This window comes from Phytophthora infestans, genomic scaffold, assembly GCF_000142945.1.
Source record: "Phytophthora infestans T30-4 supercont1.43 genomic scaffold, whole genome shotgun sequence".
NCBI lineage: Eukaryota > Oomycota > Peronosporomycetes > Peronosporales > Peronosporaceae > Phytophthora > Phytophthora infestans.
Window position 1 is genome coordinate 1,228,706 of NW_003303716.1, and position 71,100 is coordinate 1,299,805.

Here is a 71,100-nt window from a genome sequence, read left to right on the forward strand (position 1 = left end):
ATCCACGTACGAGCTCTTAAGTACTGGTACAGGCGCCAGTGCAAAAGATGGCGAGAGCGAGGGCGCGCCCGGCGTCACTGTGCTGGACGTTTGTTCTTCCTCTGGTAGCGATGGCAGTGACGAAGACACTTCGACTATCAAGTGAGGCGCTAGAAGCCATACTCCACGAGATAGGTAAAGTTACACTACTACGAAGAACGTTATTATGTATAGCTCTAAATTTTTATAAGTATATGAGTTCCCTTCTCACGTGTCTTTGAATAGACGCGCCACTTTCACGACGAAATCTGTCGCAAATGCAGAATCAACACGACGGTCATCGTATTTTTTTGACGTTGTCTCTGGCGTTCTACGCAACGGATCGCTGAACGACGCCGTGATTGATTTCGGAATCAGAATGATTGCAAAAAGTGTGGACGGCTGCATCGCATTTTCTTCGTTGACATTGGCTATTGGGTGGCCTGAACCACCAAGACAGCGGTTATCAGAGACACCTTTTGTGGTTATGCCCATAAATTTAAGCTCGAACCACGGGGGGGGTCATTATTGTGGAGATCGCGTTTCTGTTAACGTACGCTCCTCTAGTTCAACATAGTGCACTCAGTCTAATTCATCAATTCACTTTCCAATTCCCCACCACGACAACAGTTTCCGACAATACATGTACCGAAGGTGTATTTCTATGAGCCGCTGCACCAGGAGTGCTACTGAAAAGAACTGGAAGATGATGGACATTTCATTTGCTGCCATAACTGGAGAAATGGCACAGTGCCTGCGGTGCAAAAGAGCTTTTTCTAAGGAAATTATCGCGAAGTGGATCGACAAGCCCTCACAACCTGATTAAAGAGCTGTGGAGTAATGGTCCTGGGTATTGTGTACGCACACTTGCGCAACACCCATCGGAACACCATCGGGTGACAGAAACTTATGTAAGCGTGATGCAGCTTAAGACTAGCCTGGTTGTTGCTGTGCACGACGAAGCTGGTGCCACACAGTGAGAAAAATCTGACGGAAAAGCAGAAGACAGACCAAGAGGTTAGTAAGATGCTGCTTCCACAATAATCTTGTAGCCATTCGTGGTTTTGTTAAACAATAAATATATATATATATATCACTTTCCCTTTCCTACTTGTGCTTTTCGTCTCCTTCTTCTTATGTGCTATTGCGTTTCTTCATCTCCGACAAGATTGACAATAACGCTTATGGTAATACTTCGCATCAATTTTTTTAAAAATACGGCTATTTATTCCTAGCGATAAGGGCGCCCAAGGCTTTAGGGCGCCCTAACGCTTGCAGTTAAGGGCGCCCAAGTGGCTTAAAGGTGCTCCAAGCCTGTCGTGTTGTTGTAGTTAAGGGTGCACTAACGTTATTCGTAGTAAGCACAGTACAGTAGTATAATCCTACGTAGTACGTTCTTTCAGCTGTCGACGTAACCTGGTAGTGTACTGCGAGCTCGGAACATGCATTTTCCACTGCGATAAGCTTCAATGTGCTGAGCGATAGCGCAGGGGCTACACAAGACCACAAGAGCAGCGTCTTGGAGGACGTTTCCTGGGATGGAAAATAGGTGGCGCATTTTGAGACGCAGGCAGGCGATACTGACAGTCGTTATGATCTCCGCCGCCACACACAAGAGCAGCAAGACGGGGTTGCCTGCTGCTGCGGCTACCAGTCCCAAGAGATACAATGCCACATGCATTCCGAGGATAAAGGCGTAATTGGCAAGCCCGAGGCGAACAGTGATCTGAGCCACCGTGATCACGGGACAAATGAATGCCATGAAACCTGTCGGCGTCAAAGACGAATGTAAGAAGAGCAGAGACTACGAAGACATAAGTACAGTGTCGGTACCGTTGGGGATTATGTCGTCACAGCAATTGTAGAATCCATTGCTCCAGTCGCTCACAGTGATGCCGTTGTGATCAACACCGTCGCCACACTCAAGTCTGTTGGAGTAGATAAACGTGGTCGATGACTTGGATGGTTGCTGACTCTTCATAATGCGGAGGTGACAGTGAATTGGACACTGCTGGTTTCTGGCGAATGCTGTGAGCAAGTCGATCGAGAGGTGGTCATGTTGATCAAGGCTCTCATGTAGAGTACGCGTACTAGAAAGCCGTAACCTGAGACTACATGAAGTACAGTGAGTCAGTATTATTTACTGTGTTTCTGACTCGAGTACGATGCGTTATAGCTTCGGTGTAAATGTAGAAGCACCGATTCGAAAACCACCACACTTTATCATCGTAGGCCAGACCACTTACTGTCTCTGGCTTCATTCAACTGTTAATGATTCACACTTCTGGCTATTTTGCTTGTTCACACGATATATGTAGGGGCGTATCGATAGTATCGATTCGATACTCGCGCGATTGCTTGAAATCTGTCTTCTTCGAACTGCGCGAGCAAGAAACAATCATACGAACTTAACCCCTTGAGACCCGAGCTGTTTCGGCGCAAACTTAACCGAATCCTTAGTCTCTCAAACGTGTATGTGGGGGGAAGGGCTTCCATATAAATTCCTTCATGTTTTGCTAACATGTATAGTGCATAGCCGCACTAAAAACCTAAACCTGGAAGACTGTCTCTCCTGTTATCTTGTACCTTTATCTTGTCGAAGGCCCGAAAACGAGCTATATACACTTTAGTCATATTAGCGTGTATAGTAGACTAAAAAACCGGTACCTGCATTTGTGACAGGAACTGGTAAGGCGGACATAGGTTGAACAAGCTTGGTACATAACTAAACCAATGTAACATATGCAGTCAAGTTCAATATCGTAATATTGAGGGCATACAAAACCTAAGTAAAAAAATACGATCGACGCCTTTGATCAGTCAGTCATCTCAGCATCCGGAGCGCGGCGAGCCCGCTTTGGCTGATGCAAGCCGCTCGTCGTGGTTTCATCTCCGGACGACTGGACACTCTTAGCCTCATCATTTTCCTCGCTCGAGCATTCGCGACGTCCCGGTGTACGTGCGCGGATCGTGCGCTTCACTGCCTTCTTGGGGAGCAGCGTTCCGTTTCTCCAGGCCTTGTGCCAGATGTCGAAGCAAGACATTGCAGCTCCGTTGTACGTGTGACGAACCTTCTCACAGAGGAAAACCCGCCAAGCCATGGGTCACTTCGACGTGTTGGGCAGCTTACACTCGCTACAGTATACCGACGAATCTCCACCTTTCGCGTTGTCGGTGCCCTTCAAGAGCGAGCAGACCTTGCACGCTCTCGTACGGCGCTTCCGCCCTTGCTGGTTGTTGCCACTGCGCCACTCGTCATTTTGCACAGGTTGGTGTGCGGCTTGGCGAGAATTTGTGCGCTGCATCGGTTTGGTTGGTGTCACTTGTAAGCACGCGTTGTCGTGCAAAGTCACCAAGTCCTCCTCGCGTAGCTGACACAACTCTAGATGTAGTTGCTTCAAAAACTTTACGTGAGTCAGCTTCGGGTTGTTTGCCTTAGTCTGTCTGGTGTTGTAGACAATGAAGGCATTGATAATGGCAAGATCAACGAGTCCGAGAAATAGAGACTTATAGTATTTCTTGTACTTGATACATAGCTGCAGCGAGTATCTACAACATGTATCATACACGATTAGATATATCCATAACTTGGATGTACAATATTGATGCACTTTACCTTTGCAGACGCAGCTGGTCGTGCACGTCGACACCTCCCATGTACGTCTGGTAATCCTTCACAATATGGGGGCAGGCCACTTCTTGTTGTTCACCCGTCAGCTTCTCACGGCGTACTATTCGGTCAATCGCAACACTTCCACATGTGCTTAGCATGTGCACCGATCGTGTATCCCACCAACGCACAACTTTCATGTCAGGAACTTGGAGTGCTTTGGCCACTGAGTACGTGCCTCTCTCAATATTTGATGGTCGGTTCTTCGGTTTCTGAGGCGGCTTCTTTTTGTCACCCTTCTGCTTTTTTGGTATCAACTTAGTGCTGAGCCCCAAGCGGTCGGTACGCACAGTGCCGATAGAGTAGAAACCCATGGTAAGCAGCTGAACCGAGAGCGGCACTGCCGTGTAGAACCGGTCTGTCACAACGAGGCGCATGGAACCGTCTGCAGGAGCCGTGGGGCCAAATACCGCGCGGAGGTTGCGCACGACGGCTGCAGGGCCGGACTTGTAGTCAGTAGACCTTGTTCCTCCAGCCCTCTCCTTTTTGCCACAATAAACTTCAAACCTGTATCGTACATCATAGTAAAAATATTAGTTCGTACCGTACATGATAAGCCAACTTAGCAACCAAAAAAAAGTGACGTGCCAAAGAGCACGTCCTACATACCGGATGCAATATGCAGTCGCTGAACAACACAGCATGAATAGTTTCGTTCCCCATTTGTGTGGCTTATCCTTCATGTACACTCTCATCCGGTTGAACGTTGATCTCGAAGGCAACATAGCCTCATCGAAGGCCATGATTGATGGAGGCGTGCATCCTGCTGCGAAGCGGTTCTGCAGAGCGTCAATAACCGGTCGTAGTTTCCACGCCCTATCTGTTGCAGCGCGTTCGTCCCCGTTTCGGCTAAAATGAAGGTTCCTCGAGAGATGCATGAAGCGATTTCGAGTCATGAAAAAACCAAAACACCCTCGTGGAATTGCCCCCTCGTCCGTAGTTCTCCAGTGATGCGCCAATTTCTCCTTGTTGGGAACAATTGATCTTGCAATCAATAAACCCAAAAATACACAAAGCTCTCGGGGCGTAATGTCCGCGAAACTCTCCAACTCGTTCCGTAGCTTTTCTTTGCTCTTTGATTTGTAGCCAGTATTCTTCCGCTCACGAACAACTTGTTTGGCATGTAGACCATCCACTCTTTCGTCAATATTCTCTCTGAAGTACGTGTTTGTCTCCTCAGCGATAGATTCCCAGAGATCTGGTTGCATGAAATAGAAGAAGGCACCGGATGGATTAGCTGCAGCTCGAATTGCCTTGTCGGTGGGCCCTGAAGCTCCTCTGTACAGGTTGGGATAGTCATCATACATAGCGGTAGCAGGGCGAGGCTCATACGGTTGCTGCAAGTATTCGTATGGTGTTGTGGTCGCTACGTCGGACCATCCTGTGTCCGCCATCATCTTCAGAAATGTGTCTGACAAGGAGCCCGATGCGATATTCGCCATACCACCGACAGCAGATACCAAATCACCGTCAAAACGTAGCTGGGGAGGACCGGGTAATTGAATATCAGCCCCGGAAATATCCTCAAGATGATCCTCACTCTCATCATCTCCATCGTCGTTTTCAGCATCAGAATCGAAGGTTACAAACACCCGGGGGTCGTCGGAAGCTTCGACGAGATTAGCGTCTGCAAGAACACCTAGCATTGAATGTACAAGTTATATAAATTTTCAAACGTGTATGTACAGCTTTGACCAACCTCCAGTAGAGACATCACAAATTCCTGAGCCTCCGTTTGACTCTTCATCCGCGCTTACTGCAGGTGTGAAATCATCACCTTCTGAGTCCTGGGCATCTTCTGCTGCGTCATGCGATGGCTCACTACCGCTGTCTATATCGTCAAACTCCGATGCAAGGTTACGTTGCCTTTCAGGTGACGGATCTACAACAGTATATTCACGGTCAGGCCAGCAGAACCAAAGGCAAGCAGCAATATGACGTGCACGAACCAGCTGTGGCATCAAATATGGTCATGTGTGGCGATGCCAGAACTACTGCAGACGCTTCTTGTGGAGCCTGCACCTCTGGTGGCGGTGTTCGCAGTGCTGTTGTTGTACATGATAATACCAACATACACGATTAGTTAATCTCAAAACTTGTCGAATACATGATAGTTACCGTCGTTTGTGGTCGTCATGGCTTCTGCTGCGCGCTTCTCTGCAACTCTCTGTGCATTCGCAGACCCTTCTCGCCTCGCTGTCTTCTTTGCCTCTAGTGCAGCTAATTCACATCAGCGTTAGAATAAATCAAAAATGTACACCACTTGCATTTGCCTACCAATGTCCATTTTGTCCAGGTACGTCATTAACTCCTCCTCTCCGACGAAATAGTCCTCGCCCCGGATATCCTTCTTCGTCTTGCTCGGCTTCAGATAAGTGAAGCCCACCGACAGGCCTACCGGTTTCTTCGAGTGCCAGCCAGCTTTCTTGAGCTCCCGCCGCCTCGCCCGGAACGCCATTACCGGCGACGGCGTGAGTTCTGCGTGCTTCGCGGCGAATCTTCAAATGAGAGAAAATTGAGTGGCGACCAGTCTTTTCCTTTCGTAATACATATGCAATTTGCAAGTTTGGGCTCTCCCCGGATATGGCCCCACATTCAAATTAAAAACAAAAAGAAATTTAGGTTAACCTACAGTTGTATTATAACCTTAACACCGTCGTCTAGTAGTAGTACTTGACGATGCCCTTGATCAGAGCGTGCAAGACTTCTGTTGCATTCGCCTTCGGCGAAGCAAACCAGTTGCGCCACATGTACTCGTCCAAGTACATGGGCAGCAGCTCCTTCTTCATACCGCGCATTGCCTGTCTCAAATACTCTGGTAAGTATAATTGTATACGTATATACGTATTGGTATAAAATGTATACGAACCTTCACATGCTGCTTAATGCGGATTTCCCAGGCGCCCTCGACACGGTTAGTGTGGGCGCCTATGATAGGGTCCACGTACGTCTTGCTGTGGTTGACCCACATGTGTTTGTAGTTCATACCTCGTGGGTGTCGGTTGTTGGCCAGTGTGTGCTTGCCATTCACCGACACGTACGAGGTGAACTGGTCGCTCATGATGGTAGTGCTACAATCTTTTAGATACGTTAGTATAGTGAAAAATAAGTAAATGGTATAAAAGGAGTTGGTGCGGATGCTCCGCTCCGTCCTGCACGCGGCGCGCGAGCACCGCCACCGCTCGTGCCCCACGTCTAGCCGCATGGACGTGGTGCACTTCGGGCACAGCAGTGACGGCGCTAGCAAATGGACCGACATGGCCCAGGCCACGGTCGACGAAGCGCTTGATGTAATGTCAATCACTCCGTCGAACGTGGTGTTCTTCAGCCCACGGGCAGCCTCGACGTCTACCGGACGGGGTAGACGTGGGCAGGCACCAATGGCGGCTGAGGTGGCGGTGCGCTGGGTTGGCATGGTGGAGCTGGGGTCTGGGCTGCCGCGGTCTAGGAAGTTTGAAAGTGATAGAGTTTTGGCGCGCCAAAACTCTCTCTGTTATTTTCCCGCCTAACTCCTTGTATGTGGGGGGGGAAATCTTTTAATATTAGGTTTTGTATTCTACTTCAACGTGGCGAAGTGAATTTATTCTCTGAATGTGGGGCTCAGACCTTGTGCTACCTCAGAAGATCTAGCTGCTTTTATTTGCAATAGCTTAGAACTAGAATCTAGGTTAATCTGAATGTGGGGCCATATCCCGGGAGAGCCCAAGTTTGATCTGTTGTGTACTTTCTTTTGAAAATTTGGCTTTTCTAAAGCGCATATTTATGTCGATTCTGCAGGAAGTGTGGATAATTACCTACCCCTTGTTGACATGAAGTTTGTATTTGCGCATACAAAAACTAAGTACAATATTATCTAACTTGTACGGTCCACGTTAAGATTTTACACGTAACATGTACGGTCCAGGCCACGGGTCCTAAGGGGTTAAGAAGCCGAAAGCGAAGCTGATGTGAAACCTCCACGTTTTTCTATTCTGTACACTGCGATACTACCGTCGCTGTGGTACATACAGAGTTTGCGCACAAGTACTCTTTGCGGACCTCTCAGAGTTTATCCGAAGGTGTAACCTGGCAATGTTGCTCGCGGTAGAATGGCAAACGTATTGGGCTCGAACGACTCCGAATGATCAGCCATTTGTGCGACGGCGCAGCAGCAACAGAAGACGGACGAGAAGATGTCCTCCACCAACGATCCAGGGATGGAAAACAGGTACCGCATACGGAATCGAATGCGAATCGTGAAGAGCATTACCAGCGCGCCAAGATCACGGCGAGTGTACTCAGCACGTCGACTTTGGTCACTGCAGCACCGAAGACGAGGCCGTCGACTGACAAATAGGAGAAGAGAACCGCGAAGAAGTTGGCGATACCCAGACGCGCGCAGATCTGCGCCATCGAGATACCGGGACAAAATAGCGGCGTGATGGCTAGAGTATACGCCTGGTTAGAGTCATAAGAGCGAGCAAGATCTTTGATGACATACCATTAGGGACACAGTTCATGTAGCAGCTGCCGAAGAGTCCGTTCTTCCACTTGCCCACCACGAGGCCGTTGTGGTCCACGCCTTCGATTGCAGGCGTCGGGGCCATCGGCACGTTCGGGTCGTCAGCCTTACTAAACATTGTCGCACAGGAAATAGCCTACCAAGCTCGTGTACTTTAGCCGAATGCACGGCTTACCAGCATGCAGCCCCATAGGAGACTCTCGAGTTGCGACTGTTCGAGCAGATCTGGTGTCTCCGCGTCTGGTCAGACCCGCGAGTCGCGGGCCGCGACCGTCCGAGCAGTTTTGAAGCGGCGCGGTCAAAGGACGGCCACCATATTTTGCTACCGACGTCCCAGTTTTGGAGTTGCGACTTCCTTGCGAGACGTGAGCGCCATATACCCAAAGAGAGGAATGAAAAGGCTCCGAACACGACGCCCGCTCCCTCAGGCGTGTTTGAACTCGGACGGCGTGCTCGTCTGTTTTCTAGCTGCTGTAACTTGAACCCGCACCGTTCGCTGGTCGTCCAGCCAAAAATCGCCAATCCCCGTCGATCGGGAAAAGATAGACGGAGCGTTGCAAGTGAACTGCAACAACAACAAAGTTCAAGGCGGGGCTGTTAACCGTAGGCCTGTCAGCGTTGAACCTCCGAGGCCCGTCCAAGTCACTCCAACTCGAGCAGTTTGAGTTGAAGCTGAGTTTCTGCCAGCTCATGATCGACTTGTCCATATTTTTCCTTTACTTTATTCCATATAGTTGTCGGTGCAAGGTCTAAGACCGTTCGGTGGATTTGATCCAGTTTTTTTGGGCAATTATCCTTACATTCTTCTAAAGAAATCCGTCAGTTACACATTTAATATGGACCGCGTCGACGAGGTCCATGCGCTTATGGACCTCTTCACCTTCGGCTGGTCGGCGGCCGACGGCCACGGAGCCAGCGAGTGTGAGCGTCAGCTCACTTGGCAAAGTGAGCTCGGCCATTGCCCTGGAACTTGGACCCCGACGTGTTAGACACCATGGCGTCATCCGACAAACCATCGTCGCCTACCGATGTGAATCGCCGTCTTTTTTTCATCAGCAAGAGCTCAAGCAACAAAAAGAAAAAAGTAACAACATTGTAGCGACGTCTCATGCTCCGCTATCAGTAAAAAAAAAATCTGTTTGAAGAGGGTTTTATCGTGAGTTCGGTTGAGTTGGAGGCCAACTCAACTGATCCCTCAGCGTTTCGTTGAGTTGTGAGTTGGAGGCCAACGTTGACGACAGCACATCAAAAACACAATGTACCTGTGAATTTCACAATATCATGTGAGGCACACAACTAAACCATGATTTGCGCATCAGTGCCGTGATGCGTGTACATCCAATCATTAGCAGCACACAGGAACAAAGTATAGTCACTCACAGAGCTTAGAAATGCACAATAGCCAATCGCAAGCTAGCGGGACGCAGATTTGTCCAATCAAAAAATTCTATTTCGGCTTGTTCACTCTATCAAATAGCTTAAAAGTCGATCCACTCGTCAACAAGACCATTCTTCAAAGTTCCTCCCCGCCAGTACGAGTCTACTATTTCACTACCCTCTCCCCAAGATGCCTGAAGCAATTGTCTGGCGCCCCATGTGCACCGAGCTTAAAGAGAGCGACGCACTCATTATTATCCAGTGTCTGAAGGCCTTCAAGATCGCCAAAAGTCAAGCAATCTTTTGCCGTTCCAACACCGCACTTGATGCGCTACAAGATTCTTAAGTGCCGCTGCACTCAGTGCAAACAAGCCGCCCCCTATGCCACGTGTCCGTGGAGGGCAAAAATGCTAGTCTGTCTCGACCGCAAGGTCGTGTCACTATTTGAGAGTGGCGAGCATGTGACTAGAGCGATACCGCCACACAGTCGCACCCTCACTACAGCTCAAAAGGATTTTTCAAAGCAAATGACTCGGGCTGGTATGATGCCGGCTCGTATACGCACGGCGATGCTATTGCAGTTCGGTTTACGACCAAGCGAGGTTCCAGCTCTACAAAAGGTGCAGAATGTCGTGTGCTACTATCGCCGCACCAAGCTCGGGGGTAGTGACAAAGCTGCAACTATCGTGGCGGCTATGCAGAAGATAGCGTTCAATGGTTCGGAAGAAGAACACGAACCATTTACGTTTAGCTGAGACTTAAATAGTGAAGGCAAGCTCGTTGTCGGCAATGGGTCCGATGAAAAGCCATTCCTTGTGGGCTTTTCAACGAAGGCGCTGCTTCGCCAAGCTTCCCAAGACCCCGCGACCTTTATTTTCCACGTGGACGCTACCTACAAGACCAACCAGGTTGGATATCCAGTCTTGGTTATCAGTATTACCGACGCCGCAAGAACTTTCCACCTGTTGGCATTGTTTGTCACATCCCAGTAGCAAGAAGGGCACTAATGCAAAGGCCTTTGCTGCCCTGCGCTGGATCTACCGCAAAGTATTGGGGGAGCCGCTGCACATTTCCTACTTAATGGGAGACGCTGACGCGGCCCAGTACAACGCCGCGGCTGCAGTTTTTGGAAGTGATAGCAAGTATGTCCATCTCATGTGCTTTTACCACGTACTTGCCAAGGTGATCGATCGGCTTAAGGGTCTGTCGTACGGGGTACGCGACTCGGTCCTTCGCGACATCTATAATCTGCACTACAGCAGAAGCGCTGACGACTTTGCCACTGTGTCCAAAGCTACAGAAGCTCGCTGGCTCAAACTTCCAATGCTGGAGGCATTCCACCAGTATTTCCAACGAGTCTGGTTAAATGATCGATTTCGCCACTGGCAATGCTACAGTAAGCCTACCGCCTTTGCCACCACCAACAACCCGGTTGAGCAATTCAACCGGGCCTTGAAACGCGATTACACCGCACATCGTCTCCTGAAAATGGGCGAGCTGTTACAGCAACTCGCTGCGTGCTGCCGCCAGCGCGCAATTGATCGCCGTCCGTTCGCGCTCACGCCAGTCGCATCAAAAGAGCTGCTTGCTCGTGTGAAGGCCCTTCGGAGCCAGCAGCTTCTACGAGAGTACGTAGCACCATGGATGAGCCTCGACTTCCTCATGGTGGATTCTAGCACAGATATTCTTCACGTCTTGTACACAACACCAGAGAGAGCCTACAACCCTGCCACGAACTCCTTGCAAAAAGCGCTTCAAATCTCTGCTCAGGTTGGTGTCAACACTTCACGGAAGGAAGCTGAAGACCAGCCCAAGACAGGGTGGCCAGTCAATTTGTTAGCCCAGACATGCCCTTGCTCCTACCACTTCAAGTATGGTAACTGCGTGCATCGCCTCTTCGCGATGCAGGAGCGTGACCGCGTTAACTGCAACGGCGAGGAGGTGCTCGTCAACCGTCGTGCGCACAAGCGCAAGCGAGCTACAGTGGCACCGCTCCTACTACAGCAGGCCGTCCTCCCCGTGCCGGTCACGCCCTCCAGCGGAAGTAACGCGAGCGGTTACGCTGCAGCAACCGAGCCGATCGTCAGCCGCTGATGTGGCCGAACGTCGGCAGAACTACTGCATCACCGTAGTCCCGGAGCCTGATTGATGCCAGATGAACAATGCATATGTCTATATACAGATAAAGATAAAGCATTAGTGGTACTCAGTAGCAAAGTTAGCGATGACACGTACACTTCATGCGCGACAGAGACGTCTGGCGGTCGCTCTGCCCAGCGACTGGCGTCTCTCCAATTGGCAGCGTTGATGATGGTAAGCGTCGGCTAACCAGCCGCGTCACGCGTCACGCGTCACACTACGCATAACTACTATGCTTAAACAGCCCTTATTCGCACACCAAACCAGCAGCCGGCCGGCTGCCCTTTCAGGTACGATATCTCATCACCTTGACCGTTTGGCTTGAACAGGCTTGCAGAGCACCGAGCTGTGATCGCTGCCCAGCTGTTGCAGGCGGTCTAATGCACCAGGACTCCATGGGGCCTTAGAGCATCTCTAGCGGCAGGTCTTAAAGGCGGGTTTATCCTAAAAGTAGCACGGTTAGACCTCGGACGAGTTTTAAAGCATCCAGCGGTGAGTCTTAACACAGGTCTTAGCTTCACGAGGTCCTATCGGATGAGACTCCGGGCTTAAAATAAGACTCGAGTTTTATCGCTGCAGACGCGAACCGTCGCTGGGATGATCACAGAGCTATGGGGAAGGGTTCCGTGTGGAGCGAGCACGAGACTGTGCAGCTCTGTCTTGCATGGCTTGCGACTTCAGAAGACCCAATCCGTGGTGCAGGTCAGAAGAAGGCATCATTCTTTGAGCGTGTTTACCAGCAGTGGTGCAAGAACGTCGGTCCTGACGCCGATCTTCGCTCGACAACAGCCATAGCAGGCCGGTGGAAGAAGCTTCTTCCTGAAGTGACAAAGTTCGAGGGAATTTTTACTAAGCTAAAGAGCCAACCACGGTCGGGTTGGAGTGAGCCGACGTACGTCGAGAACACGGCGAAGATACACGTAGAGCGCACGAAACATCCGTTTGAGTATCTGGCGGCGTGGAAGGAGCTGCGTGATAAGCCGAAGTGGACCGGGAAATTGACTACTTCTTTTCATGCTGGCAACAAACGCAAGTCGGGTGACGGTGATTTGGTTGCGCGTCCAGAGGGACAGAAAGCGGCCAAGAAGAAGAAGGCTCGGGATGACACCAACTTACCCGTCGTATTCAGGTCCAAAAATACGCATCACAGCGCTGCAAAACGTTTCCATTGTCTCGAGTACCGTAGATTCGCCAATGCGTATCAGCTCATCAAGTTGATCCGCACATGCACCGTAAGCGAGCATACGTAGGGCACAAGTTACCTTTTGCTCTGGTAGAAAGCCTAGAAGACCAGTAGCATCGGGTCTCTGTGTAAAATAGTTGCTTTCCGTGTCCTCCACAAAAGAGCGGAAACAACTCGCTCAAAAACCTCACGACGCATTCGAAACCTCCGTCGAAAGTCTCCTACGTCAGTACAGCACATCAGCACATTCTCATGTGTACGCAATAGCATTAAAAATATGATCTCGTACGGGCATCATAGGTTGGATTGTCCCCGAAGTAGTCTGACATAAGCTCTTCCCCCCACTTTGATCGTTTTCGCTCCTTGTCCGCACGCTTTCCCGGCTCTGAACCCCCGTGCTTGCGCTTGGTCTGTGTTTGCGCCTCTGGCAGGATAAACAACCGAAAGTACTCGTCATCCTAGTCGTCTGCGTTCTCCATAGCCCCCAACATCCACGGTGGGAGCGACATCGACCTGGAAGAAGATTCAGGGGGTAATTACGTGTGACGGGGTCACACAGCACCTTGCGCAAGAGGAAGTTATCTTCCGAGAGTATACAAACTCTCAGTGAACGGCAGTTCACTGGTCCCCTCTTTTATTAAAGAGAGCGAAGTGACCCAAATAAGGTAGATTGTAAACTGAGTATATTTATAGGTAGATTAAGTTTGGGTTTAATACAAACTGTTAGTTACCTATAGAAATGCAATGTCATTTAACCAATGGTTGGCTTTGAACGACCTTGGTACCTTGTACCAAATATCCCGGAGTATGACGTGTCATACTCCTGAAGTGTAAGTGTCACACTTCATGTAACCAGGGTACACTTAGGGCTACGTACCCCGCTACATCCTCCCCCACTTAGGTTCGGTTAACCGACCAATCAGAGTGAAGAGGTGTTCGTCATAAACTCTCATTCTCAAAGTCGAAAACCATCGACTTGGCCGCGCGAGCGCGGCGGAGGCTCACTTCACAGTTAGAGCCTCGAGCAGCAACCTGTGCGCTCTTCGTCAAGGTCTCCACTTCGACCGTTAACATGCCTCGCGGCACTGCTAAGAGCGGTGCTAAGACACGCTCCAAGGCCGCAGCCGGTAAGGCGCAGGCCAAGAGCACTAAGCCTCACGGCAAAGGCTCTGCACTCAAGGAGGCTACTCAGGTGGCCTCCGAGGCGATCGGTTCCTCGGGTGACGCGGCTGCGGACAAGCGCGCAAGCAGGCGCCGCAGTCCGTCGCCCTCGTCTTCAGACAACCGTCCGAACCCTCGGTTCGTAGAACGCGAGTTCAACTCGGGCAGTGAAGACGATGCCGAGTCCGAGAGCACTCAGGATGCTCCTGCGGGCTCTGTGGGAGGGCACAGCCCAGTGCCCAGTGAGCACAAAGAAGGCAGCGTGCAGTCGCCCGCTAGTGATCACGGTGATCACAGTCCTAGGACCTCTGTGCGCTCTGAGAGTCCGGCCGTTAAGGCTAAGGGCGCTCCCAAAGCCGGTGGCGATGAGGAAGAGAATCCTCGCAAACGTCTCTCGCTTGCCGAGGGTCTTGCGCGCGCTAAGGCCTCTAAAGCCGAAGGCGCCAAGCCCTCAAAGAAGCGTACCGCCTCTAAGTCTCTACTCCGCGAGGAGAAGGAGACTCGACGCTCCTATCAGAGTCTCTTCGGCTCCTCGGATGAAGAGGAGGAGAAGGAGGAAGAAGAGGAAGAGGAGGGTGCCATTGTTGAGCCCCGGGAGGTCTCGAATGACCTCGACCAGCAGCAGGAGGATTTCCAAGCTGCCCAGCGTGTGCGTGGGGGTTCGGTGGCGGCACCCGTCAGCCAGGAGCTGCCATCAACTCAAGAGGGTATTGGCCTCCCGAGGAGAGCTCTGGGGCTGACCTCTTCTTAGAGCTTCTCGTCGCTCCTCGTGGCCTTGTGGGTGGCCACACTTCTAGGGGCATCTATGAACGAGCCCTTGTTCAGAAAGAACAGTTGTTCGTCGACAACTTGGAGGCTGCTCGGTGTGTGCTTCTCGCGCAACACCGCATTCCCCTTAAGGACTTCACGACTTGTCGTAAGAAGCCCGAGACCCGGGGTGGTCTCTATCCTGTTTGGGGATACCCTGGGGTATGCCCGAGAACTGTCCCACGTGGAGTTCTTGTGAGGACATGTTCTGGGCGTGGGTGGAGACTCTCAAGTACTCGCCCACGGAGTTATGGGAACTCCATGAAGATCAGCAGCTGTCCCACATCCTGGACCAGCGTGATCTTCGTGTGAGGTTTGCCCACTTGATCAGCAAGCGTATGCTGCCAAGGGACATCCTGAAGCGCGCGGCTTCTAGCGCTCACGATGAGCGCGGGTACGGTATGTATTCATCGACCGTACCCCGTTCGGGCAAGAAGCCCCGGACTACTTATGAAGCTGCCGCCGCTTCTGTTCCCAGATTGCGACAGCCTTCGGGCAGTCAATCAGGAGCCGTTCAATCGGCTCCCACGAGTTCTCGGAGTGGGCATAACCCCTCCACTTCACGAGGAGCTGTCGCTTGCCGCGACACCGTTGCTCCTGGAGGATCCGCTCCACGTGGAAGTGGGCTTCTCCATTCCGGTCAAGCAGGGGCGGAGGTGCCCTCGTACGAGTACGAGTACTCGGCGCCTCCCGAGAGCCACTCTCGTCCGAGTGCTCCGACTGCGGGTCCGACACAGGACCCTGAGGTTGACCGCCTCCGTCAACGTGTCCTCGTGCTTGAGATTGCACTTGGCCTTGGGACTGGCGGTAATGCTGCCGCCCAGGCCGGGAATCAGGGCGAGCTCACTCGTCTTGCGGGCCGCCTGGACCTGGTGGAGCGAGAGGTCGCGAGCTTGCACCTGCGGGTGGATCGCCGGGCCTCTTCGTCCGATCTGGACGAGGCCTTTCGCATGATCCGACGGATCGAGGCTTTGTTGCCACGTCCGGAGCCGCCTGCGGCACACTCCCAGACGTACGCGTATGGTGCGTACCCGGCGTACTCAGCGTACTCGGCGTATGGCGCCGGGGTCCGTCCGTACGGGACCCCTCCGGGGTACGGTCTTGACCGCAGCCTTGCCGCTCCGACCGAGGCTTGGGTGCCTGCTCCGACGCCCTCGTCGACGTCTGTGACCGGCCCTTGCTTCGAAGAGCTGCGGCCCTTTGATAACGCAGGGTCGGTGGATGAAGGATTGCAGAGGGCTAAAGCCGAACAGCCGGATCCCGCTGATCCACGAGTGGATCCAAGCTTCCCATTGGATAAAGTGCCTGGATCCCTATCGAGAGTGGCAACACTAGTCAAACCAGAGCCGTCGGACTTAAGCTCGTTAGAGGACCGACTAGATCCAACTGTTGGTTTTCCTGATACCAGGGTACCTGATTCCATGAAGACAGAAGGACTGCCAGGCGAAAGAAGGCCGCGGTGTTCGGATCCAATGATGTATCCTACGAAGACGGAAGATGAGCAAGTTTGTTACCATGAAGGCGGGGATCTACACGCCGAGGACCTGGGAGAAAGCATGGCGGTGATCCCGGAGGTACAACTGACCACAGAGGAGGTCACGATTGATGATATCCAAGTGGATCCAGGGGCGAATGAACCTGCTGAAGTGGATCGTCTGCGTCAGAAAATCTGGGAGAGCCGACATCTGCTGATTGGTAAAGGTAATGCGTTACCGCCCGCTGCCCGCGGAGTCAAATGTGACATCGATGTCGGTGACGCGAAACCGATCGCTCAGAGGGTGAGGAAGGTGGCGCCTCAGTTCCGAGAAAAACTATCGGATCTGATTAAGGGCCTGCTGCAAGCCAAGATCATCAGTTTCTCTACGTCCCCGTGGGCATCCCCAGTGGTCAGGGGGGGGGTCTGCGAGTCAGCAACCCCCTGCGGGTCAAAGTACCGCATAAGACGTCCAACATAGAACGTCGGGTGCGTCGTCATTGACTTTGGCAGGTCGATGGTGTACGACGCACCATGTCTGGCCAGGACTGCAAATTGTCCGATGAAGCGGTGCTTCAGCTTGTTGCTGCCGACAGAGCTGACAGTGTCAAGAGGTGGGTTCCTCGTGTCTAGCAACACTAAGTCCCTCACCTTAAATATACTTAAGCTTCCTCTTCCATGTTTGTCTAAGTACTCCTTTTGTTTATCTTGGGCCGCTGCCATGGCATCGCGGACCCTGCTGACAACGCTCAGCTTGGTATCCATAAAGGATTACACCTGTTTCCGCAGCGAAACTGGTCTCACATCCGAGACCTAGGAGGAAAGGGCCTTCCGAGCCTCTTCCCCACTTAGAATAGAGGAGTCAGTGTCTCCTCGAGGAGTGAGAGGCACTCTGGGGTGACGGAAGCCGTTCAAGTAGAACGGCGCGAACCCCGTGGACGCGTGCACCGCGTTGTTAAGCGCAAACTCAACAACTGGAAGCTGCAACGACCACGTACGTGGCGCTGCCGCGCACACACTGCGCAGAGTGTCCTCGAGCACTCGATTGACGCGCTCTGTTTGGCCGTCTGTCTGCGGATGATCCGCAGTGGACATCTGCAGACGAGTTCCCAGTAAAGGGAACAGCGTTTTCCAAAACGCAGCAGTGAACCGCGGGTCTCGGTCCGAGACAATCGTCTCCGGGAGACCGTGATAGCGGAACACGCCATCGACGAACATCCTTGCGGTTTGTTCGCCCGTTACAGTGACGTAAACTGGAGCAAGATGTATTATCTTGCTCAGCCGACACACGAACACCAAAATTCCGGTGTTGCCGTGTCCGTCGGCGGGAAGTCCAAAGATGAAGTCAAGACTCATCGACTTCCAACAATCAGCCGGTACGGGCAGGCTCTGTAGTGGAGCCGAAGAGTGCCCTGCGGGTTTGACCCGCTGACATGTTTCACATGTCTTGACGTATCGGGCGACCCACTTGTACATGTGGGTCCACCAGAAGGACTGAGAGACCGACAGAAAGGTCTTCTCGCGGCCCAAGTGGCCGCTGGAGGGCGCGTCATGCGCCTCCGCGAGGATGTCGAACTTCAGATCCTCGTCGTTGGGTACGACCACCCGTGGAGGATCAGTGGGCTCCATTCGATAATAGAGGAGGCCCTCCTGCAACTCATATCGGTGGAGCCGTGAGCGCTGTCGCGACGACAGCCAGTCGGACTTCGCGCTCGTTCCGGCCTTAAAGAACTTGACGATAGGCGCGACAGCCTCATCGTCCCGATACGCCATGCGTATCATATCATATAGATCCGTTGTCACCCGCGTGATGTGGGCCAACTCATAGTCGGGACGCCGAGAGAGGGCGTCCGCAAGCACGTTGAGCTTGCCCGGCTTGTATTCGACGCAGAAGTTGTATTCCGCGAAGAAGGACAGCCACCTCGCCATCCCTTGGGAGAGGTGAGGCGAGTTAGTCGCCGTCCTCAAGGACGCGTGCTCTGTGTAGATCACAAAGGGCCTAGAGCCCAGAAGGTGAACACGGAACTTCACAAGGGCATATTTCATTGCCAGGAGCTCCTTGTCATGGACAGGGTAGTTCCGCTCGGCGGCTTTGAGCTGCCGGGACTGGAACGAGATGACTCGTTCCTGTCCAGCCGTGTCGTCCTGCAGCAATGCACACCCGATGGCGTAATCGGAGGCATCGCAGACGACGCTAAACGGCTTCGTCTCGTCCGGCAGAGCCAGGACAGGGGCCTCTTGGAGACTGGCCTTGATGCTGTCAAAAGCATCCTGGTGCTTTTGTTCCCAGCGCCAGTCGACGTCCTTCTGAAGGAGGCTCGACAAGGGCTTAGCGAAGTCCGCGTACCCAGCGCTGTACTTGTGAAGGTAGTTGGCCAAGCCCAACCACTTTCGAAGATCCTTCTGGGATCGGGGCGTCGGCCATGCTGCTATGGCCTTGACCTTGTCTGGGTTAGCCCGAACGCCCACGTTGCTGACGAAGCAACCGAGAACTTTAATCTCTGGTGACGCGAAAACGCACTTGTCGATGTTGGCGTAGAGCTTGTTCGCTCGCATCACGTCCAACACTCGACGGAGGTGTCCTAGATGCACCTCCATGGCCGTCTTGCCTCTTTCGGTACGGCTATGGACGAATATGTCGTCGAAGTACGTCTGTACGAGGGTACGCAAAGGGCGGAACAATTGCGTCACCAGGCGATTCAACGTCGCCGGGGCGTTAGACAAGCCCTGCGGCATGACGAGCCACTCCCAAAGCATGCCGCTTGGAGTGCTTACCGCGGTGAGCGGGATGTCACTCTCTCGCATCAGGATTTGGTAGTATCCGTCTACCAAATCCAGCGCACTGTACAGTACGCTCCCGGCCATGTTGTTCAACAACACATCCTTTCGTGGGATCGGTGTTTGGGCCGGCACCGTTGCGTTGTTCAGCTTGTTATAAGCGTGAACCAGACGCCACTTTCCGTTCGGCTTCCGAACGCAGAAAGTCGGCGTCGAGTGCGGGAATTTCGATTCCCGCACCATGCCTGCCTTCGCTTTCGCGGCGAAGAAGGCATCAATGACCTCGCACTTTTCGCGCGGGAGAGGCCATTGCCTCGTGACACAATACTTTGTGCCGGGCACGAGATCAATCTCGTGCCGTACGTCTCGATCCGGTGGGAGTTGGGTCGGTGGGTGTTTGTTCAACACGTCCGCATACTCCGTCACCAAAGGATACACCGGATCCTTGGGGTTCTTGAGAATCTCAGAACCCAAGCGCGCCTGATGCTGCTTGTTTATGTCTTCCAGGATGTTCTCGTCCAAGACAGAGGAGGAGTTCAGCTCCTCCTGAGTGGTCTCAGGTCTCATGAGTACCATCTCAGCAATCTATCCAGCCTTGAGGTTGGCCAGGAAAGACTCGTCCGTCATTTCCTCGAGGTTCAGTATCTCCGCAACCTCTGGCAACGGTTCCAAGTGGACACCAGATGCCTTGACGGGTAAACCTGTCTCGCCATCGAAGATGTGATAACACTCTTCCACCGGCCTTGTCGGAGGAGCCCGGGCCCTGGACTCCGAGTCGCTTGAAGCGACGTCGATCGGAACGAAGTTCGGATCCGACTTGAGGCGGCGGCGGTGTCTTAGCCGACGGCGTCTGTGACGGGGAGCTTTGCTGCCCACGTCTAGGGATGTCGTCGCTACGACATCCGAGGCACTCGTGGCCTCGTGTGATACTGTTGTACCCACACAGGAAGCGTGTTCAACGCCTTCCTCTTCAGTTAAGGTCTGGGCGACCGCGTGTGGCACTGTGTTACCCACACAGGAAGCGTGTTCAACGCCTTCCTCTTCAGTTAAGGTCTGGGCGACCGCGTGTGGCACTGTGTTACCCACACAGGAAGCGTATCCGACGTCTTCCTCTTCAGTTAAGGTCTGGGCGACCGTGAGTGGAACTCTGTTACCCACTCTGAACACGCTGTTCTCAGTGTTCATGACAGCTGCAGCTGTCTGCGGAACTAAGTTACCCGCCTGTGGACCTAAGTTACCCACTTGGCCGACGCCTCTTCTGGGCGCGGCCACCATCATAACATCCTTGGAGTCGTCGTATACGTCGACGACTCCCAAGCATCTGCCGGATGCTTTGGTACCCTGGCAGCCCTCGCGGGCGCCCCGGGTCCTGACAGAGGTGGGAACATGACTCACCAATGCTCTGTCGGACTGCGCAGGGCGGCTGGCACCGATTGCCTTGCCTCGCCAGTCGATCCAGGGCTCGTGCTTATCAAGCCAGGGCATGCCCAGGATCATATCATATGGATCCATATCGAGAACAGTGAACTGTTCGAGGCTGTCAAAGTCTTCAAACTTGAAAGCCAGATCCACTTGGACGTTGGGGACAGTGACGACCTTCCCGTCGGCCAGTCGCACTGACACCGTCCCGTTGCCCTTGCTTTCTCTCAAAGCTTCGGACAACTTGTTGCGTCTGGCGGCGTGCGAAATTCTTCGACGCCCCAGAGTCAATCAAGATTCTAAAGGGATGATCGTATCCCCGTACACATCCGTGTACTACGAGCAATTCGCCGCTGCTCTTCGCCGATTCGAGAGTGCGAAGACTCTCAGGGGCTAAGTCCCCGTGGTACGCGCCACCCGCGCACCCATCACGAAGACTTAGTTCTTCCCCAGTAGGGCGCCCCGCCCCTACTGGTTCCCTGCGTTCCCCTGTCCCCGGGATCCTGGCTTTTGCCTGCGACCCTTGAGGACGGGCTTGGAGAAGGACCGTCTGCGGAGTCTTTCCGCGGGACAGTCGCGCTTGAAGTGGCCTATCTCCACGCAGCCGAAGCAGCGGATACCACGCTGTTCGGCGGACCCGAGTTCCATGGGAACTGGTCCGTTGGGGCTTGTTCGACCGGGAGCCGACAAGGAGCTCCCAGGCCACGCTGAGGCCGGCGTACGCGCCTGGCGATGGCTGTACTCTTCTTGAAGAGCCACTTGAATCGCCTCTTCAAGGGTGCTTGACTGCACCCGGAACGGCTGAGTGCGTGCGGGGCCCACTCGAAGGCCGTCCATGAACACAGTCATCTTGATGTGTTCATTGAGTGGGTTTCCCACTAGGGACGCCGTGAGCTCCCGTATCTCTTGCACATACTCGTGCAGTTCGCGCCTTCCTTGTTTACACGCGAGGAAGCGCGAACGCTGGCGGTACTCGTAGCTCGCCGGGAGGAACGCGGCTCGGAGCTGTTCGCACAGCTGATCCCAGGATGTGAAACATCCAGGGGATGTTGCTTCCCGAGTGTACACCCAACTCTTAGCACGTCCGCTAAGGTTGGAGAGTGCAAAAGCAACACGCAGTTGCTCGGTCGAGATCAGAGCCGCGTCCATCGCGAGCTATACTTCTCGGACCCAGAAGTGAGGGTTCTCGCCTTCCTTCCCTTCATACGGCTTTACCTTCAGCCGTATTGGCTTCGGGTGAGGCGGATTTGCTTCCGCCGCCGGAGACTGCAGGTTCTCCCGCACATGCGCGATGAGGCCTTGCTCGTACGCGTCGAATGCATTGACGCGCTCGAGCTGCTCAGCCGGTGTTGACACCACCAGGCTCTGCAGGGCCTCCATCCCGAAGATGCCTGCCATCTTCCGAACCGACTCGAACTGAGAGTCGTTCAAATGGGAGAAGTCGTTCCTATCCATGGCAACGAACTTCGGAGGTTCAGGTAGTCTACCCGCGATGGCGTGATTGACTACAAGTGCTACCAAGTGTGACGGGGTCACACAGCACCTTGCGCAAGAGGAAGTTATCTTCCGAGAGTATACAAACTCTCGGTGAACGGCAGTTCACTGGTCCCCTCTTTTATTAAAGAGAGCGAAGTGACCCAAATAAGGTAGATTGTAAACTGAGTATATTTAAAGGTAGATTAAGTTTGGGTTTAATACAAACTGTTAGTTACCTATAGAAATGCAATGTCATTTAACCAATGGTTGGCTTTGAACGACCTTGGTACCTTGTACCAAATATCCCGGAGTATGACGTGTCATACTCCTGAAGTGTGAAGTGTCACACTTCATGTAACCAGGGTACACTTAGGGCTACGTACCCCGTTACATTACGACCGCTGATTAAGACTTCCTGCTGGCAAAACGGAGAGACTGGTGGGTCTTATTTTGACACTTAGGTCCTAACACTCCCGAAGCGTCGCCGTTAAGCCTTAGGATAAGACTTGCCGCTGGAGATGCTTTTAGGAATACCGTGCGATCCACCGCCGTCGCGTACTGCACGTGGTGGCGTCTGAGGGAGAAGAATTTTGTGTTGCGACAAAACTGATGTGTGCCACAAATAGGAGGAGCCCACATGGTCTAAGAGGACGCGTAAAATGTCCACAGTACTATGAGGTCAATCCACAGAGATAGTATTAATCCACAGATCTGTGAGCCCAGTAAATAACACACTATACTAATCCATAGCTGAATTGACAAATCCACTAGAAGATCAATCAATCCACCAAATGTCAGGTAATCAAACAAACTAAATTTTAGCCAACCAGTGACCGATTACAAACCTCCGGAGATTGGCCGACACGCATCCAATCAAAATCTGCGGTAGGAAACGTCGAGACCAGCCACCGACAACGCCACCTGACTCCCCTTGCTCTCTACGCGCAGCACTCGTAAGCCCATAGTGAGTAGCTAGACGAAATCCTCTACCTACCGTACGGACGCTAAAACTACCTAATTATTGTATTTTGTTTGCTTGATTGCTAACAATGTATCGGACACAGCCGCTTTAACAAATGGGAAAGCCACTCCCGTGGGCTATGCTGTATCGGCAGGTGTCGGAGGTGGAAAACGAGCGTATTGTGGAAAACATGAAGCACGCGAAGAAACACAAAGTCACTGTCAGCAACACATCGATATGTGCCGTGTGTACGGATCCATCACCTCACACAATGCGATACCGGGTCTTCTCGTGTTCTTCAGCTACGTGTGCGGATGCGTGTGTCGCACCTTTTAAGGTGTCGTTGGAAATGCAAGACGCTTGTATGCTGCAAAAGCGGCATAGTGAATATTTACGAGTTTGGTTTACACGAAGTGAAAGAAAATGATCCTCCTACTGGCGGCCTGACGTTGGAACAAAAGAGAACGGCGCGCCAACTAGCTGTTAACGGTCTGAAACCTGCTCGAATTCGAAACGCCGTGGCTGTTGGTGCCTCTGCGGAATAAATTCCGCATCTCAGCAAGGTGCAAAGTTTTGTTACGTATTGCCGCAAGACTGAATTGAACAATACGGACGACTTGGATATTCTGGAGGAAGTTATCAGAGCAAAAGCCTACACTGGGGCTAGAAGAAGAAAGCTCTGCATTTTCGTTTTCGAGCAACATGAATTGTAATGGAGACATCAATATTGGTGAAGGAACCGACACTAGCACATTTTTTGTCGGCTTCACTACGAAGCCACTCTTAAAACGACTCGACCGTGATCCGCACAGTTTCATTTTGCATTTTGATGCGACCTACAAGTTGAACCAAGTGAATTATCCTACCTTTGTCTGTGGAATTTCTGACCATTCTCGTTCCTTTCACTTGGTTGCTTTGTTCGATGTGTCACAACAAGAAGAGCGTCACTACGCGAGTGCGCTTGCATCCCTCCGAGCTATCTACGCTCGATTTTTGCGGAAGCCGATGGTAGTGCACTACATTCTTGGAGACGCCGACGGAGCCCAGTACAATGCGATGGCATCAGTGTTCGAGGATTGTGAAACAGAGATTTTGATGTGCTTTTACCACGTTATCGCAAAAGTTCATGAGCGGACGAGGTATCTACTACCCGGTAAGCGTAGCCTGGTCTTGGTCGATATATTTAATATGCATTACGCAAGAAACGCCTCGGAATTTCATGCTAAAGAGACGTCTGCAGTGCGGCGGTGGCTTGCCGACCCAGATGTCGAGCGATTTGGAGAGTATTTTCTGCAGCAGTGGCTGACGGGAAAGTTTGTGAAATGGCAGTGCTTCCGTACGCCTGTTGGTTGGGCAACTGCAAATATTCCCACGGAAACGTTCAATGCCAAGCTGAAGAAAACTTACACTTTACGAGAGCGAATGCTAATGGGGTCTTTGCTTGGTCAACTTCAAGTTTGTTGTCGAATGGAGAGCGTGTCGGGTGCTGCATTCCATGAAACATCTACCGCTAGCAGCAGGCTTCGACGGCGCGTGACAGCTTTGCGCCGACAGCAACTGCTCGTTGAGACTCCATCCTTCGACGGCTCCAGCAATTTTGTACTTGTCGTTTCTAAAGCTACACCTCGAATCTACGTGAAGCCGAAGAGGAAGTCGATGGAAGTTGTGGATGTGGCTGTGCAACTTGGTGCTAATGCGGCTAGAATGGAAAGAGATGAACAGCCGGAGGAAGGATGGTCAGTGGATCTAACTACTCGCACTTGCCCGTGTAAATACTTTTTCCACAAAGGCCAGTGTGTACATCTTCTCTTCGCCTTTTATACAAGGTTTGGTACTGACCAACCTGGCAAGAGGAAGTTGTTCAACCGCAGCCGGCGCAACAAAAGAAAAACCTTAGAAGATCAAATCGCAGAAGCAGCCGAAGCAGACCAGTCCAAACGTGGACGTCCGATCCTAGCCGGTCCTGCTTTATCGTTGTTGTAGACACACGAAATGAATGTTTGCTTGAATATACCATCACTTCATCGCCTTATTGCCTTCTTCTTGCTATGTTTCTTATTATACGTATAGTGTCTTTGCGAGTTGAACACACGGACAGCCGATAAGGCTAATGATGACCTCGCGTGGAATTTAATTCCCATTAAAATGTAGTAAACATATATTGTGCTCTTAAGCCGGTTAGTCTTGCACAAGGACGCAGTGAAGTCTGTTGGATCTACCCTCGCGTCTCCTCATGTCGATTTTCCGCCGTTCAGCGGTTGGTTTGATAGCCACAAAGATATCGTTGATGTCTCCGATCTTCACTGTGGTCTTGCTGCTGACGTCCACTTTGTTCCAGTATTACCATATTGTTTTCCTGCGAATGCAGTCTATAAGATTCAGTTGCTACGTGAAACGAATACGTACGTGAAGCCTCTAGAGATATTACTTTGAAAGTCTGGCATTACAAATCCCTTACTCTGACAATACGGATCGCTTACGCTGACAATACGGATCGCTGACTCTGACAATACGGATCGCTTACTTTGACAATACGGATCGCTTTTTTATTAACTTAAAATAAACAGAAAAACAAATTAAATTGTGTATTCAGTTATTCACTGTCCTGTGCACTCTCCGCCTCACTCTCCCACTCGCTCTCCTCCGCGCTTTCTGCTTTTCCCACCTCCCCACCCTCCTCTTCCTCAACTTCTTCTTCGCTTGCGTCCTCACTTTCGTCGTCGCTCTCAGCGTCGACCGCATCATCATTATCTACGTAGAAATCATCATCGCTCTCCTCCTCAATGTTATCACTGTGCTCGACCTCGTCATCCACGCCGTCTTCGTGGTACACGTACGCTAGCTCTTCAGTGTAGCTGGACCTCCCCGGTTTCTTCGGATGGCGGCGGTGGTTATGCTGGTACAGCGCGTTTCGCTTCTTGAATTTCCTGTTGCACTTGTGGCAAATCCCCCCACGCGTATCAGCTTCTAGGCGCGCTTTCTTGGACTTGACCTTGTTGGGGTTGTCAGCACAGTAACGGCGGTGGTTGGAGAGATGACGACGCGATGTGCACTGTTGGACGCAATGCTCGCACATGTAGCTTCTGAACACAGCAGCTTCAGTTGCGTCGGCCTTTTGTGAAATTCCACGTACACGTACGTAACAATGCAGCCTCAAATTTTCCTCTTCAAATTCAGCCCCTGCATGGACCAAGTCTCCGCGGAACAGCAGGAATGCGCCCGCGTCAAGTGACAACAGTTTGCATTTGTCCATTTCTGCATAGACTCCAAAATAGCCAGGATAGACGTAGAACTGTGTGTCTGATTGAAGAGCAATAATGACAGACGCCTGAACAATACCCTTTTCCAGTTTCGCTTTGCTTGTCTCGAATGAAGGAAAATCTAGGTGGATGCCTTGGCGAAGGCCCCCCGGAAGTGATATCAATGCGTTCCAAATAGACTTTTTGGTGTACCAATTTATATCAGATCCTTCTACAATACCCTTCACTCGCTTGTATATTTTGTTTGTAGCCGGACCAAATGTAGCAATAGGAGCTTGAAGACGGAAATGGTCACGTTCTACTTCATAAACTTCACCAAAAATAGGTCTGAAGTCCAGTTGCTCGATTTCCTGTTTAGCTTTCTCCAAAGTGTGAGGCGGTAGTCTTAAGTTTTCGACAAGGTAGCCTTCGTTCCAGAACTGCGCCTTTAGACTGGCATCCATAATGACTGACACCTCGTCACACTTACTGGCCAGGCACACACGTGAAGGAGCACACAGGTCGTGTCAAGTCGTAAATGTGGTTGAGGTACTCGCCAGCAGAGCGGACCAACGGCTGTAGCTTCACGCGTCTAACACAACGCACGTCTGAAAGCAGCAGCCTCTTCACGACGAACAGCAAGTAGGTGCCGACTGCGAGGCTTCTTGGGGGCAATACTGACTCGTTAACAGAGTCTTCAAGGCTTCAGACGACGGAACAGACACCTCGGTGGCGTTTGGGTTGCAAGTGCGGCTTCTGGTGGTGGCTCAGACTCTTCTGGCAGTGGTGGCGGAGCTCGTGCTTGGGGGAAGGCACTGCGTCGTGATTGTTGTGAGCGGGTGGATTTGGACGGGGTTGCGGGCTGCTCAAGCGACGAATTGGGGCTTCTTTGGTAGTTCTCGAGTGATAAAACACTGGTTACCAAGCAGTACTTGGTAGTACAGTCGTGCACCTCGTTTTCGGCCCCGGTATGACTTAATAACCTGCACAATCTAATGATTGGGCCACATGCATTGCGCAAATGAGTTGCCCATCTCCTTTGGACCAAATAACCTCAAGGAGGGATGAAACGCCGCACTTCCGCCACGATGTATCAGCTCAATCACTTCACCATACAACAGCTCATTATAAATTTTGTCGCAAAAGGCCATGGCACGTCGCCCGTCCGCCTATTCTACGTTGAATCTCGCCAATAAGCAAACATTGTGTAGGAAGGCAGCCACAGAGCCATCATGGACACTGTCTCTGTTTTACAAAGGCGAGACGTATACCCCCGTCAATATTTATACAGCGATGAAGTGGTGCTCAGAAGGTTGGCAAGACGTATCGACAATGACCATACGAAACTGTTGGAATCACACTGGTATTGTGTCGAAGATGGATTTGAGCTTTGTACTTAATTAAGGTAGTACAAAGTAGTACATCTGGATTCCATCTGCTCCTCTATAAATATTCGCAGCTCGTAGACTCTATATGGTCCACCCCGCCGAATACGAGGTGCACGACTGTACCCTCGGAGGCTTAATTACCAATGGTACTTAAGCCTCCGAGGGCGTCATCGTTTTACAGGCGATGACGTCAATATAACACTGCACTGGTACAGTACAGTGTTATATTGACGTCGACGGTGTGGATTATCCTTAAAAAAACTGAGGATTTTTCATATTTCCTCCATGGTCTAAAGCCGGGTTGTACCTCCGTTGAGTCTCCTGATTTTGTGCATGTGCTATTCACACCAATGTGGTTATTTCCACGGATACACATGTGATATTTATATTTCTCAACGTTGACAGGCCTAGTTAACCGTAGACAAGGCGAAAGCGTGGAGCCTCACATTTGGCGAATCTTGCGCTTGAAGCTGCGTCGGCACACCGTCGTTGTACTTGCATGTCGAATGCCTGCCAATGACTGAGTGCCGTGCGGCCACGGCTGCGAGGAAACTGACCTACATTTAGCAGACCAGCAGACGTCGAGGCAACTGCAACAACCGCAAGCCGGGGCAAATCCCCAGCGCCCGTCGCATGTGGATCCTCGCGCTTGAAGCTGCGCAATGCACCGGAACTGGTTTAACGCCTCTACGACATCTGCACGCGGCTGGCGTCAATTCGACATGGATTTCTCCCCCAAACGCTGGTTGAGCTTCGGCCGCTGTTGCCCTGGAACTTGTCCGCTTGAAGCTCTGCGCGCCAGCCAAAACGAGACTCAGCCGACGACGCCGTCTTGCCGTTTGCCGCAGCAATTAGAGTGGTTTAGCAGAAAGCTACGAGCGTGTGACGCCCGTTTTTTACGTGAGGATTGCCAGAGACGAGCGTCACACGTTCGTTCAAGTGATGTAGCTACGACTGATAAGCATTCAACAAGTCGTATACAAATGTATATCTATGCACTTTAACATCCGAATACTGTATACTTGAGTGCATTTTGTGCCCATTATAGCACTGCCGTTGGTTGCGCACAGGTCGGGCGATGCCACGCACCGTGCTATCAATGAAGCCGATACACCTGTCGATAGGACTGCCGCGTGCAAGAAGCTTGCTGCACTTAGCGTAGATTAGGTCCATCATGAAGCGAAAGATCAGGCACAGCGCACTGGGCGACCTGCCGAACATCACAGCAAGATCCCCGTACCGTCCAGGGTACGCGAGCCGGCGCAGCAACACACAGAGCCCCTCGACTTCACCAACGCGAAGGCGGCTCGGTAGCTTGTAGTCTTCCTCAAGTCGCAGCGCCTTGTGCAGCCGAATTACGTCACGCTTCCAGAATCGGAAATTAAAACGACAGTCTCCGTCGCTTAATGCGTTGAAATTGAAGTTGCCCTTCAGTGTGAGGACTGGTCGTGGAATAGGAGATCTGGCGAAGAGCACAGCGGCGTCCTCGACGAGGACGAGGTTCAGAGCGGTCGCTGCGAGGACTCGAGCATCTTGACTGGCTTGTGTGCTTTGCAAATGTAGTATACACCAAGGACGGATAAGAGCTCGCGTTCGCTCTGCAAAATGCTTCGCTGGCAAACCAACGTGTGCGGCAGTGTGATTAGGGTTGTGTGATTGGCGCTAGTCTACAACTCACACAAGTTCCTGCTGCTACACCACTCTATTCGCTGCTCTCATCCTGGCGCAAGTTGTGTTGCAATCAAATCCGCAGTCGTCGACACAAGTGCAAGATGGCTACAGACCCTGTGATACATGTACAGGGATGCCCCTATTTGAGAGATTTCCTTGAAAAGGGGGCTTGCGGTGAGGTATCTCGTTTTGTTTGTCCAATCGCGTGGGTTTGTCCTTGCCATGATGCCATTCATCAGACACGTGGTGCTGATGCATGCCTTGAAGAATATTTCCAAGACTTGTCGGATGAATCTCTTGGAGGATCAATGGCGAGTGTACAAGAAAGCACTTAACAAGTGCATACTGAAGCCAAGATAATTGGCATATGGCGGATCCCTTTTGCGCAAGCAGGAGGATGGGTTAATATGCTTGTGAAGTGAGGAATCAACCGACGTGCAAGGCCAACACCGGGCAGAGGCGGACCCGGGATGGCACCGCCTACACCCGCATACGCTGCAATACCAGTACAGTACCCTTCTTTCTCCAGTACACGGTTCATGTACATACATGTATTAATAACAGGACCCTTCAGTTCTGGTTGAGAGTGGCCACTGTACTGCTGCTCCACTCGTTTCTAACCAAGAGGCGCAAAGAAAGGCAAAAGATCGTGTTCCATAAAGATAACTAGCGTAAAATTTGTGGGCTTTTGCACTATTTATTGCAGCCCACAACCTCACTTCAGTCTTCTGGTGGTCTCCTCTTCAAGGTCCCAGTTCATTCCTGAATCGCAAGTACCATGATGCTGCTTCGACGTCCGCATTTCATCATCTGCCAGCCGCCTCTCTGCGCTCGCGCCTCGTCGTTCTAATGGCGTCCGCGGCTTCCGCTCCATCCCGGGCGAAGGCGCCGACAAGCGCGCTATCTTCCAACAGAAAGGCCTGTACCGCCAGATCGAGGAAAAGGACAGTTGCGGTGTCGGTATGATCGCCAGCCTTAAGAAGAAGCCATCCCGGTCCACCGTCGTACAGGCCAACGAGATGCTTGGGCGTATGTCCCACCGCGGTGGCTGTGGCTGCGACCCCGCATCCGGAGACGGCGCAGGAATGTTGGTCGCGCTGCCGCACGAGTTCGTCCAGCGTGTCACTACAGACGGCGAATTCGGCGCCACCGCGAAGCTGCTGTCTCTTGAGAAGGAGAAGTAAGCTGTAAGCAATGTCTTCTTTAACAAGAACGCACCGAACGACATCCCGTTGGCCAAAAAGACGTTCGATGACATGGCTGAGGCCATGGGGCTCAAAGTTGTGGGCTGGAGAGCCATGCCCACGACGTCCAACACACTAGGAGCCACATCTTTGGCCTTGGAGCCTCATGTCGAACAGGTTATGGTACTTAACGAGAACCCGAACCTCTCGGGAGACGACTTTGAGAAGGAACTCCTACGACTACGCAATGTGGTCACATCAGTGAACGAGAAGAAGTTCTCGGACTTTTACGTCAACTCTCTGAAGAACCGTACCATCACTTACAAGGGTCAGCTCACGCCTGAGCAGCTCTTCGAGTACTACGACGATCTGTCGGCCAAGGATTTCACGTCTTATGTGGCACTAGTGCACTCGCGGTTCTCCACCAACACGTTCCCGTCCTGGGATCGCGCGCAGCCCAACCGCATCATGCCACAACGGAGAGATCAACACTCTACGTGGCAACAAGAACTAGATGTACGCGCGTGGAGGCAAGTTGCACAGCTCGTACTTCGGCAACCGCACGTCGGATCTGCTGCCTGTTTGCTCGGACTCCAAGTCGGACTCTGGCAACTTTGACGCCGTACTGGAGATCCTCACGAAGGCCAGCTCGTGCAACCGTTCCCTCCCTGAGGGAATGATGATGATGATTCCCGCAGCATGGCAGAATGACCCGCTCATCGACGCGCACAAGAAGGACATGTACAAGTACCAGTCGCTGCTCATGGAGCCGTGGGACGGACCGGCTATGATGGCGTTCACGGACGGCAAGACGATCGGCGCCACGCTGGACCGCAACGGGCTGCGTCCGAGTCGCTACTACGTCACTAAGGACCACGTGCTGCTGTCCAGTGAGATTGGAGTGCTGGAGCACCTGCCGGAGAAGGACATTAAGTACAAGCGTCGTCTGGAGCCCGGCAAGATGTTCCTGGTGGACTTTGAGCGCGGTATGATCGTGTCGGACGACGAGGTCAAGAAATCTGTGAGCGAGAGTCGTCCGTTCAAGAAGTGGCTGGACGAGAACCTCGTGTCGCTGGCCGAGCTGACTGCCGCCAAGAAGGACGCGTCGACGGAGCTCAAGCGCCGTCGGAACTACGCCGAGCTCAACCGCCGGCTCAACATGTTTGGCTACACGACAGAGACGATGGACCTGCTAATGATGCCCATGGGAATCCACGGCAAGGAGTATGGGCAATGATGCGCCGCTGGCGGTGCTGTCGGAACAGCCTAAGCTGCCGTTCGAGTACTTCAAGCAGCTGTTCGCGCAGGTGACGAACCCGCCGATTGACCCCATCCGAGAGGAGCTCGTCATGAGCTTGATGTGCCCCGGCCGCAAATGTCCTGGATGCCACGGCTGAACACGCCAAGCGTCTAATGGTGGAGCACCCAGTCATGTCGAACGCCGAGATGAGCGTTCTGAAGAGCACTGGCCACGCTGACTGGACGCTTAAGGTGCTGGACGCCACGTTCGCCGCGGGAAGTGGCGCTCGCGGTCTTGTAGAGGCGCTTTACCGTCTGTGCGAGCAAGCTACGGACGCGCTGGTGAACGAGAAGGCTCCCATTATCGTGCTGTCCGACAAGCTCGCTGGTGTGAACCGTTACCCTGTGCCGTCGCTACTCGCGATCGGTGCCGTGCATCAGCACTTGCTGCGCACTCAGCAGCGCACGAGTGTCGCGCTGTTCGCGGAGTGTGGTGACGCCAAGGAGTTGTACGACTTCTGCACCTTGCTGGGCTTCGGCGCCGACGCCATCAACCCGCACATGGCGGAGATGGCGCTGAACAAGATGAACGACGAAGGGTTACTGTACGCGCACTCGAAGCAGGAGATGAGCAACGCTGAAGTGTTTGACAAGTACCGTGCGGCGGTGGGCAAGGGCATCCTCAAGGTCATGTCCAAGATGGGCATCTCGACGCTGCAGTCGTACAAGGGCGCGCAGGTGTTCGAGGCGGTGGGTCTGGGTGACGACATCATCAGCATGTGCTTCGAAGGCACCAACTCGCGCATCCAAGGCACGGACTTTGAGGCGCTGTACACGGACATCTCTCGCTTCCATGAGGCTGGCTACCCACTGCACTCGGACATGCTGCCGCTGATCCGTAACCCGGGCAGCTACCACTTCCGGAACGACGCCGAGGTCCACTACAACTCGCCCAAGAATATTGTGGCGCTGCAGCGCGCGGCGCGCGAGAACTCGCGAGAGGCCTACGCGCAGTACGTGGAGGAGACGAACGAGCTGTGCAAGCGCGTGAACCTGCGCGGTCTGCTGGACTTTAAGTTCGTGGACGAGGACAAGATGCCCAAACTTGATGAGATGGAGAGCGTCGCGGACATTGTCAAGCGCTTCAACACTGGCGCGATGAGTCTGGGTAGTATCTCGCAGGAGACGCACGAGGCTCTGGCGGTCGCCATGAACACGCTGGGCGGACGCAGCAACACTGGCGAAGGCGGGGAGGACGTCAAGCGCTTCACCAAGGCCGGAGGCCCGCCCAACCTGCGTCGCTCGGCCATCAAGCAGGTGGCGTCGGGCCGCTTCGGTGTGACGATGAACTACCTGACGAACGCGGACCAGCTGCAGATCAAGATGGCTCAAGGCGCCAAGCCTGGCGAGGGCGGCGAGCTGCCCGGCTACAAGGTCAGCGACTACATTGATTCGATGCGCCACACGACTCCGGGCGTGGGACTCATCTCGCCGCCGCCGCACCACGACATTTACTCGATCGAGAACCTGGCGCAGCTGATTCACGACCTCAAGCACTCGAACCCGTCGGCGGAGGTGTCGGTCAAGCTGGTGTCGGAGGTCGGCGTCGGAGTGGTGGCTGCCGGTGTGGCTAAGGCGAAGTCGGACCACATCACCGTCTCTGGCCACGACGGCGGCACTGGCGCTGCGGTGTGGACTGGTGTCAAGAACGGCGGACTGCCGTGGGAGCTGGGACTGGCCGAGACGCAGCAAACGCTGGTGCTGAACGACCTGCGCTCGCGCGTCAAACTGCAGACGGACGGCCAGCTCAAGACCGGCCGCGACGTGATGGTCGCTGCGTTGCTCGGCGCCGAGGAGTTCGGCTTCGCGACGGGTCCGCTGATTGCTCTGGGTTGCATCATGATGCGCAAGTGCCACTTGAACACGTGCCCCGTCGGTGTCGCCACGCAGGACCCGGAGCTGCGCAAGAAGTTCCAGGGCCAGCTTGAGCACGTGGTCAACTTCATGTTCATGCTGGCGGAGGAGGTGCAGGACTACATGCGTCGGCTGGGCTTCTGCAAGCTGGACGACCTGATCGGACGCGCTGACCTGCTCAAGGTGAACCAGGACGCGCTGCACTACAAGAGCCGCAAGCTGGACCTGTCTCCATTGCTTATCAATGCCAGCACGTTGAACGAGGGCGCTGGCGTGAAGAAGGAGATGGAGCAGGACCACGAGGTGGACAAGTGCATCGACATGCGTCTCATTGACAAGGCCAAGACGGCGCTGGAGAACAAGACGCCCGTCGTGATCGAGGACGTTGCCACTAACTTGGACCGTACGCTCGGTGCTACTTTGTCACACGAGGTCTGCAAGCGCTACGGAGAGGAGGGTCTGCCCGACGGAACGATCCACCTGAAGCTCAAGGGCCATGGCGGCCAGAGTTTGGCCTTCGGGCTGGTCAAGGGCGTGCGTCTTGACCTTGAGGGCGACTCGAACGACTACGTCGGCAAGGCTCTGTCTGGTGGCGAGGTGTCGGTGTACCCGAGTGAGGACTTTTCGGAGCGTGCCAACCCGGAGAACGTGATTATCGGCAACGCGGTGCTGTACGGAGCGACCAGTGGGGAGGCCTACTTCTCCGGTAAGGCCGGGGAGCGCTTCTGTGTACGTAACTCTGGTGTCAAGGCTGTCGTAGAGGGCGTGGGTGACCACGGCTGCGAGTACATGACTGGCGGACGCGTGGTTGTTCTCGGCTCCACTGGACGTAACTTTGCTGCTGGTATGTCTGGCGGTATCGCGTACATCTTCGACGAGGACGCGTCGTTCCAGGAGAAGTGCAACATGGGGATGGTGGGCGTCGGTCCGTTGACGGAGACGGCGTCGGATGCCGAGATCTAGGAGGTCAAGGCGCTCATCGCCAAACATCTGGAACGTACGCAGTCGCCAAAGGCGCAGAGGGTGCTGGACAACTGGGACGCATCGGTGCACAAGCTCATGCGCGTGATGCCGTCCGACTACAAGCGCGTCCTGCTGCAGAGCGCGGCGGTCGTGAAGGAGACCAAGAAGTTGGCTTCGGCATCCGCTTAAAAACGTAGGATGACTTAAGGATATGTAAGATGAGAAGGAGCGCTAAGGGCAGATGATAAAGACGATGAATTGTATAATCATTGAGGAGTACTGGACGTGTGTTTCTTGTTGTTGTGGAGTTTATCCCGCGTCGTTAGTAGATCTCTTGAGTCATTTCGCACAATATTGTTTGGGCTTTTCTTCAATCAACCCATCCATTTTCCCAAGTATGTAGCTAGCAACAAAGACAATTCGCTGGGTCTGCTCGTGACGATGGCATTCATGTACGAGGCTCACGTGGAAAGAAGCGGGCTGTGGATGAAGTGATGATCCGTTGCATAATGCCTTAAACATCTTAGCTTCCCATTAGCTCAGATTCTGTCTTCGAGGCAATACTTTTCGTTGATTCGTTGCACCTCCCACCTTCGCTGATCTCGCCAGACCTTCATATCGTTAACGTTTCGAACAGATAACTGTCTTGACTGTACTGTAAGCGTTCAGGTACTTGGTCCAAGTGTCCAACCTTTGGCTCCCTCAAAGGCTTTTCACCTACCGAGTTCTATTCGAAGTTTGAGCAAACTGAAAACTTTGTACAGAGCGCATCATACCGGTAGCGGAATATTGACTGCTGTTGAACGCTCATGAACGTGGTACTGGGTTCGCTTTCTGGAAAACGGGTCTCGAAAATTAGCACGTCGTCTCCTTCATTGGCACCACAGCAGGAACAAACTTAAGTAGGCTTCATACTCGCATGCGGTCACCGCTTGACCACCCGTCGAGTACCATCCCAACCTTTTCGGGGAGCTTGATGATCACTTCGTCCCGGACGTAGGTGTACAGAAGGTTGATAAACTTCTGCATATTAAAATAGTCTCCTTCTTGGAGTTCTTGCGCTCTCGCAGAAACTCACGGGCATTCGTTCCATGCACGGCCCACGACTTAATTCAGAGAACACATCGTTGCCCCTAACCAGAAGCAGCCACAACTAGCTTCTGGTATAAATAGTTGACGCTTCAGGAGGTGGAGAGCTTGATTAGTTGAGAATTTCGTGACGAGATCCTTGCTAGAGAACTTCATTGCGAGTGTGGTTAAAGTTGAAGGGGCTTGGGAAGAGGCTCGTATAGAGCAAATGTGCAAGTGAGAGAAGTGTACAAGCGCATTATCGTTGGAAGAGATTTTCTCTGTGAGAGAAGTGTACAAGCGCATAATCGTTGGAAGAGATTTTCTACTACTGTATTACTGAAATTCCTTTGCACTGACAATAGAGGAGACAGTGATTCGAAATACAGGAACATAGGAGATACATACATAAAAGTTCGATTTACCGGTACGCCAGATTCATTCTACCCATACAGTACCTGCATCAACAGCATTCGACTCAGTAGCCTCACCTACTGCATGTAGCACAACATCTGAAGGTGTCAAGTAGCACAAGGCTAGTTTCTCTTGTACTTTAATAGTTAGTTTATCACCAGAGATTCAAGTTCCGAGCTGTACAAGTACTGTACGAAAACACATTCACGATGTTCACATTTTATAGTATCACGTTTTTGGTGGTGCTTGAAAGGCAGCTACAGTACCTCCACTCACATGATGCACGTCTCGTAGCTAGCCGGATAACTGACATCCAGTTTTATCTTGTTTTCACTAAGGAGACCACTTTTAACCCCTTGACCGCGAAGGATTTCCAGTGCGCCCACCTCCCTAAACCCTATCGTTGTTAGCGTGTATGTCGGGAAAGGGTTACGATAGTAAATCTAGTATATTAAATATCGTGTATATTGCATAGCCGCATTCAAACCCAACACCTAAGATGGTGAAAATTTACTATCGTGTATTATTCAATCTGAGAGCTCTCTCTGATACAAGCTAATTAGTTATCGTGTCCGATATAGGAGCAAAGAAGAAACAACCATGCGTCAGGGCCGTGCGATCGCTGGATATATTTGTCAAAATATAGACTTCAACAGCAGCAGCAGAATATCGGACACATGCAATACTGAATTCAAGTAGCTACAACAGCCAAAAGCAGCTGCTCACGATGTCGTTTCCTCGCGGTAACGTCTCTTTGGCCGAGGAGCGCTGTCATCCGCGTCTCCACCCTCCCCGTCACTAGCGTCTTCACTTGCTGATCCTGTTGCTTCTGCAGAACTCGAACCGGGTCTCCGAGCGCGAATCCTCTTTTTCTTCTTTGACGGTGGGAGCAAGGTGCCATTGCGCCAGCACTTGTGCCAAATCTCAAAGCAGGACACGGCTTCACCATTGATTGCGTGCTTGGCTTTGTTGCACAGACACACGCGAGCGGCTTGCTTGGTGCTAGAGGACAACTTACATGAGCTGCAGTAAAAAGGTTGTATCGCCACCTTTCGCCTCGTCAACCCCCTTCAACATCGAGCACACCTTACAAGCTCTCTGTCTGCGCTTTCGGCCCTGTTCGTTGTTTCCCTCTCGCCACTCGTCAACCTGGATGGGCACGTGCGCCCGCTGCCTCACGGATGCCGACGTCTTTACTGGGGTGCCCTCCATACTGCACAGGGTGCTCCAGTCTGACTCCTGTAGCTGCACCAGCTCTGTGTGAAGCTGTTTAATGAACTTGACGTGCTTGAGCTTTGGTTTACCTTCGTTTGTGCTACGACGGCTGACCACTATAAACGAATTTACGATAGCGAGGTCAACGAACCCCAAGAAAAGCGACTTGTAGTATTTCTTGTACTTCAAAGCAAGCTGTAGCGAATACCTTCTTATAGCGTGTATAATACAGGATTAGAAACAAATTGATCATGTACATGCAGGGTAGTAATACTCGCCTTTGTAGGCGGAGTTGATCATGTACATCAACTCCGCCCATAAACGTCTGGTAGTCCTTCAGTATCCTTGGGCAAGCAACGTCCACCTTTTCGCCTGATTTCTCTCTACGCTGAACTCGATCTTGCTGAGCGCTTCCACCAGCGCAGAGTAAGTAAACGGGGCGGTTATCCCACCAACACACCATCTTGACGCTTGGTACTAACGTTGACTCGGTAACAGTGTAACTGCCACGTAGCACATTAACAGGACGCTTTTCTGCTTGATAATGATCTCTTTGCACAGACCGCGTCTGTTAGTCATCACCGTCCCAATACTGTAGAACCCCATCCTTAAAAGCTGCATTGATAATGCAGGCGAGGGTCGGTGACGATTAGCCGCTTCTCAGTAGTTCCACTGGGGCCAAACACCTCTGCCAGGTTGCGAAAAACTGCCGCGGGTCCAGACTTGGTATCTGTGGATGCTGCAGTCCCATGTGTTTGCCGTTTGCCGCAATAAACTTCAAACCTGTATCATACAAGATACACATATTAGTAAAGTGTATAGTACACGTTAAGGGGACTTTGCACACACCAAAAAGGAGCGCGCACTAGGGCGCGCTCCTTTTTACTTATCTCATGCAGTAGGCCGTCGACGAGCAGCACAGCATGAATAGCTTAGTCCCCCACTTATGGGGCTTATCCTTCATGTAGACTCTGGTCTTGTTGAAAGACGATTGAGATGGCAGCATGGCTTCATCGAAGACCATGACCGGAGAAGCCATGTATCCAGCCTGAAACCGCTGTTGAACAGCATCAACTACCGGACACAGCTTCCAAATACGGTCACCAGCAGCGCGAGGGTCGTCGTTACGACAAAAGTGCATATTCCTTGAAATATGCATGAGCCGGTCCCTTGTCATGAATAGGCCAAATCGACCGCGTGGGAGTGCGCTTTCATCAGTCATCTTCCAGTGATTCTCCAGCTTTTCTTTGTTTGGCGATATCGTTCTGGCAATTAGAAGCTCCACAAAGTTGCACAGCTCGCGAGCGGTGATGTCAGGTGTTCTTAGCAGCGACGCCTTGATATTAGCACGCGAGCTCTTTTTAAATCCAGGTGACTTCTTCTCCCTTTTCGTTTGCTTTTCGTACTGGCCTTCGACTCTTTCGTCAATCTTCTCGAAGAAGTACTCGTTGCTGGCTTCAGCAATACTCTCCCACCGCCGAGGCTGTAAAAAATAAAATAGTGCTCCACTCGCCGAAGATGCCGCCTCAAGTGCACGAGGTGCTGGTCCGTAATCGTCTCCACAAACGCCAGGATAATCCTCTCGAAGCGACTCAATCGAACGAGGTACGTAAGGTTGGTTCAGATTGGAAATGGGCTGTATGTTACAGGCTTAGACCACCCACTAGTATACATGTTCTTCAGGATATCAGCGGCTATCGTGCCGCTTGCAACATTCGCAAAGCCACCAACAGCGTCGATCAGTGACTCAGTGAATAGCGGATCTTCAGTATCCTCCTCATCCAGTTCGTCAACGCATCCGTCTTCGGACTCTTCGTCAAACTCACTGTTCTCATCACTTCCGACTCTGTCGTCATATTTAGCCTCTGACGACATTGCTTGGTATTCATCCGGGTCATCATAGTCTCTCACTCTATTGACATCTATTATAACCAGCACATACATGATAACGTTAGTAACTTGTATCTATATCGTGTACATACAAGGTAGCGTACCCGAATACAAGTCAGCAATCCGGGTTGACCGGCGCGGTTCCGGAGCTACAGGAGCGTCGTCAACCGCATTAAATGCGCTACCCAAGCTCCGTTGAGGATCTTCACCCTCATCGGACTCAGACGTGCCACCATGCAACAGACCTCCTTTCGGGCATAGATGTTGACACGTGGGAGGATTCGCGCAATGGACTTGGGGTAACATGAGGCGATGTGCACAGCAAAGTCACCGGCACCGCCCTACTGTTAGCGCTGCTAACCAAGCTGTCGGCATCTGAAGCAGTAGCTGTATTGTACCATTTCACATCTAAGTTAGGCATAAATGTAGATTTGTACAATGCCCGATAACAAATATCTCTACCTTCATTAATCTGCTGTTGGCTTTGATCATCGCAGCACCGCTGTGTCGCTGGGAGTGGCGATGCTGTAGCTGTAATTGCAAACAATCGTCCGATACAAGTAAGAGAAATCCAGTAACGTGTATCATACAAATCAGCAACTTCATACCGTTGGCGCTAACTGTTGTACGCTCGGACCTGTCCTGCTCCTCACGCTGATCTCCAGTAGGCTGCTCCGACACTTGCTTGGCTTTCGCAGCACTCTCTGAACAAACAAAAGTTATCAGTAAGGAAACAATACTTGAAAACGCAACCAAAAGTGCACCGGTATCAGGCCGGTCCAAATAGCGCATTAGTTCTTCCTCCCCGAGAAAAACGTCCTTGCCACGTGTGTCTGCCTTTGTCTTTCCCGCCTTTATATACGTAAAGTCAACCGAAAGGCCAGTGGGCCTTTTGATGGGCCATCCCTCTTTCTTGAGCTCAGCCCAGTGGGGGCAAAATCCTGACATCCGTCCAGCAGTCTGATTCTCGAATGGGATGAATGAGTGGCGTCGGGGCCGCGGACTGTGAGATTTTGTACTACGTGGTGCACATAAGACTAAAACCTGTCAGCCTTGATTTTTAAAAGTGAATAGTCGCGCGGGGGAATAGGTGAGACATGCCGGCACCCCGTTCCTATTTGACCTAACATTTGTAAAGAGCAATACAAATGTTAAGTCAAATTTTCTTATCGTGTATGGTCCAGGATAAGCTTTTTTTGATATCGTGTCTGATACAGGCCATCGCGGTCAAGGGGTTAACATCAAGATTTGTGAATGTAGCTGTATCTGGTTGCTTACAAACACCAAGTGAATGAATAATTTGCCAACATCCCAGAATCTGAAGAGCCGGTAGATCAGCGTTTCTGCAAGTGAGCCCTTTGAGAAACGATTTTCCTGATCTTGGATTTCTATTGGCTAACACTCCTTTCTTGAGATTGGGTAGGTGTGACCTTTGAGATAGGAATGCTAAAATTTGCTACAAAATAGTTTCTGTATACGAATTTTCTTGTGAGATAAACTTATATTTTTAAGTACGGAGGCCTGATCACGCAAAATTCGATGACAAGTACTAAAGTTAATGCCACTCATAACGCTAAGGTGTTGACAGGCTGGAACTCCATCAAACTGTAACGCAGTGGATGATTACCGCATAACGACAATCTATATGACTTTGAACCACGGCTTCCCTGGGAGAAAATATTTGAAGTACACACGTATCCTTGAAAAACACACATATTCCTGAGCAATCGACATTCAAATCCAAGAAATTGCAAACGAGAGGGTAGGGTACTCGCCCGGATTGTTTGTACCTTCTGGACAAGTGGCTCTATCTGCATTCCACTTTCCAGAACACAATGGAGTCTAGCCCAGTCATTAGCCAGTATTAGTCCTGTCAGTCATTAGTCAAAAGGGGGGCTGAAGCAACCCGGTCAGCGGAAACGCTCTTGAGGGCAAAGACAGATGTAGGAAAAACGTGAACGTGATACAAGAGCTAATTGAGAAGGCGGAGGAGACCGTGAAGGAGGTCTTGACATATTCGGAGCGGGCCAAGCGCGGCAAGAAGCAGAAAGCGCGCTTAAATTCGTACGGAGTCCAAAAGTCACGGAAAATGAAGCACAGGAAGCAGCGTAAGCCCATAAGGGACCCAGCCTGTGTGTACAATGCTCGGACCATGAAAGCTATGCTAGCTAAGACTTACCTACTGGTACCGGGAGTTCGTGAAGCACTGGAGGAGTTCAGACGTCACCTTTCCGGCTACGCCATCGACCCACCACCTCTCGAGGTCATCGTCATTGACGACGACGAATTTGACTTGTGGTCAGAGGAGGTGGACTTTATAACTGAATGTACAAACGAAGAGGAACTTAAGTTTGGAGATCTTGGTGATTTAGGTCCCTGTGAGTGCGAGCGATACTGCTTCCGTGACACGTGCACGAATGCATTGGCTGGCGTGTTCTGTACATCGGAAAACCGCCCTCTGAACGGCCGCTGCTCCAACAGCATTTATAATTGCAAAGACTTAGAGCTGGCGAATTGTGGAACAGGAGTCCATGCCACAGCCGTTATTAGTGCGGGTTCATTTCTTGGTGAATACACTGGAAGACTAACTACGGAGGACTTGGAGAACGAGAAGGGGCCTAAGAACGCGTACGCGCCGGAATTGCAGCTGAAAAGCACCCGACGCAAAGGCGTGTTTATTGTCGCGGCTGTTGTGGTAATATCACTCGGATGGTGAACCACTCTTGCGATGCTACGTGCCAGTTTGTTGAGGTTCGGAACCGCCGTCAAGTGAAGGTAGTAGTCGTGGCGAAACGTAGGATTGGTGAAGGCGAAGACATCACGGTAGACTACAAGTGCGATCTGTTGTTGTGGATCTCGCTGCTGTGTTGCTGGGCAAGCGTCACAAAAAAGCGACAGTTCACGTGAAAGAGCATTAAAAATGCATCTCAATGATGCTTCTACCACCCCCGGAGACTACATATTGATGCTGAGAGAGACAAAAAGAGAAGACGGAGGAGGATCGCGGGTAGAAGGAAGAGATGGAAATTTGAGATCCTGTGTCGTTGCTTTATAAAACGTTAGTTCCAAGTGTTAACACCCCAACGACAATAGAAACAGTAAGAAGCGTAGTGGTGAATAACCACTTGCAGCTATGGCTAGAGCTACAGTTGCAGAAAAAGCGGTACTTGACGTGATTCAGGAGATGTTAATGGTGATGGTATCGTGTCGAAGTTAATCTAAACGTCAGTATTGACCGTGAGACTGCAGAAACAAATTATGATCTATGTCGCTAGTCTACTGAAAGGCTAGTGCGTGAGCGTTGTTCTGAGAACGTCCTGGTGGTACAGCGTGAGGTAGTGAAGACGTTGTGCAGGCATCTGGGCCTTCTCTCTCTCTTCGTCTCTTGAAAGTTCCTCGGCAAACCATTGTGCGCTTCCCGGTAACACTCAGGAAACCACTGTGCATGGCAAAAAGCAAGTGAATGCACTGACCAAATTTAAAGAAGTATCCACAGCCACACGTCTGTTGATGCAGATTGACAGACCAGCCCCATTCTGTCTGACCTTCAATCTCCATCCGAGCGTAGTTAGCTCCGAGCTGAGCAGACACAGCGATTCCCTCCTCTGTGCGATTTTTCCGCGGCACGAACATTCGTTCCGTTTCCTTCGTCACAACAAACTTTAGTCCTGTATGGACCAAATATTCGGGACCAGCCTCAGGACCAGGAAACACTTCATGTAGGTTGCCAGCTTTCTTTAACTCGACCACGCGTCGTTTCAGCGATGCGCTTACCTCGATCACGTTTCGAAACCAACGACAACTCTCGGAGTCATGACCACAGCATGCGAGTAGTTGAAACAACAGCGTTCCTAGCTTCAGTCGCGTACGCAGAGTGTAGTCGCGCTAAAGGACTCTGTTGAACTGCTCGGTGGGGTTATTGGTACCGGCAAAGCCAATTGGAGTGTAGAAACGCTGCCATCTATGAAATCTTCCATTAAGCCACTGCGCCATAAAATAGCCACCAAACGCTCTCGTTTCCTCCGTTGCAGACCATCGCGTTGCCCGACGCTCCAAAACCTCATTGGGATTGCGACTAAAGTGTAAATCATACACGTCGCGGGTGACACGATGCTTCCTTAAATCTTCCAATCCTTTAGTGCGCTCCACCAGCTTAGCTACCACGCGATAGAAGCACATTAAATGAATGTAGTTTCCAAAAACACGTTGGCACGCGCTTTATTGAGCATCGTCTCAATCACCCATCACGTACCACACAGGCAAGTGCTTTTTCACAACTACCTCGTAGCACAAATAAAATCTTTGTCTTTGTCGATACGGAGGGTAAGTCAGCTTTATAACTACCGAACCGGCTTTTCAAATACTTGACGAAAAGGCTCTAACTAGTCCCCTAAATAGAATACGCCTGTATTTAAAGACAGTTCGCTTAACAAACTCCAATGGTGGCATTTATCATTTTGTCCTTTAGATAGAAAAGCTTTCAACTCTTCAAGCGCTGCAAGCAATGCGTTTGTTCTCCGTTCTGTCGTCGATCACCATCATCTATTTTGTGACCTGTACCGCGGCTGAGGGCTCAGATCAAACCAAGCACTCGCTGATGGGGTCACCAATCCTCGTCTACTCGCTCAACGCAGCACACAACGTTGATCCTGTCGCCAGAAGGTTCCTTCGAGAGCGCGAAGCGAATATGGAAGAGCGAGGAATCCGTCTGACGCAAGAAGCGAATGTCAAATCGTTCGCCAAGAAGATCCTGGCAAATTTCGACGAGGCGGACGATGTGTACAAGAAGTGAAATACGAAGGGCTATACCTTGAACAACATCAATAACGTTTTGAAAGTGTCAAAAAAGGAAAAAGTACGTGCCGGTCTCCAACGGCTACATGGTTTACCTGAACAAGATAAACAGCTAAGAGCACCTCGTCGAATTGGAATCCGATCCGTGCACTACTTTGGCGCCGAGAAAGGTTTGTGTCCACTTATCGAGATATTATCGAGATTCTAGAAATAAGGCTTAATGATAATAATACAGTCACCCGACAGACCACAATGCTACCATTGATATACTTTCTTTGTCCTTAGTGTATTTTAGCAGTATTATTAAGTGTAAACCCTGCTTACGGAGAGGTTTCCGACAAGGAAATGAGCTTGTGAACGTATCGCTCGAGTGTGGCTTCATAAGTTGGCGTGCCATAAAGCAGCTTTTCAAGATGTGCCGGGTTTTCTTTATCAGCTACCCATTTGTTGATCATCTCATTCTGGATTCTTGAAGCCAGCTTCTCTGTGCTGGGGTCTTGTTTCGCACTTTGGATCATTCGCAATAGCCACGGGTAGTTGTACTTCGTATGGAGACTATCAATCATTGTCACCTTGTCGTTGGGATAACGTTCGTTAAAGTCGTCCAGATACTTGGCCCACACTTCGAATTTTGAGCTCATAAGAGTCAGTTCTTGAATTTTGTCGAGATGCAGTAGCGAAAGGACCTTACTGGGAGGCGTCTTTGCGTTGAGCCAATCCGTACGCAGCGCGTTCTCCAGCCTTTTCGCCATTTCCGCTGTGCTTGGATTGCGCATTGCCTTGTCGATTTTTATTTTCGACGCCTCTCCATTTATATTCGCGAAGAAGCGGCCCAAACCAGGTTTCTTGCTTACTCGGGTTCTCCTTGTTGAATACCTTCACGTACTCCACCCACCTCTCGAACAACGGATAGCTGAGAACGTTACCCCCCACATTGTCAAGGGACAACTGTTTAAAAACCTCTTTGGGGGATCCCATCTTTGCGAAAATATCGTCAATTTTCTCCGTATGCAACTTGGTTGCTGCGATCTCCATGCTAGGAAACCGCATGGCTGTTTCGAGAATTTGAAGCAAAGACCGGTCGGTAAAGCGACTCTCCAATTCCAGAAACAGTGTCGACATCTTGTTGGGGGTTGCAGTGACGATGGTGTTCATGTATGAGACCCAGGATGTAAGAAGTGGGTTGTGAGAAAAGTCACCCTTTGTTCTAGAGAGCTTCAGCAGCTCGAAGACATCGTCGACAGACTTGCCATTGCTCCTCCACATTTCCGGCTGAGCTGACTCAAGTTTCACGGCCATATTTTGCGTCACCTCTTCCGATTTGACTGCCGCCAGCATCTTCGACACAAGGTCGTCTCCAAATTGACTCGTTAACGTCTCGATCATAGTCTTGTCGGGATTCTTCGCATCGTAAGCCTTTACAAACTTGACCCACGAATTGAACATTGGGTTCTTTAAGACTCCAAATGTTGTCGTGTCAAGGTCAAGCTCAACGAGAGCATTTTTTGGCGCTTTTCGACTGCTTCCCCAGGACTGAACTAGAGCATTCTCCAACTTGGTGGCAAGGCTGTTGGTTTCGTCAACGTGCTTGGCTGACTCAGCCATATCGAACAGAGCGCGATCACTGTAGTGCTTTCTCAACGTCGGGATCATAGACGTAACTTGTGAGGTACCGGCGTCGTTCAAATCATCGACGTACTTGACCTACCTAGGGAATAGGTGGTGCTCGAAAATGTCCTGTTGCTGCATATTCAGCTTGAACAGACGAAAAACTTCATCAGGATCCTTTCGGACCGCTACCCAGTGCTGTATATGCTCTGCTTCAAGTTTCGTGGCAAGGCTCTCCGTTTGCGGTGTCAGCTTCGCTTTTTCGATCAATTTATACAACGCGTCATCGCTGTATTTCGATGTCAGGGTCGAGATTGCGGATAGTTTCTTGTTGGAGATCTTACTCAAATCCTCAACGTACTGGAGCCAAGCGCTGAACCTGCGGTCAAAGAGCAGATGGGACCCAGTCGTTGCCAGGCCCATGAGCCTGAATACTGAATCTGCGGATTTTCTTTTGTTTAGCCATTTTTTAAGCTTTACTGGGGTCACCTTTGACGAAGTGAGCCAGGATTTTAGCTTTTTAGCACCAGAAACGGAAGGCCCTGCTCTCTCGTCGAAATTGTCGTCGTTAATCCGTAACAACCTCGAGGTGTCGACGTCGGTCTCGCTGACATTTGTCTCGAAAAGGTGGGGCCCGGGGTTTGTTGCGTCAATAAGTATGATGGAAGAAATGACAGCCGCAACGAGGGGGAAGGCGAGGCGCATTTTTCATCGAAAGAAAATCAAAAATGACCTTTTATTTTTGTGGCTTATTAGCCATCCGAGATCTGTGGGTCTAAAGTCAAGGATGAATGATACACTGTATTGGTCAACATTTGAGGATTACGTTTACAATTGGAGCGTAAACATCTGCGTTTACTACATTCGTATTTTTTTATACATGTACTCAAAGGTTTCAAGTGAATTTTGGATGGCTACCGTACGATCCACAAAGAATAACTTATCATTTTTATTAATTTGGTTTAATAATCCAGCAAGCTCTCATACCCGATACAAGTACCGGAATTAACGGTATTTTGCAACCGATCAATTTTTTGCAACCAGTGGCCCGTAAAAAGTCTGCAGCACCAACAAAATTAACCAGTTTGGCATCAAAACAGTATCCCAGTTAAAGCGCGCTATTGCTTACAATATTGTGAGCAGAGCGACGGTTTCAAATGGACAGGAGTATCATGTGCGAGATTTTACGCCTTCCGCCGTTCTTACGGTTTTGACTTGAAAGGTACTTTTACACGGTTGCAGAAAACACGTTAATTCCGGTACGGGATATGTCTTTAGAACAACCTTGGATAAAATCTTTTAAGGCAATGAATGACATGTAATGTGGTGCACATTCTTTGATCGAATCATCGATGTTCATGTTTCAACCAATCATATGGATCATAAAAGAAAACATTTTAATTGACCAATACATGTAACACATAATATGCCAGCTTTAAGCTTGGTTATCTCGATTACTCTAAATGTTTCGATAGCATCATTTTGTTTGACGCCGTCTCATATGGAGTTATCACAGTACACAGAGTACCAAATCAATGGTACATCCAGCTCAAGCATGGATTTTTACAACCTAAAGCATGAGCGGTGCAATTCGCTCATGCTCTGGAGGATGCGTGTAAGCGCTAAATGAGCCCAACTTTTTTTGGCTAGCCGAGCTTGATATGCGAGTAGGTTTGTTAAGCTGGCTGGTTGACAGTGTCAACCAGCTTCGCTCTGACTTCGCCACATTCAATACCAAGCTAGATACTTGTCGACCACTCTTTTCCAAACCACCCGAAATTACGACTTTAGAGCACAGCAGCCACATATATATGACTTCCGGTACCAAGCTGGGTATCAGTTGATCAACCAAGCAAGTCTGCAAACAGTGAAAATCACTGCTGAATTCTATTGATCATCCTATCGTGTATAATTCATTTCCATAGTAAGTCTTAGTTTAGTGATAATTTGACTTTTCACATCACAAAGGGATATTTGAACTTTGTATTCCGTTGATAATATAATTCTATCCCTATCTGGAGTGTATCACTGTTTGGGATACCACGGTGCCCAAAGCAGAAATGGGCGTATAAAAAATCAGGGCGAATACAGAAAGAGGATACTAATAACAAAAAGAAATGTTGAAATGAGAAAGTCTATTTGATGATATACTACTGGTAGACGTACATAAATTTGGAAAAACAATTTAAGCGGTCATCCCTCGGCAAAGTGTGTCTCACTGATTTAGTTTGCTTAAGCAGTTGGAGTGTTGAATATATTCTATTGCCTACATTTTTGACCAACTAAAGTGCATTCTAACAGTACGGTCTGCCTTTTTTTAAATATGAGCACGGAGGGGTAAGAACGAGAGGGGGGGGGTAGCTCGTGGAGGGTAGAATTCCATGTGAAGACGGCAGAGTGGCGTGCATCGTGTGGTGCGCAGGAGCGAGGGGTCAACGGGTCGTATATAATGGTCGATCCCGCAGCAATATTTATGGAGCGCAGGCCATTGTAGTCGGAGGCTTGTGCTCGTAGAAGCAGTAGCGCACAGTCTTTGATTTCGCGTGCAAGCTGTCCCTGAAATGGGCCTACTTTAAGCCTACAGCGTCGTCTTACACGTTAGAGCACGTGTTTGAGGAAGCGTAAGCTGCGTTTTCACTTTGATTAAATATACTTTCGTCCGAAAGTAAAGACTTACTTAAAGAGGAAAGAAAAATCGGTTTCCGGTAAAAATGAGTGCTGCTAATTTGGTTGCTTGGGTTTTCCTCCTAATCTAATATTCTAAATGAAAGATATTTATAAACAAATGGCCCTGTTATACTAAACCGACGGACAGAATGAAACTACCACCAAAAGTCAACGTAAAACGGGCGCAGTTCGTAGCCGCCACTTGCAAATCCACCTAATTAGCCAATCAAATTAGTTAAAACGTCGTATTGAACAGCTGAACTGCAGTGGGTATTCTGTACCAGTCACTTGGTAAAATGGAGGCTGTAGCTGAGCCCACCCCGGAGTCCGAGTCGGACAACCGGTCGGAGCCCCCACCTGAGCCCCTGTCGCCACCAGAAATCATAAGGATTACAGACCTTCTTAATGAGGTGTACTCAAAGCCTAAGCAGCGTCGGATGCATTATACAATGAAGAAGAAACGGCACGTTCTGATAGCAACACAGGGCTTAAGTCAGCGCGAGGCTGCCATGTCTAAAAAATTTCCGCGATGGACTTTAATGTCATGGAGGAAGAACGAAGACGAGCTTTTTGCGTTTCGAGGCAGCGAGAAGACCCTGTGGTGGGCACCTGGTCGTCGCGAGATAATACCGTTTAGCGCTATGCTCGTCACTTTTATGAAGGAAGCACGTCGCGAGTCCCTGCCTTTTACTTCATTTATAATAGCCACATTCATTCGGGAGGAGCACTCGGAGTGGTTGGAGGACTTATCGAAGGACAACAAGGACACATACACTGCGTATCAATCCCTACAAAGGCTGCTACAACGCTTTGCGTATCGGCATGGCTTCGTGCGGCGCACACCGGACGGTTTGAAGGTAGTGAATGGACAGATAAATTGTATTGAATTAATCTAACTTGATCATTTTGATATACTCTATGTATAGGAAAAACTGGAGGACTTGGTAGAAGTACAAGACTATTTTGCTAAGCTTTTCAAGTCTAAGTACAATAGCTATGCTGCAAGCGAAGTTTTTAACTGTAACGAAACTGGGATTTACTTTGATGCGCCGCCGGGCCAGATACTATCCGAAAGAGGTCAGTCGTCAGCTATAACGGCTCAGCAAAAACATTCTGCTCGCTTGACGGCTGTATGCACTATCCGCGCGGATGGAGTTAAGCTTTCACTTCTCTTCATTGGGCGTGGAGAGCAAAACGGCATCATCGAGAGAGAAGAGCTGCCTACATACCCCGACGGTACAGATTTACTCTATTTTATTATATATGTCTTTGTTATTCACTAACTGACGGAAGTTACGGTAACGGTTGCTAGGACATGTGTATACTGTTTAGACTAAAGCCTGGATGGATACCCGCGTATGAAAAGTTTACCTATGCTCACTATTGCAGCAGTACGTTAAATGCTCTTCTCTACTACTCGTTGATTACTTAGAGTGTTATGTCTCGGGCGAGTCCGAGGCAATTGTGTCGGGCGAGCTTATATCTGTGCTCCGGCCATTACCTAAGTATGCAACCTCGCTTTGTCAGCCCTTAGATGTTGGTATCATGGGGCCTTTGAAAGTAAAGCCCAGGGCCCTGTGACTGTTGGAGAATGCTACAGCACCGACTGCTAAGGAAAACCCCTAGCTAGGATAAAGCGTCCCATAACAGCTTGAGAATCCATTGAAGCTGCCACCGTCACGAGGGCGTTTAACAAAGCACTTAAAACCAGTTTTAGTGCTAAATATAACTGTCTCCCTAACATTGCCAAATACGCAAGATAATTCGTTACTTCAAAAAAAGGCTATGACCATCTGACCGCTCTTGTACCAGCGGGAAAGTGGCAGTTGCGTTCTGTCCGTCGGTGTAATTACCAAAAGATACTGACTTTCAACCTATGATGCTTTGAATGCATGCAGACCAACAGTCTGCGAAATGTATCCATTGTTGTATAATACACCATTGTGGAAAACCTCTTTCGTAGCCAAGTGACTATGTGTAGATACTTTCGTGTACCCCCCCCCGTTTAGGCAAGACTTCTCTAGTCTTAACACATCATTCAAAGCATTGACGAGCCCGTCAAAACGTTCAAGAAACCCGAGCTCATTTGAGATCGCCGAGGAAGACACCCGCACAAGAGTCTGCCCCGGCAGACTCTGTTACGTATGTGCCTACACCTGCAGGCACCACCACTCCAGTGTCCGCGCAAGCAAAAACGCCCGCGACAGCTGATAATCTTTCTGTCACGCAATATTACGCAATGATTAAGCAAAACCATGCTCAAGCTACGACTGACAAACCATCAGTCGCCATGGAGGGCTCGTCGGATATGTCTACCGATGGAACAATACCCACTGACTATGGGTCTGATATTTAAGACGTCTCCATCGAAGAAGAGGACACCATGCCCTCAACTTTCGACTCTAAGTCGATCGAACCATCGCCCAATCCCCCGGTTGGGTCGTGGCGTGGCCGTGACGATGTTCGGGACGCTCCCGAATCGACGCGTCCGTGTAATAAGGAAGAGGCGCAGTCACATGTGCCGGTGCCGACTTCTTCTCCGCGTACTACACCTGTAGTACGCGCTCTCTGGATGCCAGCTGCATCCGAAATCGCTGACAGGGCTGTACGCGTGCAGCACCATCGATGAATACGCCGCGGGTGTCGACATGCACTTGACTCGTCAACGAATCAAAAATGCGACTACTACATCGGACGCTTTCATGAGCTCCGATGGAATGCGTCGAAAAACCCTTCGCGCAAAAGCAAAGTGCCCGAGTATGTGACACTTTTGTCAGTCTTGGAACGCATTTTGTTGTGAGACTTAACAGCAACGCGAAAGACTACCCGCGAAGAATTGTCGCGGCTCGCGAGCGCTTCGAGACCTTCTCGAATCGTCATCTCACTGATTGCCTCTACATTGGCGATGTGGAAGCGGAAATCCCCTGCGCAGCTCCAACTGTAACTGCGTGTTCGCACTGTCGCCTCGGGGCATGCGTCTTTCTGAGCGCGGTGTTGTCGGGTACACTTCCGTACGCGTATTCACTCCTCTGCGAGACCTCCGTGATCAACTTGTGGACCGTGATGCACCCCGTGCTAGTGGCTCTCGCAGCATAAATGCAGGTATTATGCCTGTACTCGGTTCTAGTCCTCGTACACCCTCACCATTTCCGGACGGCCTTCATCAGGACACCCAGTGGCTCCCATGTATCGCGATGTGGAGACAAAAGTCCTTAACTAATACGAAGGCGAGCCTGTTCTCGGTTCGTCTTCGGGGCGTCAAAGTCCACGGCTCGCTCGACAATCCAACGTGTCGAGCCGTGTGCATCACGCCGCGGCGGTGGTAGGGGCGGAAAGATACCCTCCGTATGGTGAACCCCAGGTTGACCATGGCTCCCACGCTCTGTATGATCCTGTTGTTGCTTTGGAACAATCCCAGAGCGGGGAGCTCGCTGCCCTGCACTGGAGCTGTGGCTACAGAAGGCGCATGTCGCTAAAGCTGTTCAGACCGCTTCGAGCATCCAAGTCGCACTTGGATCGGATCTGAGGAACTTACGCCGCCGCGTTGTCGCGCTCGAGACGCTGGCTCACGCCGCTACATCGTCCTTGATCCATCAAAACTAGATGGCTCGTATTGCTCGTAAGGGCTTAGCCATCCGACATAGATTGTCAGATAACGGCGCATGCTGGACAGAATGTCCAACGTATACGCGTTGGCATGCCGTTTATGTACTGTGAACGGGCCAATGAAGCGCAAAGCAAGCTTGCTTGCACCGAAGTCAGAGACCGCATGTTGTGGTAGGTTCTGCGTAGCTATCAAAACTAATTTACCCTTTTGAGTTCATTTGTGCTACCTCTATCAAATTGTCTGCTCAGACCCGAGCTCCGCACTCTCTATATCCCGGTACAGAGGTCTTCATGCTCGCGGTGCGTGTGCCCCGCACAGCCACGATGCTCTTTGTCTTCGTTTCGTTCCCGTAACGAGACGCTTGACTTCGCGTCGTCACCGCTGATACCACATCGGTATCAGTGTTCTTCTGCGGCTGTTTTGACGAAGCCCTAAATCCCCCCCCCCAAAGGAGGAACTCACCGTTTCGAGCAAGCTCGGAAGGCGTGGATGCCGCATGGCATTCACGTAAAACGGTAAGCGCTCTGTCAAGACATGTACGGAGTTGTTGATGGCAAACGCTCCCATCGGCGAGCGGTCGCTCCACTTCGGGAACGAGTGTGCGTAGCTCTTCAGTACATCACCAAGCACACGATTCACGCGCTCGGTCAAGTCGTCCGCTTGCGTATGATCCGGAGTCGACATCGACAGCTGTATTTCAAGAATTGTACACACGTCTTAACCGAACCGCGCTGTAAAGCGTGGATCACGGCTCGGCACGATGTCGAGGTGCATTTCATGGTGTCGGAACCATGTCAACAATCTGTCATGCAGTCTGCATGACCGTGACTTCAGCCGATACTGCAGCAAGATGAACCATCTTGCTGAATCGGTCAACAAAGGCCACAACGCCGGTTCTCCGCTTGTTGTTTGGCGGAAGACCTAAATTGAATCCATAGGAATGGACTACTAGCACTCCGGCGGTGTCGGTAGTGATTGTAGTGGAGCTTGCGAAGCCGCAGCAGGCTTCACGTGTTGGCACACTTCGCAAGTACGCACCCACTGGTGGTTCCAGTACAAGTCTCTCGTGAGAAGTGTTCTCACGGTTCGGATGCCCTGCTGTAACGGGGTTACATGGTGTGGAGCACACAGGGGTACGGAGTACCCGGAGAGTTAACAAGTGCTACCAAGTGCAGCGGGACCGCCGTAGCTTTAACGTCAGAGGAAGACGATTGGCTCAAAGAGTCACTAAAACTAAGTTCTTTATCCAAAGGAACTTACAGCCCCAGACCAGGACTCAACGTTAATAACTTAACTTTTATGCTTCAAAACTAGAAGTTTTTATTTACTAATATTGCGGCCAAGCCGCCTAGGGGGAAATATATCTGTTTAACTATCTAGCATAGTTTAATCTAATCAAATGCATAATGTGTGGCTTTCAGCAAACGTACTGAGAGACCTTGTTAGCCCTCCTACTTAGGTACTGAGCGTTTGTTTCGCTCCGGGTACTCCGTACTCTTTGCGCTCCACACCAAGTAATTCCGCTACACCTACCGTAGGGGAATCATGATACTCGTACATGATCCGCATACGTAGATCATAATTATTCGGCACGACGATGCGGTCCGCATCGTCGTCCACTGCGCCGTTAAGCCGTGTCCTTCGTGCACACGATATCGGAGTGCACGAGCTCGCAGATGTGGCGACATGACACGTCGGAAGGTGCTAAGACAAAGTCTAGCAGATGTTTCGAGTCTGCGTCACTCGTATATGCGTTCTTCACGTCGTCGATAAATGTCGACGACGAAACACTTAATCGTTCGACGACGTGTACGCTTCTCTCAGTTGGTCACTGGGTCATGCCGCTCAAGCCACGGCATGCCCATTACCAAGTTAAACCTATCGTCTAGGATCAGGACGATGAGATCTTCCACAAATACCCGATGTTTGTACGAGAAGCACACGCGTACTATGCGCATCTCCGTTCTTATAGTGTTAATATTCGAACCTCCATATCACTTCGAGGTGTTTTACCTTCCTCGCAGTTCCGCTTCGGGAGACTTTCCAGTCGGACAAAGTTCTTCGGCGCACCTGAGTCAACCAAAGCACGAAGAGAGCCAGCTGTCTTCGACGCCATTTTCAGGATGATAAGATCTGGCTTGTCATTTTGATTCTTGCAGCGAGATGCCTTCTCGCTGGGGACTGTCCTCAGTCTCGCGTGTCCGTAGTAGACACGCGCGACTGCAATACCAGTAGGGCGCCTCACCTACTTGTTCTGCACGGTTTTGACTGTACGCGGCGATGCTCGGCATGGTTACGTTGGCCCCTGGTCGAGTACACAGGCGCTCTGCACTCAGGCGCAAAGTATCCGGTGTACCCGCAACGGAAACACCGCACTTGTCCCCCAATACGCTATTGGCGTCAGCAGCAGAAGCATTCGAGAGGTCCACTGGCTCTGGGCATTCCTCTATCAGCATCGGACGTGCCATCCTAGGCACGGTCGCATTCAGCTTAGCCTGCTTCAGGCTAAACCCCTCTTGCATCGCAAGAGTAATCGCAGCTTCAAGAGTACCTGGGTCGGCTTGGAAGAGATACGTCTTAACCGACACATCCGTCAAGTCCTTCACGAACGTGGCAACCTTTGTCGCTTCGTCGATCGGAATGGTCACGATGTTCGAGCCTAAGTACCACGCACGCTAGGCGTAAGCATGAGCGTCATTCTTACCTTGCTGCAGGTCGTGAAACTCTGCTCTCGACCGGTACGCATTCTGAGGGGGTTCAAACGCTTGTCTGAGCTCCTCCTTGAATACCGCATACGTGCTAAAGTACGTATGATCTGTGAGCCAACGGCCATACGCCCAGCTCCTCGCGCGTCCGTCAACGCATGACACGGCGAATGCCAACTTCAACACGGTTCGTCATTGATATGACGAGCCGCTGTGTCAGGTCGTGCTCGACAAGCCATAAGAGAAGAGGCTCGCCCTCTTTTCCCATGGAGCGGCTCACGTGCAGTTTCGACGACCGCAAGCGCGGTGTCGTCCCGGATAACCGTTTTGTAGCAGCAGCTTCGTGCTGATCGCTCACGATGAATCCCAGAGCAGCACCGTGTTGCTCTGTCGGCGACAGCGTACGTATCATTGTTAATACAGCTGCCTCTCCAATGACTGTTAGCAGTATTTAGAGAGCTTCTCACTCTGGATCCACCAGATGGGGAAAGTCTGCACGCACAATGTGCGTGGTAGGAGGATTCGAGTAACTCATGGATGGATTACTGTCCATGGGTTGGCTCTCCGCCCCGTGTTCGTATTCCATAGGAACTCATCAGCTAGTGGACGGACTACAAAGTGCTATCAGGTGTAATGGGTCTACTTTCAACCCACGACGTCGGCTAACACGTTAGCACACGTGTATGAGGAAGCGTAAATTGCGTTTCATTTAGATTAACTAAACTTTTGTTCCAAAGCATAGATTTTTTTAAGTAGGAAAGCAAAGCCGATTTCCCGTATTAATGAGAGCTGTTTATTTATTTGTTTGGGTATTCCTCCTAATCTATAGTTTTAATTGAAAGTTATATATCAACGAATGGTTGACAGAATCCTACTATTCCAATTGGATGAAGATAATTACTTTCAACGAATGAGTGCATTGAACGCGTGCAGACCAACCTTCTGTCAAATGTAGACATTGATGTATCTCACACAATGTGAAAACCTCTTTCGTAACCAAGTGGCTTTATGTGGCCACTTGCATGTAGCTCCGTTAGGTATTCGCTACCATGTTGTTGATCGCAACGGTCAGCTGGAGCAAGGTTTGAACATCTCCGAATCCATATAATTGTTTGGAACCACTAGTATCAGCCGAGGGTCACCAAAATTACCAAATTTATCCCCTCCATATGGATCGCCGAGTTCTCATAATATCCTGATATCACTGATGGGTCTGTACGCGATGTTTGCTGAATCGTCTCAATTAATTTATTTGACATTAATCGGTGATTATGTCTTCTTGCTCTGACATGATAGGATGAGCACCATTCAATTACTTAACCCCTTATTTGCATTGTTTCTGACAGAGTGGCGCAGATCTTCCAAGCTTGGCTGCCGTCGAAACGGCGTGAAAAAGAAAATGCCCAATGCCAGGAGCATTCGCATCAAAGACTTCAACAGAAGCGGCATTTGCTCAAGAGCCAACATCAAAGCTGACGAAGCTCACTATTTTGTCCATGTCCATCAATCAAGTGATTTATTAGCAAAACCTCAAACGAAAATGAAAACTTTAGAGTCAAATAGCGTTTGTTTGCAAAATAAGATCTTTAAAATTTGCATCGAATCGATACCTACTATTGGTGTGCGCTACATACACCGAATTAATCCCTACAGGGCTGTACGTACTACTCTACCACGAAGAATGCTGCTCAAACTGTTTTCTTTGTTTTTAGACGTAGTCGAGCGAATCATTTCTCTTAGCCGCATGAGATAATTCAGATGTATCTTAGTGTGGTAAGCTTACAAAATTTAAGCTCTCAGCACACTTTGGGTACCAGAGCAACAGCGATGGTTATCATGAAGCAAAATATGCCAACAAGCTATAACATTTTTAGCAGAGTTTAAATATTGCAAAAACAGAATATTTTCAAAAGCGTGGATCTGGAAAATTAAATTTTAGATTGCAAAACGTTTTATGGCGACATAAATCATTTTAACATGCTCGATACTAATTACAATTTATTAAACTGAAAAGAATAATAAAATTATTTGACTGCCTATATTCAATTAAAATTTGTATACCTTGGAAACTAGACTCCTTGACAGACAGTAATAATCATTGCACTACGACAAGGCTCAATAATCAATTGTTCTAGTGAGCCACTTCAGTAATTATTGTTTCATTTTTTTTCGATCCTTGCAATACATGACCGCCTGAGATTGCATTAAAATTTACGAATTGAAGTCGCAATACATAGTCTAAGTTATTTCTGTTATTGAGTTTCATGACGAGCTCGGCTCCAAATCCCACGACGCTATTAGAGGAAGCTGTAAGTAACGCGAATTACATGTAGAGATAATGGAGTTTAAGACAATGTGTAATCGTTGACGAGCTCCTAACTATATTTTTCCTTGACGCCGGAGTGCAGGTCCTTCGTCGATGAATTGGCGAGCACGTTACTGCTTATGTTGACTCACTGGCGTTTGGTGTCTACATGTATGGCTGCGCAACGTAGGATAGGAACCAATTAAGTTGGCTCACTTTGAAAATCCGAGCAATGTTGCTGGACACTGTAAAAATGCTGGCAAAAAACATCGCTGGTTGCGCAACTTTGCTTAGTTGGTGTATTGTTGCAGGACGACAAACTTTCCGTGGCCCAAAGCTGTAAGCATTACAACATCGATGGCTGAGCAACGTTATTGAGGTAGGGCGTAAGATTGGAGGAGGACACAATTTTCACGACCCCTAACACAGTTCTTCGAGCTGCGAATTGTGTGGAAGCTCACAAATTCAACCGTCCCGATTGATATATTTTTGTGGAGCTTAACCCTTCAAGTTAAAGAATACATCCGTAGGCGAACTACGCACGAATTCACTATTTGTGCTGTCCACTGTACGACCACTTGGGCATTTTTCCTGTCGCGCGAACGGCCGCAAACCAAAGTTTGTACTCGTGAAAGAGGAAGCTGTTCTTACCCATCATTTTGGCTCTCAGGCTCACTGGCGTCTCTCCCTTTTTGTACATCCACTTGAACGTGAAAGTGACCAGCTTATTTGCAAAGGAGCGAAGGCTGTTGCGTTCTTCGTCTTCATGTTGCGCGGTGACTTTGTTGCTGGCACCCCGCAGGCTTCGGTTCCCACTGACATCGTGCAAAGTTGAGATTACCCGGACCGAAGAAACAGCATCCAGCTTCGAGTTTTTCGTCGCGATCTCATCGGTTGGCAGCGCTTTGGTGCTCGCTTGGTGCATGACAAGGGTAGAGAGCGCAATCCGAATGAGCCAGCGCATGCCTGAATGGTGGTGGGAGGCTTAGCTTACAAGAGGTTAATCGTAAAGTGGCATTTAGAGCGCGCAACGGCCGGAATTCATCTTGGGAAATTCGTCCTACCTTCCGATCAGATTCGTGATAAAACTCATCATGAAAGGTGAGACCAATGCGGGGTGGGATATTTGCAAAATGTATTGTGTTAATTTAAAGTCGTCGTTTATAGTACCAGTCAAATGGAAATTCCTCTCGCATTCTTTACCTTAGCTCAGTACTTTATACGGCGCTCTGAAAACACGCTTTATTTCTGCAAGGTACATCACTGGTCGCAGCTCTGGACTACGCGGGGATTACTGGTGGGTGTAAACAGCTCCGTAAACGCAACAGCGTTAAAAAAAACTCGAAAAAATGTGAAAGGAAGAATACGATTAATAAAACATGAAGATACGACCCCCCCTTAGTACCAACGTTCAAAAGAAAGTCTCATCCGACATTTTCATATCTTTCGAAATTATTTTACCACGAATAAATTGCAAAGTATGCCAACATTTTAAAAACAATGGAACTTCTCCCGGTTGTCTTAAAACTATTGAACAAACTGTCGCACTACGGTCGTCGTTTCCGAAAACCATTACGATAAAGCTAGACTTTTGTTTTAATCGTGTCTGAAGGGTAAGAAAATATAATCACAAGCCTTGAATCCATAGAATACTGCCTTAAAGAGGGAAGCAGTGAGCGCGTGCGACCAAGCTAGCTCGAGCGGGGTATTTGGGTAGGCAGGTCAGCGACGAGCTCACCGATAAACAGACCCGTTGCACTCCTCAGTGCATTTTTTTCTTTTTAAGCACCCCAGAAATTGTAGTTTAGGTTTTGAGCAAAAAGCAGAAGGCAATTACGATTGCTCTGTGCGACATGACTTTTGCACCCATGTTTATGGTCAAGCAGCGCAAATGACCTAGAATTGTATACATTTAAAGTCACTTTTCTTGTTAAGGAAGTTTGGCAATTCTCAGTTTCACCCTTGCACCTTAAGGATACATGTACGTATTGGCTGGCATACAACTATTTAGATTCTGTACCGCGACAAAACACAAAATGCCCATGATTGAAAAAACGTCGTAGGCACTTTATAAATTGTTTAGTATCAGGGCATTCATCCAGTGTCGCTCCTCGTGACGATCACTGTTGTCGGTCGCTGCCATCGCTTAAGTCCCACCGCAACCCTTCTCTTTCCAGCCTCCACACTTATCGTAAGCGAACGATTTTTTCTTCTCTGCTGTTGGCATCGCCATCTATTGCGACCGCAAGCGCTGCGAGAAGAACAGAGGCGCGTGCGATTCCCAATGTTAAGTGGTGACGTACACCAATTCGCTTACACAATTATATCGCGCAGCCTTCCGACGAGTTGACAGCATTGATTCAGTCAGGGGTTCTCGGTTGAGTCTAAATCAGGGGAGAATCCAAGAAACTCGCGCTTAAGGACCCAGGTTTAGCTATTAGGCAATCTCGGAAAAATCCCCCCTCCCTACATACAAACTAATTGCTAGCGTAAGGCTGCAAGCAAGCCTGCTGTGGAATTCATCGTCAAGTGAAGAATTGGGCTGAGCTAATTAACCCCCCCTGTTACCAACGTCATAAGTTATGACATAGTCCAAATTGTACGTCGTAACTTACGACATAGTGTTTTCTTCATATTGGAGCTGGCTCGGAAACGGCGACCGGATACTGAAATCAAATCAAATTTGGGGCCGATCGGATATAAGGCTGGAGAGGTTTTTGCTGCACACACAAAGACAGTACGAGGAAAAGGGTTCAAGTGGACCTTTCCAACTGTCATCATTTGATGAGTGGCCAGAAGTCTTCGGGCACTCTCAGCCATTCGAGATTTTGCCGGCTGAGACGTAAGCAAAATGCCGGTCTCTGTGAGCGCAATAACCAAAGCTAAGGCTCAAGCGTCGGTGTCAGCGCCCGCCCTGGATCCGCGCCTGGTAGACTTCGGCCACCTGTGGCGCCAGCTCAAGGCCGCGGGGTGGCGGTCGAAGCCTCCCACCGGACTGTCAAACGATTGGGCGTACGTCAGGCCGTCCAGCGAGGTTCCTGCAGAAGGCGAGATTGTGTTCTACAGTATGTTGTGCTATTGCAGTATTACTATGCGTCATTTCTAACTTGGTTTGTGGTAGGTGAGAGAGCAGTGGTGGAGCACGCGATCACAACCGGACTGATTCAGGATGAAGAGGACAACAGCAGTGGCGAGGAGAGTGGAGATAACGGTGAGGGCAAAAGCGGTGGGGGGCGGTGAAGCTGAGAGCGGTGGCGGCGGTGAAGCTGGGAGCGGTGGGGGGCGACAGCGGTGATGGAGATATGGTGCGAGCGTCGCAGATTGATTGCAATGTGGCCCTCTCGGCCAACACAGTCGACGCGCTGTTCGGAAGTGACAGCGAGGACGATGGCACACCTGCGTTGTCGCAGAACGCGGTTGGGAGAGCTTTTGGGCTATCCCCGCTACGTGCTGACGCGGTGCATGACTCAGACCAGAGTGTCGTGATCGGATCTTTCCAGCGGCTGCTCTCGGAGACGGAGCCCGACCTAGACTCTGAGGACGACACGGTGGAGGAGCCGAGAGACGCCAGCGAGGGTGACGACGCTGGAGGACCAGTTGTACCACGCGATCCAGCTGATGTAAACTTGATGAAGGCTGGAGATCTTAGAGAGGAGTACGAGAGTCTGAGTTCAGGCTCCGACTACGGCCAGTTTTCTGACGACGACGACGTGGAGCCTGTCCGTCCTGATCCAGACGAGGACGAGGTATCGGACGACGAGGAGTCGCCGTACATGGATGCCGCTTTCATTGAGGCCCTGGGTGGCACCTTGTCCATCGAGCAGATGGACCAGGAAGCGCTGCGAAACTTTGCCTGGAGCGCGCCTTCGACAGTTTTTGCGGACGATGTGTCCTGCTTTCGCGGATTGGTGCACGAGACCACCCATCCAACACCAGAACTTTGCTCGAAGAAAGAATCACCTCTTGAATTGATGTTTTATTTCCTACCGAAGCGCCTGTGGATGCGGATCACCAAAGAGACGAACCGGATGAAAAGGCAGACGGTGGACCATCGAGCGCGTTATGAACGATCGCGGACGTCCAGAACGGAGAACATGCGTACACTTCGTGAACTTCGACGCCGTATTCGTCGGGAGAACGACTACTCACCGCGCGAGATCTTGTGCGTTATTGGGCTTCTCGTGTCTCATATGTTGAGCCCCACCCGACGCTTTTCGCAGCACTGGGCAATGACCGACGATGGTGCTTTAAGTGCAGGTGCGTTCGGCAAGTACATGAGCCGGAACCGCTGCACGTCGATCCTGCGCGATCTACACTTCGCGAACAATGACAGCCCGAACCGTCAAGACAAGCTGTGGAAGATCCGTGACGTTGTTGATGTACTGCAAAAACGGTTCCTGAGCGCGTGGAAGCCGCCGAACATCATCTCGTTTGACGAAGGTGTCTTGCCGGCGACATCCAGGCGCAACACGACCAGGATGTTCATGCCAAACAAGCCTCACCGCTACGGGACCAAGATGTTTATGACATGCGACTCGTTGACTGCGTACTGCCACCGGTAAGCGACGAATGTTTTTTTGGATGATTTGCTAGGTCGTAAGTTATGACTTTATGATTTTGACCGTGCTCTCAATGTCGTTTTCTATCAGAGTTTGAGATCTATGTCGGGAAACGCCAATGCCAGGGAATCTGCTGCGCAGGCATATGACCGTAAGACGGGCGCTGCGGCAGTCATTCCGCAACCTGAGCACTGTTCTAGCCTGGGCATCGTGGGCTTCCGGGGTTGTGGTCATCGACCGCTTCTATTCGTCCGCTAGCCCTCGCCATCCAGCTTCTCTCTATGTCAATCTACGTGATCGGTACGATCATGACGAAGCCCCTGGGCTTCAACCGGCGACATCGTAGCGGAGCATAAGACGCGGCCAAGGCGCATCGAGCGTGGATCCTTCAAGTTCGCAAGATCGACGGCAGTGCCGACAATGATTTCGTGCCTCTGGTTGGGCGCGGAAGCCGGTCCACTACCTCGCGACAGGGGTGTCCATGGCAGAGGACAGGATCCAGCGGAAACTGAAGGGGCTCGGGACTTCGATGTTCAAGTGCCCGAAGTTGGGTGACGGATTACCAGCGCTGGATGGGAGGAGTCGACGTGCATGACCAGCTCCGCCTCCAGTCCTCCTCCATCCAGCTCTCCTTCAGGTTCCGGAAGTATTATAAGAGTCTTTTCCTCGGACTACTGGACCTGGCGCTCGTCAACGCGTACCTCACGCATAAAGAGGCCAGTCGGCTCGCCGGCGAGACGCCCATGAAGCGATACGAGTGGTTGAGCATGCTGCACAAGCAGCTGCTACAGCTCAAGGACGAAGACTTCATGGCAGCCCCCACTCCGTCGCCAGCAGCACGCAAGCGACGGCGCCCTGCATTCTCCGGGCACACGCTCGTGCAGTTCAACGACTGGGTGACTGTGAGGGGCGGCATCCAGAAGAGGCGTCAGCGGTCGTGCAAGGTGTGCTCGCTGTATCGAGGCGAGCTCAAAAAGTCGTTCCAGACGACCTACTACTGCCCGGACTGCTCCAACGGCGACGCCAAGTTCTACCTGTGTGGCAAGGCGCGCAGAGGTGGCGACAAGACTTGCTTTCAAGTGTGGCACGAGGACTTCGCGTGCGGTGACAGGATCTCAGCACACTTTGGCAAGCGAGTCGTGCTGCGCCGCGCTCCCAAAACCGTCGGCGTCCGCAAGAAGACTCGTCGTGGGATTCTCCGCGAAGACAATGAGGGTGCTGACGAGGAGGCCGAACCGTGAATGCGAAGGAACGCCAGACGATGAGGACAACTAATCCCAGCTGGAGGCCCTCCTTAGTTATCCCCCCTGACGATGAGTGTGTTCATTGCTTCATAAATGTGACGTCCTTTACCATATGCTCTGTGTCTGTTCCTCTTTTAGCATGTCAGTCATCGAAAAGCCCTGCTCTATGTGTGCATTCGCTTGCGTCTTCCCGTTTTAATTTTTATGTTCACTCTTACAAAGTCGTAAGTGTCGGTGTCCGTGTCGTTTGGGTCATCCTTACGTCGTATGATATACGACGTAGCGTGTCAAAACCTTTGAGAACGTATACCTCCCATCGTTTTGGATAGGCAAGTGGAAGATACAGCACCATACAAACGCGCTGGTAAAAGCTACGCCGTAAGTTATGACGTAAAATTAGTGGTTCACGGGCTCATTTTGCGGTAACAGAGGGGTTAAACGTTATATTGAGGATGCTCGCCACGACGCGGACAAAATGTGACTGCGAAGCACGCGCCAGAAAATCGGACGGAACCAACGAAGAGATGACCGGGGAGTTTTTTTAAAGCTAACATATCTGGCGCATGCAATTTGGGGACAACGCAACACTGAAGTCCAACGTCTTTAACCAGGGACGACACCAAAGAAAACCAGCAAGATAACCGGCTGCGAATAAGAGGAAAGTGGAAAACGGTGCCAAGGCTAGAGCGATTGAGCCAAGGACGATGAATTGCAGCTAAGGTCAATAAGTTCTACTGCTGTGCTTGCTGAATACTGTATCAGTTTGATAATGCAACAATGCCGACGTCATCTACTGCCCCTCATAGTCTACTATTCTGCATCTTAATAAATGTTTATTTTAAACTACAACGTACTTGTCAAGTACCCATTTTAATATTAACAAAGATCGTGATAAACCAAGCTACGGCAGCCGAATCAATCGCTCCGAATTCATCAATATCTTGATAGCCGACATTTTTTGCAGTTTCGGATAGGCGGTTTTATCACAGATAAATCAAATCGATGTCTTCCAGTCTCGTTTTTTATATTTTTAAATCTAGGTTATAAAACGTCTTTAATTTGACAGCTTTTGTTATAATAGCCGTAATATAACTTACCTGCTAACCTGCTTTGCATGGTCTTTTCGTTGTCCATTCGTGCAACTACTATTTCTCGCCGATGACATCGGTTCGGCATCTATTGCGTGGCAGAGGACATTAGACTCCACAGTTTTAAAGACTCTTTTTTTCCTAAGGCATTTAATGACATGAACTCATGACTTTGAATGAAGAGTAGCGCAGCCGTCCTCTTTTATCGTGTTTTCTTTTTAAACCTTCGAGCTTGATTTGTCCTTAGCCCTTTCATAGAGTTTAAGCAAATGAGCACACACGATTTCACAGTTACAAATGTCCATTGTACTTCCATTGGGGCATCTTACCCGGGAAGGTTTTGTCTATAATCTCATTTGAGCGCATAGGTCCCAAAACGACACGAATCGGAGGCGTGCGTGACTGCAAAGCTAACAAATGCTGTTCAGAAGACATGTCAGTATCAGTGATGATTCCAAATTGGCATAGACCGGTGAGGAATCCCAGTTTAGCTGGCGTAAATACGCCTACTCAAACATATACCATCTGTCACGTCATCGCCGTGAGGCAGTCGACACCATATCATTGATTGTGACGGTCTATTAGAGCAAGATTTGGTCAGCTCCTCGCGCGAAGTATCTTTAGGACAGGTAGTTTTTGCCGATGGTCGCCACAAACACCAATAGTATGCTTTGAAATTATTCTGCTGAGCTGTTTGTGATGTTACTGAAGGGTATTTCCACTATCTTCCGCATGCATTTATCTTACTTGCATAGCTGACGTGCTTTCTGACTGATTTGAATAGCTACTGACTGACAGAGTGGCGTAAATCCTTTCCGACTGACATTATAGTGGGTCCGATATGTACGACAAAAGGCCTCGTCCAGATCGGACGAAGAGGCACCACTGCGTGCACATTCTTTTGACCGGCTGCAACATACGAAGATATATGGCTGTAGGCAGAGTATCAGATCGTAGTGATGGTTAGACTTGAATTGAATAATAGTTCATGTACATTAGATGGAACACTTTCGCTGCCTACTTATCAGCTCGGCGTGCTATTTGATGTGTCCGTGCATATATCGCGAGGTCGTAAATGAGTGTATTTGCCACGCGCTCGTGATACCCAACCTATGCATGGGGTCCCTGTTTCCTTATCGGGACGTTTGCGTCGTCGTGCTAGCTTTCTGTGCTTACGCTATTGATGTTTTAGTCAGTATAATCAAGCGCGTCACTAACTGGGCACAGGCCATTCCGCAGCGATACAGGTATGCTGAACGCGCGTCTGTTAGCAGTAGCCAACGCGATATATACGCGCGAGGCGGGCACACCTTATAGTCATCCGCGACTCAACCGAGCTCTTATCTCGGTCATTATGGGCAGGGCACTAAAGTACAGTACTGCGTACAGCCACATCGACTTGCCACGTCCATCTGTACGGTCTGCACTGTCACGCAGTGGTAGTATCTATGTAAACAGCAGCTTATTCGTCGCACGTAGTTCCCACTCAATACTGTGGTTTAAATTGTGAGCGCCAATTAGTGCAATATACGCTATAAGAGCTGATGGTACAGATAACATGGTTTTGCGTGCGCCCACGTGAGCGAGTGTACGTGCCATCTACGGTGACGCGTATGCAGATAGGGACGGCCAGCTTGCAGAGGTACACAGTACATACCTCGTGCTAGTTATTATATGAAACGCGCTACACTCTATAGGTGCGTCAACACGCTTGGTAGAGCCACAGTCAGCTTACAGTATGTGCGACCCCAAGCCTTGCACCGTCAGCCAGTAAACAAAACTATGCGGGGTAAGGGGATATAAGGATGTATATCCAAATCACCTGATCTTCTGCTGCTTCTTTCGCTCGATGTACTTGGCGTTTCGGGCGGTCAGCTTGCGAGGGCGGCTGTGTCTATTTTTCTTCTTGAGGTACCAGTCCGGGCTCATCACCTTCTCGACGTTTGGCAGGCTTTCCTGGCGGCGCACTTCGGCCGAATCAGGTGGTGGAAGCTTTTCCTCCCAGAACTTAACCGCTTTTGGGCCGTTCTTGCAGGCAATACAGTGTCGCACGCTGCCCCGTCCGCTGATTGTACGGAACGCGTAGCCGTACTGCAGCTTCTCACAGCCGACGCAGCGCGCCCGGGCATTCGTCGTAGACCGCTGCGGTTTCAGCAGAAGCGGGTCAATCTTCGCCTCGCATTGCTTGCACGTAGGGCCCACCATTTTGCAAACTGTGAGTAAGCTAGCAAATTCAATTGTTTTAACCAATTACTTGCGTCCAAATATTATTCAATAGCACGGTAATGTAAGGCTGGTATTTATTATTAGGCAAATTATTAAAATGTTATAAAATATTACTATTTGGATTTGCTATAATAATACTTTTATCATATTTCCAAACAAATACATACTTTACATGCAATATAAATTGACTAAAACATTTATCTATCGTGCGCGCATGCATTCGTCGGGTGCAGTGCACGGGGGCAGATAGCGCAATGACCGCGCAGCCGCGCGCCTTCGTTGCACGGTGGCAGTGGTGAGTGCCAGGTGAAGTAAAAAAGATATATATCCTACAAAAGCGCTGGTCGTGAAGCCTACTTTAATATTAAAAAATACTATCGTCTTTACTTCAGAAAGTGTTTGGAAAATAGCATTGCCGAGCTCTTACAAATGCGGCCTGTGAAGCTTATATTAATAATATTAATACTATTAATATCGTTTTTACTTTGAAAAGTGTGTGGAAAATAACATCCCAGAGCTCTTACAAAATACTGGTCTGTGAGGCCTACATTAATATTAATAAATATTTCTATTTGAGAGGTGTGCAGAGCTCTTTGAAAATAAATGGTTACTGTGCCCGATTTGCAGTACATACGACAGGTTTAGCGTAGCTAAATGTAAATAATCAATCATCAACGCAGCTCGCCAGGCTGTTTGCAACCAATCGATGCGTTTCGTGCTGGGTAGAAATGTTAACATCACGTCCAATCCCGAGGGCGAGAGACGGTCTGATCGTGCGACAGATCCAGTCAGTGTCGCAGGTCGGCAGGTATTGCCCAATCAGTTCATTGTGTAACGCTTTTGGATATATTTGTAATTTTTGCATAGTTAGGTCGAGTCAGAAAGGTAGGGCGCGGTCGGTAAGATGGGAGGAAACTGTATAAGACAGGCCGAGTGTAGCCATGCGAAAGGGTAGGAAAAAGCAGAAAGAGTCAAAATACGACGGACTGATTGACAGACGGACGGACAGACACGCTGCAAGGTCAGGGGGCGGGAAACTAGCGCTCTGGGCGCCCGCTCCGCGGACGCTAGGGCATGGCTGGTTGGTGTAGTGCGGGCTGACCACCTCCGCTGCGCTGCGGTGTGCTTAGCGTTTCTACGTACAGCAAAGCAACATATAGAACATGTATACTGAGTTCTACTTATATTACGTTCCAGAACAACACCGCACACAGTATCCTATGTGTTCATATGTTATGGTAGATATGACCAGGGTTTAACGTGATCTGCAAGATGAGCACCATCTTACCCGAGAAGGTTTTGTCTATAATTTCATTTGAGCGCATAGGTCCCAAAACGACATGAATCGGAGGCGTGCGTGACGTCCCTTTACAGACTCATCATCCTGTATTAACAGTATGGGAGATGTAGCTCCGTTTCCAGAGCGACATGATGAGTCTTTTAAATAGGGGCTAGCCATAGTTAAGCTACAGGATGAGTTTTTCAGCGATGATGAGTGTTTTAGACTTGATTCAAGTATCGGTGAGCTACAAAATCGAAAGACAAGTTTTTGAAAAGACATTGCGAAAAAAATGATCGCTGTGGCGGGGCTAGTAAACCCTAAAATAAGCGCCAAACGCGAAGCATAGTGAAATCAAATAAATGTAGCCCTACAGAGCCCTAACATTATCCAACCAATCAGAATACAATAGTGGCCTGACTAGCGAATATTGACGGGCGTATTAGCCAATGAGCGATCAGCTAAACGTATCTCAGCAACTACTGCGATTGGTCAGCTAAAAAAAGAATTTATATGTGTTTTTGTATGAGGAATCGAGCCATATGTTAAATGTGTGACAAAGACGAGCCAAACAGCTGTTTTTTATACAAAAGCCGTTTTATCAGCTATAGGACTGAAAACTTCGGAGACTACGTAAATTTATATGGAAAATCACACCATATGCTGAATGTGTGGCAAAGACGAGCCAAACATTTGTTTGTTTAATACGTAAGCCGTTTTGGCAGTTACAGAACTGAAAACTTGGGAGACTACGTAAATGAATATGGGGAATCGAACCATATGTTGCATGTGTGACAAAGAGGAGCTAAACATCTGTTTTTTATACTGAAGCCGTTTTAGCAGCTACAGGACTGAAAACTTGGGAGAGTACGTAAATTGATATGGAGAATCGAACCATATGCTGGAAATGTTACAAAAACAGGCCGTTCACCTAATATCTGATTTTGATCTATATCGGTAATACTTCTAGCGATACAAGACTGGAAATTTGGGTGAATAATTAATTTTATACGGGAATCAAGCCATATGGTATACATGTTCTATAGACGGGCCAGAGAGGCAACATGGTTTAGCAACACGGTTTTTGCGCCGACAGGACTAAGAAAATAAGAAACAACATTTTTGAAAACAGTGAAATCAACTATATGCTGGGTAGATGTTAAAGACGGTCCATTTTGATGATATATGAGGTTTGTGGTTTTTGAAGCGCCAGATCTGGAATTTTAGGGAAATGTATATTTAAGTACGGGGAATTAAATCATATGCTGATTGTGTGTTAGAGACGGTCCATTTAACTAATTTGGGAATGGGTTTGGTATATGCAGCCACAGGGCCGAAAGCATGGAATACTATGGATTTTGGCATGCTTAGTCTCGTCATAAATGTTATACGTGCTATAGTCTTGTTTAAAGTAGCACCATCTATACTACTAAGTATGCGTAAAGTCATACTATACCATTAGTAATTAAGAGAGGGTGTTTTGAATGGAAAACCGATCTTTTACCGCAAAATCACCGTTTTTGTAACGGGGTTACATGGTTAGGAACACACAGGGGTACGAAGTACCCGGAGAGTTAACAAACTCTCAGTACATAAGTTGGAGAGCTAACAAGGTCTCACAGTACGTTGGCTGAAAGCCACACGTTATGCATTTGATTAGGTTTAACTATGCTAGATAGTTAAATAGAAACGTTTACCCCTAGGCGGCTTGGCCGCAATAATAGTAAATAAAACACTTCTGGTTTTGAAGCATTAAAGTTAAGGTGTTAACTTTGAGCCCTGGTCTTGGGCTGTAAGTGTCCTTTGGATAAGGAACTTAGTATTAGTGACTCTATGAGTCGAGCGTCTTCCTCTGACGCTAAAGCTACGGCAGCCCCGCTGCACTTGGAAGCACTTGTAGTCAATCCCGCTCCTGAGTCGGTTGACTATATCCTCTGCGAGGAGGGAGCACCCCGTGTTCGCGAATTTGCCCCCGGCGCAGCAGGACGCGCTTACTAAGCTTATGTCCTTGCTTGGCCCGGAGGGCGTGGCTCATCTTGCATCGCAAGGTCCAGAGGCGGTCACTGCCAGGCTGGAATCGCTCTCCCGCTACGAGAACGCGCTCTTGGAGCCTGTCCAAGAGAAGATGAGCGCCGCAACGGCGGCGGCGTCGATGACGCGTGAAGAGTCTATGAGACTGAAACCGCTCATGGTGAGCGTAAAAACCTTCGAGGGGAAGGATGGAGAGAATCTCCTTCTCTGGACCCGTGAGGTCGAGATGGCCATGAGATCGGCCCTGCTCCAGTCTGAGCATCAGCGCGTGGCGCTGGCTATCTCCAGGCTTGGAGGTCGCGCTCGCGAATGGGCACTAACGTGCGGCACGTCTGTTGACGCTGCATTTCCCACTTGGGATCAGCTGAAGCAACAGCTTTCGCGCGTGTTCGCGCCGCCTAATCAGGCGTACCGCATCCGGTCAAAGTTTCTTGCTACCCGCCAGAGTAAGAAGGATTTATTGGACTATGTCCAAGAGTTGAGATCTCTTATCGCCGGAATGGCGGCGGACCCTCTTCCGGAACTGGTCAGCGTGGCCGTGTTCATGGAGGGAATTCGTGTGAGCGCAGCTCGAACGGAAGTGTTCCGTGTACACCCTAACTCTTTTGAAGAGGCGGTGGATGTGGCATTGAATACCGAGCACAACTTCAGGTCGGCGCGACCTGGTTGGAGCGCTGGTAGCGCAAGCTCTCGAGCGGTTCAGGAGCCGATGGACCGTCAGCTATGCTAAAGATGAAGGAGCGGAGCTTCTTGCTGCGGAGCAACGCGCCGGCATCCGCCGATGCTTTGTGTGCAATAGCACTAAGCACTTGAAGGCCTATTGCCCTCTTGCGTAAGAAGCGCCGAGGCTCCGGCGAGCCAACCCTCCGGGTCATCGCCGAGAAACGGCAAACTCCTAGTAGGTGCGGGGCGGCCTACTGGGGAAGAACTGAGTTCTGTTTGTGCCTCGAAGAGGTAAAGGGCAAACGGGGCTCAGCCCCGAAGAGAGCTGAGCTCTCTTACGAGAAGAGTGTGTGCAAGCCGGGCTTGCTGGTCGTTCAAGCGAACGTGAAGGGCTTTGCAAAGCCATGGAGAGTCTTGATTGACTCGGGAGCCTCGGGCAGCTACGCCCATCGCTCCACCCTGGAAGGGAGTCAGCTGTATGCTGAGGCACTGGAAGTGCCAACGAGAGATACGATCTCTGTCCGTCTCGCGACGGGGACACTGGTAACTGTGTCGAAGGTCTCTGTCGACCTCGGAGTGAAGTTTGAGAGCTTCGATAGCGTGGAACGCTGTTTGGTCTTAGACCTGGATGCGAGGTATGACCTCATCCTTGGCATGGCATGGCTGGAACGCCATGAGCCATGGATCGACTGGAAGTCGAAAACGCTGGGTGCGTCGCACCCTGCTCCTAGTGGAGCGATGGTGAGTCATGAACCCACCTCTGCTAGGAAGCAGAAGCGCTTCTGGCGCGAGCACGAGGCCGAGGCGGCCGTAGTGCTGGACATTGGTATGTCCGAAATTGTTAGCAACGAGGTTGCTGTTTGCCCTGAGGGCGTACGTGGTGCGGCACGCTATCCGCTGAGCGGTGCAGGTCAGGTCGATGACCAACTGCTGGGTCCTGGTGAGGACGAGCGCGGAGTGGCGCGTAATCCACTGAGTGGTACGAATCTGGTCGATGACCTACCGCTGCGTGACCCGAGGGTCGCGGTCGACTGCGAGTCGAGGCATCATGGGCGTGGCACAGAAGATGCAGGTGAAGTGACACCTAGTTCACTGTGTGAAGGTCGAGGACCTCTCGGCTTTCAGTCGAGTGTCTTGCGAGACACTGTATCCTCTTCGAGGAGTGATGGTGCTGC

At 50.4% G+C, this 71,100-nt stretch overlaps 7 protein-coding genes across 7 annotated transcripts in view; 3 read left to right on the forward strand and 4 right to left on the reverse strand.

Moving 5' to 3' along the window:
- The window catches only part of PITG_16277 (uncharacterized protein), a gene marked incomplete at both ends in the record, with an annotated part of 2,222 nt that extends 223 nt beyond the window's left edge, over positions 1 to 1,999 (reverse strand). The window contains 4 exons of the mRNA XM_002897621.1: positions 251 to 461; positions 884 to 966; positions 1,632 to 1,785; positions 1,852 to 1,999. Coding sequence (XP_002897667.1) covers positions 251 to 461; positions 884 to 966; positions 1,632 to 1,785; positions 1,852 to 1,999 — 596 coding nt within the window. The remainder of the gene's footprint in view (positions 1 to 250; positions 462 to 883; positions 967 to 1,631; positions 1,786 to 1,851) is intronic.
- Positions 2,000 to 7,736: 5,737 nt separating this feature from the next.
- Positions 7,737 to 8,307, reverse strand: PITG_16278 (uncharacterized protein; the record flags this gene model as incomplete). The annotated part of the gene is made up of 3 exons (XM_002897622.1): positions 7,737 to 7,964; positions 8,015 to 8,112; positions 8,169 to 8,307. The coding sequence occupies 3 exons, from the start codon at positions 8,305 to 8,307 to the stop codon at positions 7,737 to 7,739; spliced, it is 465 nt and encodes a 154-aa protein (XP_002897668.1).
- Positions 8,308 to 30,960: 22,653 nt separating this feature from the next.
- On the forward strand, positions 30,961 to 34,751 carry PITG_16280 (glutamate synthase, putative; the record flags this gene model as incomplete). Its single annotated transcript, XM_002897623.1, has 5 exons — positions 30,961 to 31,607; positions 31,672 to 31,792; positions 31,854 to 34,202; positions 34,245 to 34,520; positions 34,563 to 34,751. 5 exons carry the CDS (start codon positions 30,961 to 30,963, stop codon positions 34,749 to 34,751), a joined length of 3,582 nt encoding a protein of 1,193 aa, XP_002897669.1.
- An 8,902-nt stretch (positions 34,752 to 43,653) lies between these two features.
- PITG_16282 (secreted RxLR effector peptide protein, putative) lies at positions 43,654 to 43,941 on the forward strand (the record flags this gene model as incomplete). The annotated part of the gene is made up of 1 exon (XM_002897624.1): positions 43,654 to 43,941. The coding sequence occupies one exon, from the start codon at positions 43,654 to 43,656 to the stop codon at positions 43,939 to 43,941; it is 288 nt and encodes a 95-aa protein (XP_002897670.1).
- Positions 43,942 to 45,647: 1,706 nt separating this feature from the next.
- On the reverse strand, positions 45,648 to 46,256 carry PITG_16283 (secreted RxLR effector peptide protein, putative; the record flags this gene model as incomplete). Its single annotated transcript, XM_002897625.1, has 1 exon — positions 45,648 to 46,256. The coding sequence occupies one exon, from the start codon at positions 46,254 to 46,256 to the stop codon at positions 45,648 to 45,650; it is 609 nt and encodes a 202-aa protein (XP_002897671.1).
- A 2,258-nt stretch (positions 46,257 to 48,514) lies between these two features.
- On the forward strand, positions 48,515 to 50,847 carry PITG_16284 (uncharacterized protein; the record flags this gene model as incomplete). Its single annotated transcript, XM_002897626.1, has 4 exons — positions 48,515 to 49,075; positions 49,145 to 49,454; positions 50,117 to 50,146; positions 50,576 to 50,847. The coding sequence occupies 4 exons, from the start codon at positions 48,515 to 48,517 to the stop codon at positions 50,845 to 50,847; spliced, it is 1,173 nt and encodes a 390-aa protein (XP_002897672.1).
- A 6,538-nt stretch (positions 50,848 to 57,385) lies between these two features.
- Positions 57,386 to 57,799, reverse strand: PITG_16285 (secreted RxLR effector peptide protein, putative; the record flags this gene model as incomplete). The annotated part of the gene is made up of 1 exon (XM_002897627.1): positions 57,386 to 57,799. The coding sequence occupies one exon, from the start codon at positions 57,797 to 57,799 to the stop codon at positions 57,386 to 57,388; it is 414 nt and encodes a 137-aa protein (XP_002897673.1).
- Positions 57,800 to 71,100: the final 13,301 nt, after the last annotated feature.